The sequence below is a fragment of the Pristiophorus japonicus genome, chromosome Y, assembly GCF_044704955.1.
Source record: "Pristiophorus japonicus isolate sPriJap1 chromosome Y, sPriJap1.hap1, whole genome shotgun sequence".
NCBI lineage: Eukaryota > Metazoa > Chordata > Chondrichthyes > Pristiophoridae > Pristiophorus > Pristiophorus japonicus.
This window is the reverse complement of record NC_092011.1, coordinates 1,531,811-1,603,899: the sequence shown is the minus strand read 5'-3', so window position 1 is coordinate 1,603,899 and position 72,089 is coordinate 1,531,811.

Below are 72,089 nucleotides of genomic sequence, written 5' to 3'. Positions count from 1 at the left end.
AGTAAATAGGATCGAAACACTGGAACTATAAATACACTGGGAACACTGGGAGAGTAAATACACTAGGAAAACTGCGAGAGTAAGTAAACTGCGATCACTGAGTGAGTATATACACTGGGAGAGATAAAATATCTGAGAGCACTGGCAGAGTAAATACACTGGGAACACTGAGAGAGAGCAAAAACGCTGGGAACAATGAGAGAGTATATACACTGGGAACAATGGGAGAATAAATAAACTGGGAAGACTGTTAGAGTAATTACATTGGGAACACTGAGAGAGAGCAAATACACTAGGAACACAGGAGAGTAAATATATTGATAACACTGGGAGATTAAAAAGGCTGCCAAAACTGGGAACGTAAATACGCTGGGAACACTGGCAGAGTAAATACATGAGGAACACAGAGAGAGTAACAAAATGGAGAACACTGGGAGAGGTTATGCACAGGGAATATTGAGAGAGAGTAAATACACTCGCAATACTGCGAGAATAAATACACCCGGAACACTGGGAAAGTAAATACATTGCGTACACTGGGAGAGAGTAAATACACTTGGAACACTGGGATGGAGTAAGTGCATTGGGAACTCTGGGAGAATAAATACACTTTGAGAGATTAAGTACACTGAAAACACTGGTGAGTGAATACACAGGGAACACTGAGAGAGTAAATACACTGGTAACACTGGGAGAATAAATACACTGGGCGAGTAAATACACTGGGAACACTGGGAGAGAGTAATACACTAGGAAAGCTGGGAGACTAAGTAAACTGGGATCACTGAGTGAGCATATACACTGGGAGAGATTAATTACTCTGAGAGCACTGACAGAGTAAATAAACTGGGAACACTGAGAGGGAGCAAATATGTTGGGAACACTGAGAGAGTATATACACTGTGAACACTGGGAGAATAAATATATTGATAACACTGGAAGAGTAAATACACTGCCAAAACTTGGAGAGTAAATACATCCTGAGAGCAATTACACTGGGAACACTGAGAGGGTAAATATACAGGGAACACTGAGAATAAATACACTGGGAACACTGGGAGGGAGTAAGTATCTTGGAACTGTGGGAGTGCAAATACACTGGGAGAGAGTAAATATGCTGGGACCACTGGCAGAGTAAACACACTGTGAAAGTAAATACATTGGGAAAACTTGGATAGTAATTACTCTGGGAACACAGGGGAGGTAAATACGCTGGGAAAACTGGGAGAGTAAATAGGATCGAAACACTGGAACAGTAAATACAATGGGAACACAGGGAGAGAGTAAAAACACTAGGAAAACTGCGAGAGTAAGTAAACTGCGATCACTGAGTGAGTATATACACTGGGAGAGATAAAATATCTGAGAGCACTGGCAGAGTAAATACACTGGGAACACTGAGAGAGAGCAAAAACGCTGGGAACACTGAGAGAGTATATACACTGGGAACAATGGGAGAATAAATACACTGGGAAGACTGGGAGAGTAATTGCACTGGGAACACTGAGAGAGAGCAAATACACTAGGAACACAGGAGAGTAAATATATTGATAACACTGGGAGATTAAAAAGGCTGCCAAAACTGGGAACGTAAATACGCTGGGAACACTGGCAGAGTAAATACATGAGGAACACAGAGAGAGTAACAAAATAGAGAACACTGGGAGAGGTTAAGCACAGGGAATATTGAAAGAGAGTAAATACACTCGCAATACTGCGAGAGTAAATACACCTGGAACACTGGGAAAGTAAAAACATTGCGTACACTGGGAGAGATTAAATACACTTGGAACACTGGGATGGAGTAAGTGCATTGGGAACTCTGGGAGAATAAATATACTTTGAGAGATTAAGTACACCGAAAACACTGGTGAGTGAATACACAGGGAACACTGAGAGAGTAAATACACTGGTAACACTGGGAGAATAAATACACTGGGCGAGTAAATACACTGGGAACACTGGGAGCGAGTAATACACTAGGAAAGCTGGGAGACTAAGTAAACTGGGATCACTGAGTGAGTATATACACTGGGAGAGATTAATTACTCTGAGAGCACTGGCAGAGTAAATAAACTGGGAACACTGAGAGGGAGCAAATATGTTGGGAACACTGAGAGAGTATATACACTGTGAACACTGGGAGAATAAATATATTGATAACACTGGAAGAGTAAATACACCGCCAAAACTTGGAGAGTAAATACATCCTGAGAGCAATTACACTGGGAACACTGAGAGGGTAAATATACAGGGAACACTGAGAATAAATACACTGCGAACAGTGGGAGGGAGTAAGTATCTTGGAACTGTGGGAGTGCAAATACACTGGGAGAGAGTAAATATGCTGGGACCACTGGCAGAGTAAACACACTGTGAAAGTAAATACATTGGGAAAACTCGGATAGTAATTACTCTGGGAACACAGGGGAGGTAAATACGCTGGGAAAACTGGGAGAGTAAATAGGATCGAAACACTGGAACAGTAAATACAATGGGAACACAGGGAGAGAGTAAAAAGACTAGGAAAACTGCGAGAGTAAGTAAACTGCGATCACTGAGTGAGTATATACACTGGGAGAGATAAAATATCTGAGAGCACTGGCAGATTAAATACACTGGGAACACTGAGAGAGAGCAAAAACGCTGGGAACACTGAGAGAGTATATACACTGGGAACAATGGGAGAATAAATACACTGGGAAGACTGGGAGAGTAATTACACTGGGAACACTGAGAGAAAGCAAATACACTAGGAACACAGGAGAGTAAATATATTGATAACACTGGGAGATTAAAAAGGCTGCTAAAACTGGGAACGTAAATACGCTGGGAACACTGGCAGAGTAAATACATGAGGAACACAGAGAGAGTAACAAAATGGAGAACACTGGGAGAGGTTATGCACAGGGAATATTGAAAGAGAGTAAATACACTCGCAATACTGCGAGAGTAAATATACCCGGAACACTGGGAAAGTAAATACATTGCGTACACTGGGAGAGAGTAAATACACTTGGAACCCTGGGATGGAGTAAGTGCATTGGGAACTCTGGGAGAATAAATATACTTTGAGAGATTAAGTAAACTGAAAACACTGGTGAGTGAATACACAGGGAACACTGAGAGAGTAAATACACTGGGAACACTGGGAGAATAAATGCACTGGGCAAGTAAATACACTGGGAACATTGGGAGAGAGTAATACACTACGAAAGCTGGGAGACTAAGTAAACTGGGATCACTGCGTGAGTATATACTCTGGGAGAGATTAAATACTCTGAGAGCACTGGCAGAGTAAATACACTGGGAACACTGAGAGGGAGCAAATATATTGGGAACATTGAGAGAGTATATACACTGTGAAAACTGGGAGAATAAATACACTGGGAAGACTCGGAGAGTAATTACACTGGGAACACTGAGAGAGAGCAAATATACTAGGAACACGGGAGAGTAAAGATATTGATAACACTGTGAGTAAATACACTGCAAAAACTTGGAGAGTAAATACATCGTGAGAGCAATTACACTGGGAACACTGAGAGGGTAAATATACAGGGAACACTGAGAATAAATACACTGGGAACACTGGGAGGGAGTAAGTATCTTGGAACTGTGGGAGTGCAAATACACTGGGAGAGAGTAAATACACTGGGACCACTGGCAGAGTAAACACACTGTGAAAGTAAATGCATTTGGAAAACTTGGATAGTAATTACTCTGGGAACACAGGGGAAGTAAATACGCTGGGAAAACTGGGAGAGTAAATAGGATCGAAACACTGGAACAGTAAATACAATGGGAACACAGGGAGAGAGTAAAAACACTAGGAAAACTGCGAGAGTAAGTAAACTGCGATCACTGAGTGAGTATATACACTGGGAGAGATAAAATATCTGAGAGCACTGGCAGAGTAAATACACTGGGAACACTGAGAGAGAGCAAAAACGCTGGGAACACTGAGAGAGTATATACACTGGGAACAATGGGAGAATAAATACACTGGGAAGACTGGGAGAGTAATTACACTGGGAACACTGAGAGAGAGCAAATACACTAGGAACACAGGAGAGTAAATATATTGATAACACTGGGAGATTAAAAAGGCTGCCAAAACTGGGAACGTAAATACACTGGGAACACTGGCAGAGTAAATACATGAGGAACACAGAGAGAGTAACAAAATGGAGAACACTGGGAGAGGTTATGCACAGGGAATATTGAAAGAGAGTAAATACACTCGCAATACTGCGAGAGTAAATACACCCGGAACACTGGGAAAGTAAAAACATTGCGTACACTGGGAGTAAGTAAATACACTTGGAACACTGGGATGGAATAAGTGCATTGGGAACTCTGGGAGAATAAGTACACTTTGAGAGATTAAGTACACTGAAAACACTGGTGAGTGAATACACAGGGAACACAGAGAGAGTAAATACACTGGTAACACTGGGAGAATAAATACACTGGGCGAGTAAATACACTGGGAACACTGGGAGCGAGTAATACACTAGGAAAGCTGGGAGACTAAGTAAACTGGGATCACTGAGTGAGTATATACACTGGGAGAGATTAATTACTCTGAGAGCACTGGCAGGGTAAATAAACTGGGAACACTGAGAGGGAGCAAATATGTTGGGAACACTGAGAGAGTATATACACTGTGAACACTGGGAGAATAAATATATTGATAACACTGGAAGAGTAAATACACTGCCAAAACTTGGAGAGTAAATACATCCTGAGAGCAATTACACTGGGAACACTGAGAGGGTAAATATACAGGGAACACTGAGAATAAATACACTGGGAACACTGGGAGGGAGTAAGTATCTTGGAACTGTGGGAGTGCAAATACACTGGGAGAGAGTAAATATGCTGGGACCACTGGCAGAGTAAACACACTGTGAAAGTAAATACATTGGGAAAACTTGGATAGTAATTACTCTGGGAACACAGGGGAAGTAAATACGCTGGGAAAACTGGGAGAGTAAATTGGATCGAAACACTGGAACAGTAAATACAATGGGAACACAGGGAGAGAGTAAAAACACTAGGAAAACTGCGAGAGTAAGTAAACTGCGATCACTGAGTGAGTATATACACTGGGAGAGATAAAATATCTGAGAGCACTGGCAGAGTAAATACACTGGGAACACTGAGAGAGAGCAAAAACGCTGGGAACACTGGGAGAGTATATACACTGGGAACAATGGGAGAATAAATACACTGGGAAGACTTGGAGAGTAAATACACTGCCAAAACTTGGAGAGTAAATACATCCTGAGAGCAATTACACTGGGAACACTGAGAGGGTAAATATACACGGAACACTGTGAGAATAAATACACTGGGAACACTGGGAGGGAGTAAGTATCTTGGAACTGTGGGAGTGCAAATACACTGGGAGAGAGTAAATATGCTGGGACCACTGGCAGATTAAACACACTGTGAAAGTAAATACATTGGGAAAACTGGGAAAATAATTACACTGGGAACACAGGGGAAGTAAATACGCTGGGAACACTGGGAGAGTAAATAGGATCGAAAGACTGGAACAGTAAATACACTGGGAACACTGGGAGAGAGTAAATACACTAGGAAAACTGCGAGAGTAAGTAAACTTGGATCACTGAGTGAGTATATACACTGGGAGAGATTAAATACTCTGAGAGCACTGGCAGAGTAAATACACTGGGAACACTGAGAGAGAGCAAATACGCTGAGAAAACTGAGAGAGTATATACACTGTGAAAACTGGGAGAATAAATAAACTGGGAAGACTGGGAGAGAATTTAAACTGGGAACACTGCGAGAGAGCATATACACCAAGAACACGGGAGAGTAAAATATATAGATAACTCTGGGAGAGTAAATACGCTGGGAACACTGGCTGAGTAAATACATGAGGAACACGGGGAAAGTAACAGAATGGAGAAAACTGGGAGAGGTTATGCACAGGGAACACTGAGTAGGAGTAAATACACTAACAATACTGCGAGAGTAAATACACCCGGAACACTGGGAAATTAAATACATTGCGTACACTGGGAGAGAGTAAATACACTTGGAACACTGGGATGCAGTAAGTGCATTGGGAACTCTGGGAGATAAATATAATTTGAGAGATTAAGTACACTGAAAACACTGGGAGAGTGAATACACAGAGAGCACTGAGAGAGTAAATATACTGGGAACACTGGGAGAATAAATACACAAGGCGAGTAAATACTTTGGGAACACTGGGAGAGAGTAAATGCACTTGGAAAACTGGGAGAGTAAGTAAACTGGGATCACTGAGTGAGTATATACCCTGGGAGAGATTAAATACTCTGAGAGCACTGGCAGAGTAAATACACTGGGAACACTGAGAGACAGCAAATACGCTGGGAACGATAAGAGAGTATATACACGGTGAACACTGGGAGAATAAAGACACTGGGAAGACTCGGAGAGTAATTACACTGGGAACACTATGAGAGAGCAAATATACTAGGAACACGGGAGAGTAAATATATTGATAATACTGGGAGAGTAAATACACTGCCAAAACTTGCAGAATAAATACACTGCAAACACTGGCAGAGTAAATACACGAGGAACACGGGGAGAGTAAATACATGGGGAACACTGGGAGAGGTAATGCACAGGGAAAATGGAGAGAGAATAAATACACTCGCAATACTGTGAGAGTAAATACATGCGGAACACTGGGAGAGTAAATACATTGCGTACACTGGGAGAGAGTAAATACACTGGGAACACTGGGATGGAGTAAGTGCATTGGGAACTCATGGAGAATAAATGTACTTTGAGAGATTAAGTGCAGTGAGAACACTGAGAAAGTGAATACACAGAGAACACTGAGAGAGTAAATACACTGGGAACACTGGGAGAGTAAATACACTGCGAACACTGGGAAAGTAAATAAACTGGGAACGCCGTGAGAGTAAATACATTGTGAGAGCAATTACACTGGGAACATTGAGAGGGTAAATATACTGGGAACACTGTGAGAATAAATATACTGGGAACACTGGAAGGGAGTAAATATCTTGGAACTGCTGGAGTGCAAATACACTAGAAGAGAGTAAGTATGCTGGGACCACTGCCAGAGTAAACACACTGTGAACTCTGGGAAAGTAAATACATTGGGAAAACTGGGAGATTAATTACACTGGGAACACAGGGGAAGTAAATACGCTGGGAACACTGGGAGAGTAAATAGGATCGAAACACTGGAACTATAAATACACTGGGAACACTGGGAGAGTAAATGCACTAGGAAAACTGCGAGAGTAAGTAAACTGCGATCACTGAGTGAGTATATACACTGGGAGAGATAAAATATCTGAGAGCACTGGCAGAGTAAATACACTGGGAACACTGAGAGAGAGCAAAAACGCTGGGAACAATGAGAGAGTATATACACTGGGAACAATGGGAGAATAAATAAACTGGGAAGACTGTTAGAGTAATTACATTGGGAACACTGAGAGAGAGCAAATACACTAGGAACACAGGAGAGTAAATATATTGATAACACTGGGAGATTAAAAAGGCTGCCAAAACTGGGAACGTAAATACGCTGGGAACACTGGCAGAGTAAATACATGAGGAACACAGAGAGAGTAACAAAATGGAGAACACTGGGAGAGGTTATGCACAGGGAATATTGAGAGAGAGTAAATACACTCGCAATACTGCGAGAATAAATACACCCGGAACACTGGGAAAGTAAATACATTGCGTACACTGGGAGAGAGTAAATACACTTGGAACACTGGGATGGAGTAAGTGCATTGGGAACTCTGGGAGAATAAATACACTTTGAGAGATTAAGTACACTGAAAACACTGGTGAGTGAATACACAGGGAACACTGAGAGAGTAAATACACTGGTAACACTGGGAGAATAAATACACTGGGCGAGTAAATACACTGGGAACACTGGGAGAGAGTAATACACTAGGAAAGCTGGGAGACTAAGTAAACTGGGATCACTGAGTGAGTATATACACTGGGAGAGATTAATTACTCTGAGAGCACTGACAGAGTAAATAAACTGGGAACACTGAGAGGGAGCAAATATGTTGGGAACACTGAGAGAGTATATACACTGTGAACACTGGGAGAATAAATATATTATAACACTGGAAGAGTAAATACACTGCCAAAACTTGGAGAGTAAATACATCCTGAGAGCAATTACACTGGGAACACTGAGAGGGTAAATATACAGGGAACACTGAGAATAAATACACTGGGAACACTGGGAGGGAGTAAGTATCTTGGAACTGTGGGAGTGCAAATACACTGGGAGAGAGTAAATATGCTGGGACCACTGGCAGACTAAACACACTGTGAAAGTAAATACATTGGGAAAACTTGGATAGTAATTACTCTGGGAACACAGGGGAGGTAAATACGCTGGGAAAACTGGGAGAGTAAATAGGATCGAAACACTGGAACAGTAAATACAATGGGAACACAGGGAGAGAGTAAAAACACTAGGAAAACTGCGAGAGTAAGTAAACTGCGATCACTGAGTGAGTATATACACTGGGAGAGATAAAATATCTGAGAGCACTGGCAGAGTAAATACACTGGGAACACTGAGAGAGAGCAAAAACGCTGGGAACACTGAGAGAGTATATACACTGGGAACAATGGGAGAATAAATACACTGGGAAGACTGGGAGAGTAATTACACTGGGAACACTGAGAGAGAGCAAATACACTAGGAACACAGGAGAGTAAATATATTGATAACACTGGGAGATTAAAAAGGCTGCCAAAACTGGGAACGTAAATACGCTGGGAACACTGGCAGAGTAAATACATGAGGAACACAGAGAGAGTAACAAAATAGAGAACACTGGGAGAGGTTATGCACAGGGAATATTGAAAGAGAGTAAATACACTCGCAATACTGCGAGAGTAAATACACCCGGAACACTGGGAAAGTAAAAACATTGCGTACACTGGGAGAGATTAAATACACTTGGAACACTGGGATGGAGTAAGTGCATTGGGAACTCTGGGAGAATAAATATACTTTGAGAGATTAAGTACACCGAAAACACTGGTGAGTGAATACACAGGGAACACTGAGAGAGTAAATACACTGGTAACACTGGGAGAATAAATACACTGGGCGAGTAAATACACTGGGAACACTGGGAGCGAGTAATATACTAGGAAAGCTGGGAGACTAAGTAAACTGGGATCACTGAGTGAGTATATACACTGGGAGAGATTAATTACTCTGAGAGCACTGGCAGAGTAAATAAACTGGGAACACTGAGAGGGAGCAAATATGTTGGGAACACTGAGAGAGTATATACACTGTGAACACTGGGAGAATAAATATATTGATAACACTGGAAGAGTAAATACACCGCCAAAACTTGGAGAGTAAATACATCCTGAGAGCAATTACACTGGGAACACTGAGAGGGTAAATATACAGGGAACACTGAGAATAAATACACTGGGAACACTGGGAGGGAGTAAGTATCTTGGAACTGTGGGAGTGCAAATACACTGGGGGAGAGTAAATATGCTGGGACCACTGGCAGAGTAAACACACTGTGAAAGTAAATACATTGGGAAAACATGGATAGTAATTACTCTGGGAACACAGGGGAAGTAAATACGCTGGGAAAACTGGGAGAGTAAATAGGATCGAAACACTGGAACAGTAAATACAATGGGAACACAGGGAGAGAGTAAAAACACTAGGAAAACTGCGAGAGTAAGTAAACTGCGATCACTGAGTGAGTATATACACTGGGAGAGATAAAATATCTGAGAGCACTGGCAGAGTAAATACACTGGGAACACTGAGAGAGAGCAAAAACGCTGGGAACACTGAGAGAGTATATACACTGGGAACAATGGGAGAATAAGTACACTGGGAAGACTTGGAGAGTAAATACACTGCCAAAACTTGGAGAGTAAATACATCCTGAGAGCAATTACACTGGGAACACTGAGAGGGTAAATATACAGGGAACATTGAGAATAAATACACTGGGAACAGTGGGAGGGAGTAATTATCTTGGAACTGTGGGAGTGCAAATACACTGGGAGAGAGTAAATATGCTGGGACCATGGCAGAGTAAACACACTGTGAAAGTAAATACATTGGTATAACTTGGATAGTAATTACTCTGGGAACACAGGGGAGGTAAATACGCTGGGAAAACTGGGAGAGTAAATAGGATCGAAACACTGGAACAGTAAATACAATGGGAACACAGGGAGAGAGTAAAAACACTAGGAAAACTGCGAGAGTAAGTAAACTGCGATCACTGAGTGAGTATATACACTGGGAGAGATAAAACATCTGAGAGCACTGGCAGAGTAAATACACTGGGAACACTGAGAGAGAGCAAAAACGCTGGGAACACTGAGAGAGTATATACACTGGGAACAATGGGAGAATAAATACACTGGGAAGACTGGGAGAGTAATTACACTGGGAACACTGAGAGAGAGCAAATACACTAGGAACACAGGAGAGTAAATATATTGATAACACTGGGAGATTAAAAAGGCTGCCAAAACTGGGAACGTAAATACGCTGGGAACACTGGCAGAGTAAATACATGAGGAACACAGAGAGAGTAACAAAATGGAGAACACTGGGAGAGGTTATGCACAGGGAATATTGAAAGAGAGTAAATACACTCGCAATACTGGGAGAGTAAATACACCCGGAACACTGGGAAAGTAAATACATTGCGTACACTGGGAGAGAGTAAATACACTTGGAACCCTGGGATGGAGTAAGTGCATTGGGAACTCTGGGAGAATAAATATACTTTGAGAGATTAAGTACACTGAAAACACTGGTGAGTGAATACACAGGGAACACTGAGAGAGTAAATACACTGGGAACACTGGGAGAATAAATACACTGGGCAAGTAAATACACTGGGAACATTGGGAGAGAGTAATACACTAGGAAAGCTGGGAGACTAAGTAAACTGGGATCACTGCGTGAGTATATACACTGGGAGAGATTAAATACTCTGAGAGCACTGGCAGAGTAAATACACTGGGAACACTGAGAGGGAGCAAATATATTGGGAAAAATTGAGAGAGTATATACACTGTGAAAACTGGGAGAATAAATACACTGGGAAGACTCGGAGAGTAATTACACTGGGAACACTGAGAGAGAGCAAATATACTAGGAACACGGGAGAGTAAATATATTGATAACACTGTGAGTAAATACACTGCAAAAACTTGGAGAGTAAATACATCGTGAGAGCAATTACACTGGGAACACTGAGAGGGTAAATATACAGGGAACACTGAGAATAAATACACTGGGAACACTGGGAGGGAGTAAGTATCTTGGAACTGTGGGAGTGCAAATACACTGGGAGAGAGTAAATATGCTGGGACCACTGGCAGACTAAACACACTGTGAAAGTAAATACATTGGGAAAACTTGGATAGTAATTACTCTGGGAACACAGGGGAAGTAAATACGCTGGGAAAACTGGGAGAGTAAATAGGATCGAAACACTGGAACAGTAAATACAATGGGAACACAGGGAGAGAGTAAAAACACTAGGAAAACTGCGAGAGTAAGTAAACTGCGATCACTGAGTGAGTATATACACTGGGAGAGATAAAATATCTGAGAGCACTGGCAGAGTAAATACACTGGGAACACTGAGAGAGAGCAAAAACGCTGGGAACACTGAGAGAGTATATACACTGGGAACAATGGGATAATAAATACACTGGGAAGACTGGGAGAGTAATTACACTGGGAACACTGAGAGAGAGCAAATACACTAGGAACACAGGAGAGTAAATATATTGATAACACTGGGAGATTAAAAAGGCTGCCAAAACTGGGAACGTAAATACGCTGGGAACACTGGCAGAGTAAATACATGAGGAAGACGGGGAAAGTAAATACATTGCGTTCACTAGTAGAGAGTAAATACACTTGGAACACTGGGATGGAGTAAGTGCATTGCGAACTCTGGGAGAATAAATATACTTTGAGAGATTAACTACACTGAGAACACAGGTGAGTGAATACACAGGGAACACTGAGAGAGTACATACACTGGGAACACTGGGAGAGATTAAATACACTAGGAAAATTGGGAGAGTAAGTAAACTGGGATCACTGAGTGAGTATATACACTGGGAGAGAATAAATACACTGAGCACACTGGCAGAGTAAATACACTGGGAACACTGAGATGGAGCTAATGCGCTGGGAACACTGAGAGAGTATATACACTGTGAACACTGGGAGAATAAATACACTGGGAAGTCTCGGAGAGTAATTACACTGGGAACACTGAGAGAGAGCAAATGTACTAGGAACATGGGAGAGTAAATATATTGATAACTCTGGAAGAGTAAATACACTGCCAAAACTTGGAGAGTAAATACACTGCGAACACTGGCAGATTAAATACATGAGGAATACGGGGAGACTAAATACATGGGGAACACTGGGAGAGGTAATGCACAGGGAACACTGAGAGAGAGTAAATACACTCGCAAAACTGTGAGAGTAAATACATGCGGAACACTGGGAGAGTAAATACATTGCGTACATTGGGAGAGAGTATATACACTGGGAACACTGGGATGGAGTAAGTGCATTGGGAACTCTTGGAGAATAAATGTACTTTGAGAGATTAAGTACACTGAGAACACTGGGAAAGTGAATACACAGGGAACACTGAGAGAGTAAATACACTGGGAAAACTGGGAGAATAAATACACTGGGTGAGAAAATACATTGGGATCACTGGGAGAGTAAATACACTTCGAACACTGGGAAAGTAAATAAACTGGGAACGCTGTGAGAGTAAATACATCGTGAGAGCAAGTACACTGGGAACACTGAGAGGGTAAATAGGGGAACACTGTGAGAATAAATACACTGGGAACACTGGGAGAGAGTAAATATCTTGAAACTGTGGGAGTGCAAATACACTGGCAGAGAGTAAATCTGCTGGGAACACTGCCAGAGTAAACACACTGTGAAAGTAAATACATTGGGAAAACTGGGAGAGCAATTACACTGGGAACACAGGGGAAGTAAATACGCTGGCAAACTGGGAGAGTAAATAGGATCGAAACACTGGAACAGTAAATATATTTGCAACACTGGGAGAGAGTAAATACACTAGGAAAACTGTGAGAGTAAGGAAACTGGGATCACTGAGTGAGTATATACACTGGGAGAAATTAAATACTCTGAGAGCACTGGCAGAGTAAATACACTGGGAACACTGAGAGAGAGCAAATACGCTGGGAAAACTGAGAGAGTATATACACTGTGAACACTGGGAGAATAAATAAACTGGGAAGACTGGGAGAGTATTTACACTGGGAAAACTGAGAGAGAGCATATACACTAGGAACACGAGAGAGTAAATATATTGATAACACTGGGAGAGTAAATACGCTGCCAAAACTGGGAGAGTAAATACGCTGGGAACACTGGCTGAGTAAATACATGAGGAAGACGGGGAGAGTAACAGAATGGAGAAAACTGGGAGAGGTTATGCACAGGGAACACTGAGAAGGAGTAAATACACTCGCAATACTGCGAGAGTAAATATACCCGGAACACTGGGAAAGTAAATACATTGCATACACTGGGAGAGAGTAAATACACTTGGAACACTGGGATGCAGTAAGTGCATTCGCAACTCTGGGAGAATAAATATAATTTGAGAGATTAAGTACACTGAAAACGCTGGGAGAGTGAATACACAGAGAACACAGAGAGAGTAAATACACTGGGAACATTGGGAGAATAAATACACTGGGCGAGTAAATACTTTGGGAACACTGGGAGAGAGTAAATACACTATCAAAACTGCGAGAGTAAGTAAACTGCGATCACTGAGTGAGTATATACACTGGGAGAGATAAAATACTCTGAGAACACTGGCAGAGTAAATAAACAGGGAACACTGAGAGAGAGCAATTACGCTGGGAACACTGAGAGAGAATATACACTGGGAACACTCGGAGAATAAATACACTGGGAAGACTGAGAGAGAGCAAATACACAAGGAACACGGGAGAGTAAATATATTGAAAACACTGGGAGAGTACATACACTGCCAAAACTGGGAAAGTAAATACGCTTGGAACACTGGCAGAGTAAATACATGAGGAACACGGAGAGAGTAACAAAATGGAGAGCACTGGGAGAGGTTATGCACAGGAAATATTGAGAGAGAGTAAATACACTCGCAATACTGCGAGAGTAAATACACTCGGAACACTGGGAGACTAAATACATTGCGTACACTGGGAGAGAGTAAATACACTTGGAACACTGGGATGGAGTAAGTGCATTGGGAACTCTGGGAGAATAAATATACTTTGAGAGATTAAGTACACTGAGAACACTGGTGATTGAATACACAGGGAACACTGAGAGAGTAAATACACTGGGAACACTGGGAGAATAAACACACTGGGCGAGGAAATACACTCGGAACACTGGGAGAGAGTAATACACTAGGAAAGCGGGGAGACTAAATAAACTGGGATCACTGAGTGAGTATATACACTGGGAGAGATTAAATACTCTGAGAGCACTGGCAGAGTAAATACACTGGGAACACTGTGAGATAGCAAATAAGCTGGGAACACTGAGAGAGTATATACACTGTGAACACTGGGAGAATAAATACACTGGGAAGACTCGGAGATTAATTACACTGAGAACACTGAGAGAGAGCAAATATACTAGGAACATGGGAGAGTAAATATATTGATAACACTGGGAGAGTAAATACACTGCCAAAACTTGGAGAGTAAATACACTGCGAACACTGGCAGAGTACATACACGAGGAACGCGGGGAGAGTAAATACATGGGGAACACTGGGAGAGGTAATGCACAGGTAACACTGAGAAGGAGTAAATGCACTCGCAATACTGTGAGTGTTACTACATGCGGAACATTGGGAGAGTAAATACATTGCGTACACTGGGAGAGAGTAAATACACTGGGAACACTGGGATGGAGTAAGTGCATTGGGAGCTCATGGAGAATACATGTACTTTGAGAGATTAAGTACACTGAGAACACTGGGAAAGTGAATACACAGGGAACACTGAGAGAGTAAAGACACTGGGAACACTGGAAAAATAAATGCACTGGGTGAGAAAATGCACTGGGAACACTGGGAGTGTAAATACATTGCGAACACTGGGAAAGTAAATAAACTGGGAACGCTGTGAGAGTAAGCACATTGTGGGCGCAATTACACTGGGAACACTGACGGGGTAAATATATTGGGAACACTGTGAGAATAAATACACTGGGAACACTGGAAGGGAGTAAATATCTTGGAACTGTGGGAGTGCAAATACACTGGGAGAGAGTAAATATGCTGGGACCATGCCAGAGTAAACACATTGGGAAAACTGGGAGAGTAATTACACTGGGAACACAGGGGAAGTAAATACGCTGGGAACACTGGGAGAGTAAATAGGATCGAAACACCGCAACAGTAAATACACTGGGAACACTGGGAGAGAGTAAATACACCAGGGAAACTGCGAGAGTAAGTAAACTGGGATCACTGAGTGAATATATACACTGGGAGAGATTAAATACTCTGAGAGCACTGGCAGAGTAAATACACTGGGAACACTGAGAGAGAGCAAATATGCTGGGAACACTGAGAGAGTATATACACTGTGAACACTGGGAGAATAAATAAACTGTAAAGACTGGGAGAGTATTTACATTGGGAACACTGAGAGAGAGCAAATACACTAGGAACACGGGAGAGTAAATATATTGATAACACTGGGAGAGTAAATACGCTGCCAAAACTGGGAGAGTAAATACGCTGGGAACACTGGCTGAGTAAATACATGAGGAACACGGGGAGAGTAACAAAATGGAGAAAACTGGGAGACGTTATGCACAGGGAACACTGAGAGAGAGTAAATGTACTCACAATACTGCGAGAGTAAATACACCCGGAACACTGTGAATGTAAATGCATTGCGTACACTGGGAGAGAGTAAATACACTTGGAACACTGGGATGCAGTAAATGCATTGGGAACTCGGGGAGAATCAATATAATTTGAGAGATTAAGTACACTGAGAACACTGGACAGTGAATACACAGAGAACACTGAGAGAGTAAATACACTGGAACACTGGGAGAATAAATACACTGGGCTAGTAAATACACTGGGAACACTGAGAGACAGCAAATACGCTGGGAACACTAAGAGAGTACATACACGGTGAACACTGGGAGAATAAATATACTGGGATGACTCGTAGAGTAATTACACTGGGGACACTGAGAGAGAGCAAATATACTAGGAACACGGAAGAGTAAATATATTGATAACACTGGGAGAGTAAATACACTGCCAAAACTTGGAGAGTAAATGCACTTAGAACACTGGCAGAGTAAATACACGAGGAACACGGGGAGAGTAAATACATGGGTAACACTGGGAGAGGTAATGCACAGGGAACACTGAGAGAGAGTAAATCCACTCGCATAACTGTGAGAGTAAATACATGTGGAACACTGGGAGAGTAAATGCATTGCGTACACTGGGAGAGAGTAAATACACTGGGAACACTGGGATGGAGTAAGTGCATTGGGAACTCATGGAGAATAAATGTACTTTGAGAGATTAAGTACACTGAGAACACTGGGAAAGTGAATACACAGGGAACACTGAGAGAATAAATACACTGGGAACACTGGGAGAATAAATACAGTGGGTGAGAAAATACACTGGGAACACTGGGAGAGTAAGTACACTGCGAACAGTGGGAAAGTAAATAAACTGGGAACGCTGTGAGAGTAAATACATTGTGAGAGCAATTACACTGGGAACACTGAGAGGGTAAATATACTGGGAACACTGTGAGAATAAATACACTGGGAACACTGGAAGGGAGTAAATATCTTGGAACTGCTGGAGTGCAAATACACTGGAAGAGAGTAAATATGCTGGGACCACTGCCAGAGTATACACACTGTGAACACTGGGAAAGTAAATACATTGGGAAAACTGGGAGAATAATTACACTGGCAACACAGGGGAAGAAAATACGCTGGGTACACTGGGAGAGTAAATAGGATCGAAACACTGGAACAATAAATACACTGGGAACACTGGGAGAGAATAAATACACTATCAAAACGGCGAGAGTAAGTAAACTACGATCACTGAGTGAGTATATACACTGGGAGAGATTAAATACTCTGAGAGCACTGGCAGAGTAAATACACAGGGAACTCTGAGAGAGAGCAATTACGCTGGGAATACTGAGAGATTATATACACTGGGAACACTTGGAGAATAAATACACTGGGAAGACTGAGAGAGAGCAAATACATTAGGAACACGGGAGAGTAAATATATTGATAACACTGGGAGAGTAAATACACTGCCAAAACTGGCTAAGTAAATATGCTTGGAACACTGGCAGAGTAAATACATGAGGAACACGGAGAGAGTAACAAAATGGAGAACACTGGGAGAGGTTATGCACAGGGAATATTGAGAGAGAGTAAATACACTCGCAATACTGCGAGAGTAAATACACTCGGAATACCGGGAGACATAATATATTGCGTACACTGGGAGAGAGTAAATACACTTGGAACACTGGGATGGAGTAAGTGCATCGGGAACTCTGGGAGAATAAATATACTTTGAGAGATTAAGTAAACTGAGAACACTGGTGAGTGAATACACAGGGAACACTGAGAGAGTAAATACACTGGGAACACTGGGAGAATAAACACACTGGGCGAGGAAATACACTCGGAACACTGGGAGAGAGTAATACACTAGGAAAGCGGGGAGACTAAGTAAACTGGGATCACTGAGTGAGTATATACATTGGGAGAGATTAAATACTCTGAGAGCACTGGCAGAGTAAATACACTGGGAACACTGTGAGATAGCAAATAAGCTGGGAACACTGAGAGAGTATATACACTGTGAACACTGGGAGAATAAATACACTGGGAAGATTCGGAGAGTAATTACACTGAGAACACTGAGAGAGAGCAAATATACTAGGAAGACGGGAGAGTAAATATATTGATAACACTGAGAGAGTAAATGCACTGCCAAAACTTGGAGAGTAAATACACTGCGAACACTGGCAGAGTAAATACACGAGGAACACGGGGAGAGTAAATACATGGGGAACACTGGGAGAGGTAATGCATAGGGAACACTGAGAGAGAGTAAATACACTCGCAATACTGTGAGAGTAACTACATGCGGAACACTGGGAGAGTAAATACATTGCGTACACTGGGAGAGAGTAAATACACTGTGAACACTGGGATGGAGTAAGTACATTGGGAGCTCATGGAGAATACATGTACTTTGAGAGATTAAGTACACTGAGAACACTGGGAAAGTGAATACACAGGGAACCATGAGAGAGTAAATACACTGGGAACACTGGAAGAATAAATGCACTGGGTGAGAAAATGCACTGGGAACACTGGGAGTGTAAATACACTGCGAACACTGGGAAAGTAAATAAACTGGGAACGCTGTGAGAGTAAGCACATTGTGGGAGCAATTACACTGGGAACACTGAGGGGGTAAATATATTGGGAACACTGTGAGAATAAATACACTGGGAACACTGGAAGGGAGTAAATATCTTGGAACTGTGGGAGTGCAAATACACTGGGAGAGAGTAAATATGCTGGGACCATGCCAGAGTAAACACATTGGGAAAACTGGGAGAGTAATTACACTGGGAACACAGGGGAAGTAAATACGCAGGGAACACTGGGAGAGTAAATAGGATCGAAACACGGGAACAGTAAATACACTGGGAACACTGGGAGAGAGTAATTACACCAGGGAAACTGCGAGAGTAAGTAAACTGGGATCACTGAGTGAATATATACACTGGGAGAGATTAAATACTCTGAGAGCACTGGCAGAGTAAATACACTGGGAACACTGAGAGAGAGCAAATATGCTGGGAACACTGAGAGAGTATATACACTGTGAACACTGGGAGAATAAATAAACTGTAAAGACTGGGAGAGTATTTACATTGGGAACACTGAGAGAGAGCAAATACACTAGGAACACGGGAGAGTAAATATATTGATAACACTGGGAGAGTAAATACGCTGCCAAAACTGGGAGAGTAAATACGCTGGGAACACTGGCTGAGTAAATACATGAGGAACACGGGGAGAGTAACAAAATGGAGAAAACTGGGAGACGTTATGCACAGGGAACACTGAGAGAGAGTAAATGTACTCACAATACAGCGAGAGTAAATACACCCGGAACACTGTGTATGTAAATGCATTGCGTACACTGGGAGAGAGTAAATACACTTGGAACACTGGGATGCAGTAAATGCATTGGGAACTCGGGGAGAATCAATATAATTTGAGAGATTAAGTACACTGAGAACACTGGGACAGTGAATACACAGAGAACACTGAGAGAGTAAATACACTGGAACACTGGGAGAATAAATACACTGGGCTAGTAAATACACTGGGAACACTGAGAGACAGCAAATACGCTGGGAACACTAAGAGAGTACATACACGGTGAACACTGGGAGAATAAATATACTGGGATGACTCGTAGAGTAATTACACTGGGGACACTGAGAGACAGCAAATATACTAGGAACACGGAAGAGTAAATATATTGATAACACTGGGAGAGTAAATACACTGCCAAAACTTGGAGAGTAAATACACTGCGAACACTGGCAGCGTAAATACACGAGGAACACGGGGAGAGTAAATACATGGTGAACACTGGGAGAGGTAATGCACAGGGAACACTGAGAGAGAGTAAATCCACTCGCATTATTGTGAGAGTAAATACATGTGGAACACTGGGAGAGTAAATACATTGCGTACACTGGGAGAGAGTAAATACACTGGGAACACTGGGATGGAGTAAGTGCATTGGGAACTCATGGAGAATAAATGTACTTTGAGAGATTAAGTACACTGAGAACACTGGGAAAGTGAATACACAGGGAACACTGAGAGAATAAATACACTGGGAACACTGGGAGAATAAATACAGTGGGTGAGAAAATACACTGGGAACACTGGGAGAGTAAGTACACTGCGAACAGTGGGAAAGTAAATAAACTGGGAACGCTGTGAGAGTAAATACATTGTGAGAGCAATTATACTGGGAACACTGAGAGGGTAAATATACTGGGAACACTGTGAGAATAAATACACTGGGAACACTGGAAGGGAGTAAATATCTTGGAACTGCTGGAGTGCAAATACACTGGAAGAGAGTAAATATGCTGGGACCACTGCCAGAGTAAACACACTGTGAACACTGGGAAAGTAAATACATTGGGAAAACTGGGAGAGTAATTACACTGGCAACACAGGGGAAGTAATTACGCTGGGTACACTGGGAGAGTAAATAGGATCGAAACACTGGAACAATAAATACACTGGGAACACTGGGAGAGAATAAATACACTATCAAAACGGCGAGAGTAAGTAAACTGCGATCACTGAGTGAGTATATACACTGGGAGAGATTAAATACTCTGAGAGCACTGGCAGAGTAAATACACAGGGAACTCTGAGAGAGAGCAATTACGCTGGGAATACTGAGAGATTATATACACTGGGAACACTTGGAGAATAAATACACTGGGAAGACTGAGAGAGAGCAAATACACTAGGAACACGGGAGAGTAAATATATTGATAACACTGGGAGAGTAAATACACTGCCAAAACTGGGTAAGTAAATATGCTTGGAACACTGGCAGAGTAAATACATGAGGAACACGGAGAGAGTAACAAAATGGAGAACACTGGGAGAGGTTATGCACAGGGAATATTGAGTGAGAGTAAATACACTCGCAATACTGCGAGAGTAAATACACTCGGAATACCGGGAGACTTAATATATTGCGTACACTGGGAGAGAGTAAATACACTTGGAACACTGGGATGGAGTAAGTGCATTGGGGACTCTGGGAGAATAAATATACTTTGAGAGATTAAGTAAACTGAGAACACTGGTGAGTGAATACACAGGGAACACTGAGAGAGTAAATACACTGGGAACACTGGGAGAATAAACACACTGGGCGAGGAAATAGACTCGGAACACTGGGAGAGAGTAATATACTAGGAAAGCGGGGAGACTAAGTAAACTGGGATCACTGAGTGAGTATATACATTGGGAGAGATTAAATACTCTGAGAGCACTGGCAGAGTAAATACACTGGGAACACTGTGAGATAGCAAATAAGCTGGGAACACTGAGAGAGTATATACACTGTGAACACTGGGAGAATAAATACACTGGGAAGATTCGGAGAGTAATTACACTGAGAACACTGAGAGAGAGCAAATATACTAGGAAGACGGGAGAGTAAATATATTGATAACACTGGGAGAGTAAATGCACTGCCAAAACTTGGAGAGTAAATACACTGCGAACACTGGCAGAGTAAATTCACGAGGAACACGGGGAGAGTAAATACATGGGGAACACTGGGAGAGGTAATGCATAGGGAACACTGAGAGAGAGTAAATACACTCGCAATACTGTGAGAGTAACTACATGCGGAACACTGGGAGAGTAAATACATTGCGTACACTGGGAGAGAGTAAATACACTGTGAACACTGGGATGGAGTAAGTGCATTGGGAGCTCATGGAGAATAAATGTACTTTGAGAGATTAAGTACACTGAGAAGACTGGGAAAGTGAATACACAGGGGACACTGAGAGAGTAAATACACTGCGAACACTGGGAAAGTAAATAAACTGGGAACGCTGTGAGAGTAAGCACATTGTGGGAGCAATTACACTGGGAACACTGAGAGGGTAAATATACTGGGAACACTGTGAGAATAAATACACTGGGAACACTGGGAGGGAGTAAATATCTTGGATCTGTGGGAGTGCAAATACACTGGGAGAGAGTAAATATGCTGGGACCATGCCAGAGTAAACACATATGGAAAATTGGGAGAGTAATTACACTGGGAACACAGGGGAAGTAAATACGGTGGGAACACTGGGAGAGTAAATAGGATCGAAACACCGGAACAGTGAATACACTGGGAACACTGGGCGGGAGTAAATACACTAGGGAAACTGCGAGAGTAAGTAAACTGGGATTACTGAGTGAGTATATACACTGGGAGAGATTAAATACTCTGAGAGCTCTGCAGAGTAACTATACTGGGAACACTGAGAGAGAGCAAATACGCTGGGAACACTGAGAGAGTATATACATTGTGAACACTGGAGGAATAAATACACTGGGAAGACTCGGAGAGTTATTACACTGGGAACACTGTGAGAGAGCAAATGAACTAGGAGCACGGGAGAGTAAATATATTGATAACACTGAAAGAGTAAATACACTGCCAAAACTTGGAGAGTAAATACACTGCGAACACTGGCAGATTAAATACACGAGGAACACGAGGAGAGTAAATACATGGGGAACACTGGGAGAGGTAATGCACAGGGAACCCTGAGAGAGAGTAAATACACTCGCAATACTGTGAGAGTAAATACATGCGGAACACTGGGAGAGTAAATACATTGCATACACTGGGAGAGAGTAAATACACTGGGAACACTGGGATGGAGTAAGTGCATTGGGAACTCATGCAGAATAAATGTACTTTTAGAGATTAAGTACATTGAGAACACTGGGAAAGTGAATACACAGGGAACACTGAGAGAGTAAATACACAGGGAAAACTGGGAGAATAAATACACTGGGTGAGAAAATACATCGGAATCACTGGGAGAGTCAATACACTGCGAACACTGGGAAAGTAAATAAACTGGGAACGCTGTGAGAGTAAATACATCGTGAGAGCAATTACACTGGGAACACTGAGAGGGTAAATATACAGGGAACACTGTGAGAATAAATACACTGGGAACACTGGGAGGAAGTATATATCTTGGAAATGTGGGAGTGCAAATACACTTGGAGAGAATAAATATGCTCGGACCACTGCCAGAGTAAACACACTGTGAAAGTAAATACATTGGGAAAACTGGGAGAGTAATTACACTGGGAACACAGGGGAAGTAAATACGCTGGGAACACTGGGAGAGTAAATAGGATCGAAACACTGGAACAGTAAATACACTGGGAACACTGGGAGAGAGTAAATACACTAGGAAAACTGCGAGAGTAAGTAAACTGGGATCATTGAGTGAATATATACACTGGGAGAGATTAAATACTCTGAGAGCACTGGCAGAGTAAATACACTGGGAACACTGAGAGAGAGCAAATACGCTGGGAACACTGAGAGAGTATATACACTGTGAAAACTGGGAGAATAAATAAACTGGGAAAACTGCGAGAGTATTTACACTGGGAACACTGAGAGAGAGCAAATATACTAGGAACACGGGAGAGTAAATATATTGATAAAACTGGGATAGTAAATACGCTGCCAAAACTGGGAGAGTAAATACGCTGGGGACACTGGCTGAGTAAATACATGAGGAACACTGGGAGAGTAACAAAATGGAGAAAACTGGGAGAGGTTATGCACAGGGAACACTGAGAGAGAGTAAATGTACTCGCAATACTGCGAGAGTGAATACACCCGGAACAATGTGAAAGTAAATACATTGCGTACACTGGGAGAGAGTAAATACACTTGGAACACTGGGAGCCAGTAAGTGCATTGGGAACTCGGGGAGAATTAATATAATTTGAGAGATTAAGTACACTGAGAACACTGGGAGTGTGAATACACAGAGAACACTGAGAGAGTAAATACACTGGGAACACTGGGAGAATAAATACACTGGGCGAGTAAATACACTGGGTACACTGAGAGACAGCAAATACTCTGGGAACACTAAGAGAGTATATACGCTGTGAACACTGGGAGAATAAATACACTGGGATGACTCGGAGAGTAATTACACTGGGAACACTGAGAGAGAGCAAATATACTAGGAACACGGAAGAGTAAATATATTGATAACACTGGGAGATTAAATACACTGCCAAAACTTGGAGAGTACATACACTGCGAACACTGGCAGAGTAAATACACGAGGAACACGAGGAGAGTAAATACATGGGGAACACTGGGAGAGGTAATGCACAGGGAACACTGAGAGAGAGTAAATACACTCGCAATACTTTGAGAGTAAATACATGTGGAACACTGGGAGAGTAAATACATTGCATACACTGGGAGAGAGTAAATACACAGGGAACACTGGGATGGAGTAAGTGCATTGGGAACTCATGGAGAATAAATGTACTTTGAGAGATTAAGTACACTGAGAACACTGGGAATGTGAATACACAGGTAACACTGACATAGTAAATACACCGGGAACACTGGGAGAATAAATACACTGGGTGAGAAAATACACTGGGAACACTGGGAGAGTAAATACACTGCGAACACTGGGAAAGTAAATAAACAGGGAACGCTGTGAGAGTAAATACATTGTGAGAGCAATTACACTGGGAACACTGAGAGGGTAAATATACTGGGAACACTGTGAGAATAAATACACTAGGAACACTGGAAGGGAGTAAATATCTTGGAACTTCTGGAGTGCAAATACACTGGGAGAGAGTAAATATGCTGGGACCACTGCCAGAGTAAACACACTGTGAACTCGGGAAAGTAAATACATTGGGAAAACTGGGAGAGTAATTACACTGGGAATACAGGGGAAGTAAATACGCTGGGTACACTGGGAGAGTAAATAGGATCGAAACACTGGAACAATAAATACACTGGGAACACTGGGAGAGAATAAATACACTATCAAAACGGCGAGAGTAAGTAAACTGCGATCACTGAGTGAGTATTTACACTGGGAGAGATAAAATACTCTGAGAGCACTGGCAGAGTAAATACACAGGGAACACTGAGAGAGAGCAATTACGCTGGGAACACTGAGAGAGTATATACACTGGGAACACTGGGAGAATAAAACACTGGGAAGACCGAGAGAGAGCAAATACACTAGGAACACGGGAGAGTAAATATATTGAAACCACTGGGAGAGTAAATACACTGCCAAAACTGGGGAAGTAAATACGCATGGAACACTGGCAGAGTAAATACATGAGGAACACGGAGAGAGTAACAAAATGGAGAACACTGGGAGAGGTTATGCACAGGAAATATTGAGAGAGAGTAAATACACTCGCAATACTGCGAGAGTAAATACACTCGGAACATTGGGAGACTAAATACATTGCGTAAACTGGGAGAGAGTAAATACACTTGGAACACTGGGATGGAGTAAGTGCATTGGGAACTCTGGGAGAATAAATATACTTTGAGAGATTAAGTACACTGAGAACACTGGTGAGTGAATACACAGGGAACACTGAGAGAGTAAATACACTGGGAACACTGGGAGAATAAACACACTGGGCGAGTAATATACTGGGAACACTGGGAGAGAGTAATACACTTGGAAAGCGGGGAGACTGAATCAACTGGGATCACTGAGTGAGTATATAAACTGGGAGAGATTAAATACTCTGAGAGCACTGGCAGAGTCAATACACTGGGAACACTGTGAGATAGCAATTAAGCTGGGAACACTGAGAGAGTATATACACTGTGAACACTGGGAGAATAAATACACTGGGAAGACTCGGAGAGTAATTACACTGAGAACACTGAGAGACAGCAAATATACTATGAACACGGGAGAGTAAATATATTGATAACACTGGGAGAGTAAATACACTGCCAAAACATGGAGAGTAAATACACTGTGAACACTGGCAGAGTAAATACACGAGGAACACGGGGAGAGTAAATACATGGGGAACACTGGGAGAGGTAATGCACAGGTAACACTGAGAGAGAGTAAATACACTCGCAATACTGTGAGAGTAACTACATGCAGAACACTGGGACAGTAAATACATTGCGTACAGTGGGAGAGAGTAAAAACACTGGGAACACTGGGATGGAGTAAGTGCATTGGGAGCTCATGGAGAATAAATGTACTTTGAGAGATTAAGTACACTGAGAACACTGGGAAAGTGAATACACAGGGAACACTGAGAGAGTAAATACACTGGGAACACTGGAAGAATAAATACACTGGGTGAGAAAATGCACTGGGAACACTGGGAGAATAAATACACTGCGAACACTGGGAAAGTAAATAAACTGGGAACGCTGTGATAGTAAGTACATTGTGGGAGCAATTACACTGGGAACACTGAGAGGGTAAATATATTGGGAACACTGTGAGAATAAATACACTGGGAACACTGGGAGGGAGTATATATCTTGGAAATGTGGGAGTGCAAATACACTGGGAGAGAGTAAATATGCTGGGACCACTGCCAGAGTAAACACACTATGAAAGTAAATACATTGGGAAAACTGGGAGAATAATTAGACTGGAAACACAGGGGAATTAAATACGCTGGGAACACAGGGAGAGTAAATAGGATCGAAACACTGGAACAGTAAATACACTGGGAACACTGGGAGAGAGTAAATACACTAGGAAAACTGCGAGAGTAAGGAAACTGGGATCACTGAGTGAATATATACACTGGGAGAGATTAAATACTATGAGAGCACTGGCAGAGTAAATACACTGGGAACACTGAGAGAGAGCAAATACGCTGGGAACACTGAGAGAGTATATACACTGTGAACAGTGGGAGAATAAATAAACTGGGAAGACTGGGAGAGTATTTACACTGGGAATACTGAGAGAGAGCAAATACACTAGGAACACGGGAGAGTAAATATATTAATAACACTGGGAGAGTACATACGCTGCCAAAACTGGGAGAGTAAATACGCTGGGAACACTGGCTGAGTGAATACATGAGGAACACGGGGAGAGTAACAAAATGGAGAAAACTGGGAGAGGTTATGCACAGGGAACAGTGAGAGAGAGTACATGCATTTACAATACTGCGAGAGTAAATACACCCGGAACACTGTGAAAGTAAATACATTGCGTACACTGGGAGAGAGTAAATACACTTGGAACACTGGGATGCAGGAAGTGCATTGGGAACTCGGGGAGAATTAACATAATTTGAGAGATTAAGTACACTGAGAACACTGGGAGAGTGAATACACAGGGAACACTGAGAGAGTAAATACACTGGGAACACTGGGAGAATAAACACACTGGGCGAGGAAATAGACTCGGAACACTGGGAGAGAGTAATATACTAGGAAAGCGGGGAGACTAAGTAAACTGGGATCACTGAGTGAGTATATACATTGGGAGAGATTAAATACTCTGAGAGCACTGGCAGAGTAAATACACTGGGAACACTGTGAGATAGCAAATAAGCTGGGAACACTGAGAGAGTATATACACTGTGAACACTGGGAGAATAAATACACTGGGAAGATTCGGAGAGTAATTACACTGAGAACACTGAGAGAGAGCAAATATACTAGGAAGACGGGAGAGTAAATATATTGATAACACTGGGAGAGTAAATGCACTGGGAACACTGGGAGAATAAATACACTGGGCGAGTAAATACACTGGGAACACTGAGAGACAGCAAATACGCTGGGACCACTAAGAGAGTACGTACACGGTGAACACTGGGAGAATAAATACACTGGGATGACTCGGAACGTAATTACACTGGGAACACTGAGAGAGAGCAAATATACTAGGAACACGGAAGAGTAAATATATTGATAACACTGGGAGAGTAAATACACTGCCAAAACTTGGAGAGTAAATACACTGCGAACACTGGCAGAGTAAATACACGAGGAACACGGGGAGAGTAAATACATGGGGAACACTGGGAGAGGTAATGCACAGGGAACACTGAGAGAGAGTAAATACACTCGCAATACTGTGAGAGTGAATACATGCGGAACACTGGGAGAGTAAATACATTGCGTACACTGGGAGAGAGTAAATACACTGGGAACACTGGGATGGAGTAAGTGCATAGGGAACTCATGGAGAATAAATGTACTTTGAGAGATTAAGTACACTGACAACACTGGGAAAGTGAATACACAGGGAACACTGAGAGAATAAATACACTGGGAACAATGGGAGAATAAATACAGTGGGTGAGAAAATACACTGGGAACACTGGGAGAGTAAGTACACTGCAAACACTGGGAAAGTAAATAAACTGGGAACGCTGTGAGAGTAAATACATTGTGAGAGCAATTACACTGGGAACACTGAGAGGGTAAATATACTGGGAACACTGTGAGAATAAATACACTGGGAACACTGGAAGGGAGTAAATATCTTGGAACTGCTGGAGTGCAAATACACTGGAAGAGAGTAAATATGCTGGGACCACTGCCAGAGTAAACACACTGTGAACTCTGGGAAAGTAAATACATTTGGAAAACTGGGAGAGTAATTACACTGGGAACACAGGGGAAGTAAATACGCTGGGTACACTGGGAGAGTAAATAGGATCGAAACACTGGAACAATAAATACACTGGGAACACTGGGAGAGAATAAATACACTATCAAAACTGCGAAAATAAGTAAACTGCGATCACTGAGTGAGTATATACACTGGGAGAGATTAAATACTCTGGGAGCGCTGACAGAGTAAATACACAGGGAACACTGAGAGAGAGCAATTACGCTGGGTACACTGAGAGAGTATATACACTGGGAACACTGGGAGAATAAATAGACTTGGAAGACTAAAGAGAGCAAATACACTAGGAACACGGAGAGTAAATATATTGATAACACTGGGAGAGTAAATACACTGCCAAAACTAGGTAAGTAAATATGCTTGGAACACTGACAGAGTAAATACATGTGGAACACTGAGAGAGTAACAAAATGGAGAAAACTGGGAGAGGTTATGCACAGGGAATATTGAGAGAGAGTAAAAAAATTCGCAATACTGCGAGAGTAAATACACTCGGAATACTGGGAGACTAAATATATTGCGTACACTGGGAGAGAGTAAATACACTTGAAACACTGGGATGGAGTAAGTGCATTGGGAACTCGGGGAGAATTAATATAATTTGAGAGATTAAGTAAACTGAGAACACTGGGAGAGTGAATACACAGAGAACACTGAGAGAGTAAATACACTGGGAACACTGGGAGAATAAATACACTGGGCGAGTAAATACACTGGGAACACTGAGAGCCAGCAAATACGCTGGGAACACTAAGAGAGTACATACACGGTGAACACTGGGAGAATAAATACACTGGGATGACTCGGAGAGTAATTACAGTGGGAGCACTGAGAGAGAGCAAATATACTAGGAACACGGAAGAGTAAATATATTGATAACACTGGGAGAGGAAATACACTGCCAAAACTTGGAGAGTAAATAAACTGCGAACACTGGCAGAGTAAATACACGAGGAACACGGGGAGAGTAAATACATGGGGAACACTGGGAGAGGTAATGCACAGGGAACACTGAGAGAGAGTAAATACACTCGTAATACTGTGAGAGTGAATACATGCGGAACACTGGGAGAGTAAATAGATTGCGTACACTGGGAGAGAGTAAATACACTGGGAACACTGGGATGGAGTAAGTGCATTGGGAACTCATGGAGAATAAATGTACTTTGAGAGATTAAGTACACTGAGAACACTGGGAAAGTGAATACACAGGGAACACTGAGAGAATAAATGCACTGGGAACACTGGGAGAATAAATACATTGGGTGAGAAAATACACTGGGAACACTGGGAGAGTAAGTACACTGCGAACACTGGGAAAGTAAATAAACTGGGAACGCTGTGAGAGTAAATACATTGTGAGAGCAATTACACAGGGAACACTGAGAGGGTAAATATACTGGGAACACTGTGAGAATAAAAACACTGGGAACACTGGAAGGGAGTAAATATCTTGGAACTGCTGGAGTGCAAATACACTGGAAGAGAGTAAATATGCTGGGACCACTGCCAGAGTAAACACACTGTGAACTCTGGGAAAGTAAATACATTGGGAAAACTGGGAGAGTAATTGCACTGGGAACACAGGGGATGTAAATACGCTGGGTACACTGGGAGAGTAAATAGGATCGAAACACTGGAACAATAAATACACTGGGAACAGTGGGAGAGAATAAAGACACTATCAAAACTGCGAGAGTAAGTAAACTGCGATCACTGAGTGAGTATATACATTGGGAGAGATTAAATACTCTGAGAGCGCTGACAGAGTAAATACACAGGGAACACTGAGAGAGAGCAATTACGCTGGGAACACTGAGAGAGTATATACACTGGGAACACTGGGAGAATAAATAGACTGGGAAGACTGAGAGAGAGCAAATACACTAGGAACACGGGAGAGTAAATATATTGATAACAATGGGAGAGTAAATACACTGCCAAAACTAGGTAAGTAAATATTCTTGGAACACTAGCAGAGTAAATACATGAGGAACCCGGAGAGAGTAATAAAATGGAGAACACTGGGAGAGGTTATGCACAGGGAATATTGAGAGAGAGTAAATACATTCGCAATACTGCGAGAGTAAATACACTCGGAATACTGGGAGATTAAATATATTGCGTACACTGGGAGAGAGTAAATACACTTGGAACACTGGGATGGAGTAAGTGCAATAGGAACTCTGGGAGAATAAATATACTTTGAGAGATTAAGTAAACTGAGAACACTGGTGAGTGAATACACAGGGAACACTGAGAGAGTAAATACACTGGGAACACTGGGAGAATAAACACACTGGGAGAGGAAATACACTGGGAACACTGGGAGAGAGTAATACACTAGGAAAGCGGGGAGACTAAGTAAACTGGGATCACTGAGTGAGTATATACACTGGGAGAGATTAAATACTCTGAGAGCACTGGCTGAGTAAATACACTGGGAACACTGTGAGATAGCAAGTAAGTTGGGAATACTGAGAGAGTATATACACTGTGAACACTGGGAGAATAAATACACTGGGAAGACTCGGAGAGTAATTATACTGAGAACACTGAGAGAGAGCAAATATACTAGGAAGACTGGAGAGTAAATATATTGATAACACTGAGAGAGTAAATGCACTGCCAAAACTTGGAGAGTAAATACACTGCGAACACTGGGAGAGAGTACATACACTGGGAACACTGGGATGGAGTAAGTGCATTGGGAGCTCATGGAGAATAAATGTACTTTGAGAGATTAAGTACACTGAGAACATTGGGAAAGTGAATACACAGGGAACACTGAGAGAGTAAATACACTGGGAAAACTGGGAGAATATATATACTGGGTGAGAAAATACATTGGGATCACTGGGAGAGTAAATACACTGCGAACACTGGGAAAGTAAATAAACTGGGAACGCTGTGAGAGTAAATACATCGTGAGAGCAATTACACTGGGAACACTGAGAGGGTAAATATACAGGGAACACTGTGAGAATAAATACACTGGGAACACTGGGAGGGAGTGAATATCTTGGAAATGTGGGAGTGCAAATACACTGGGAGAGAGTAAATATGCTGGGACCACTGCCAGAGTAAAAACACTGTGAAAGTAAATACATTGGGAAAACTGGGAGAGTAATTACACTGGGAACACAGGGGAAGTAAATACGCTGGGAACACTGGGAGAGTAAATAGGATCGAAACACCGGAACAGTAAATACACTGGGAACACTGGGCGGGAGTAAATACACTAGGGAAACTGCGAGAGTAAGTAAACTGGGATTACTGAGTGAGTATATACACTGGGAGAGATTAAATTCTCTGAGAGCTCTGCAGAGTAACTATACTGGGAACACTGAGAGAGAGCAAATACGCTGGGAACACTGAGAGAGTATATACACTGTGTACACTGGAGGAATAAATACACTGGGAAGACTCGGAGAGTAATTACACTGGGAACACTGAGAGAGAGCAAATGTACTAGGAACACGGGAGAGTAAATATATTGATAACACTGGAAGAGTAAATACACTGCCAAAACTTGGAGAGTAAATACACTGCGAACACTGGCAGATTAAATACACGAGGAACAGGAGGAGAGTAAATACATGGGGAACACTGGGAGAGGTAATGCACAGGGAACACTGAAAGAGAGTAAATACACTCGCAATACTGTGACAGTAAATACATGCGGAACACTGGGAGAGTAAATACATTGAATACACTGGGAGAGAGTAAATTAACTGGGAACACTGGGACGGAGTAAGTGCATTGGGAACTCATGGAGAATAAATGTACTTTGAGAGATTAAGTACACTGAGAACACTGGGAAAGTGAATACACAGGGAACACGAGAGAGTAAATACACTGGGAAAACTGGGAGAATAAATATGCTGGGTGAGAAAATACATTGGGATCACTGGGAGAGTAAATACACTGCGAACACTTGGAAAGTAAATAAACTGGGAACGCTGTGAGAGTAAATACATCGTGGGAGCAATTAAACTGGGAACACTGAGAGGGTAAATATACAGGGAACACTGTGAGAATAAATACACTGGGAACACTGGGAGGGAGTAAATATCTTGGAAATGTGGGAGTGCAAATACACTGGGAGAGAGTAAATATGCAGGGACCACTGCCAGAGTAAACACACTGTGAAAGTAAATACATTGGGAAAACTGGGATAGTAATTACACTGGGAACTCAGGGGAAGTAAATACGCTGGGAACACTGGGAGAATAAATAGGATCGAAACACCGGAACAGTAAATAAACTGGGAACACTGGGAGAGAGTAAATACACTAGGAAAATTGCGAGAGTAAGGAAACTGGGATCACTGAGTGAATATATACATTGGGAGAGATTAAATACTCTGAGAGCACTGGCAGAGTAAATACACTGGGAACACTGAGAGAGGGCAAATACGCTGGGAACACTGAGAGAGTATATACACTGTGAACACTGGGAGAATAAATAAACTGGGAAGACTGGGAGAGTAGTTACACTGGGAACACTGAGAGAGAGCAAATACACTTGGAACACGGGAGAGTAAATATATTGATAACACTGGGAGAGTAAATACGCTGCCAAAACTGGGAGAGTAAATACGCTGGGAACACTGGCTGAGTAAATACATGAGGAACACGGGGAGAGTAACAAAATGGAGAAAACTGGGAGAGGTTATGCACAGGGAACACTGAGAGAGAGTAAATGTACTCGCAATACTGCGAGAGTAAATACACCCGGAACAATGTGAAAGTAAATACATTGCTACACTGGGAAGAGTAAATACACTTGGAACACTGGGAGCCAGTAAGTGCATTGGGAACTCGGGGAGAATTAATAAAATTTGAGAGATTAAGTACACTGAGAACACTGGGAGAGTGAATACACAGAGAACACTGAGAGAGTAAATACACTGGGAACACTGGGAGAATAAATACACTGGGCGAGTAAATACACTGGGAACACTGAGAGACATCAAATACGCTGGGAACACTAAGAGAGTATATACACGGTGAACACTGAGAGAATAAATACACTGGGATGACTCGGAGAGTAATTACACTGGGAACACTGAGAGAGAGCAAATATACTAGGAACACGGAAGAGTAAATATATTGATAACACTGGGAGATTAAATACACTGCCAAAACTTGGAGAGTAAAAACAATGCGAACACTGGCAGAGTAAATACACGAGGAACACGGGGAGAGTAAATACATGGGGAACACTGGGAGAGGTAATGCACAGTGAACACTGAGAGAGAGTAAATCCACTCGCATTACTGTGAGAGTAAATACATGCGGAACACTGGGAGAGTAAGTGCATTGGGAACTCATGGAGAATAAATGTACTTTGAGAGATTAAGTACACTGAGAACACTGGGAAAGTGAATACACAGGGAACACTGACAGAGTAAATACACCGGAAACACTGGGAGAATAAATACACTGGGTGAGAAAATACACTGGGAACACTGGGAGAGCAAATACACTGCGAACACTGGGAAAGTAAATAAACTTGGAACGCTGTGAGAGTAAATACATTGTGAGAGCAATTACACTGGGAACATTGAGAGGGTAAATATACTGGGAACACTGTGAGAATAAATACACTGGGAACACTGGAAGGGAGTAAATATATTGGAACTGCTGGAGTGCAAATACACTGGGAGAGAGTAAATATGCTGGGACCACTGCCAGAGTAAACACACTGTGAACTCTGGGAAAGTAAATACATTGGGAAATCTGGGAGAGTAATTACACTGGGAACACATGGGAAGTAAATACGCTGGGAAAACTGGGAGAGTAAATAGGATCGAAACACTGGAATTATAAATACACTGGGAACACTGGGAGAGTAAATACACTAGGAAAACTGCGAGAGTAAGTAATCTGCGATCACTGAGTGAGTATATACACTGGGAGAGAGAAAATATCTGAGAGCACTGGCAGAGTAAATACACTGGGAACACTGAGAGAGAGCAAAAACGCTGGGAACACTGAGAGAGTATATACACTGGGAACAATGGGAGAACAAATACACTGGGAAGACTGGGAGAGTAATTACACTGGGAACACTGAGAGAGAGCAAATACACTAGGAACACAGGAGAGTAAATATATTGATAACACTGGGAGATTAAAAAGGCTGCCAAAACTGGGAACGTAAATACGCTGGGAACAATGGCTGAGTAAATACATGAGGACCACAGAGAGAGTAACAAAATGGAGAACACTGGGAGAGGTTATGCACAGGGAATATTGAGAGAGAGTAAATACACTCGCAATACTGCGAGAGTAAATACACCCAGAACACTGGGAAAGTAAATACATTGCGTACACTGGGAGAGAGTAAATACACTTGGAACACTGGGATGGAGTAAGTGCATTGGGAACTCTGGGAGAATAAATACACTTTGAGAGATTAAGTACACTGAAAACACTGGTGAGTGAATACACAGGGAACACTGAGAGAGTAAATACACTGGGAACACTGGGAGAATAAATACACTGGGCGAGTAAATACATTGGGAACACTGGGAGAGAGTAATATACCAGGAAAGCTGGGAGACTAAGTAAACTGGGATCACTGAGTGAGTATATACACTGGGAGAGATTAAATACTATGAGAGCACTGGCAGAGTAAATACACTGGGAACACTGAGAGAGAGCAAAAACGCTGGGAACACTGAGAGAGTATATACACAGGGAACAATGAGAGAACAAATACACTGGGAAGACTCGGAGAGTAATTACACTGGAAACACTGAGAGAGAGCAAATATACTAGGAACACGGGAGAGTAAATATATTGATAACACTGGGAGAGTAAGTACACTGCCAAAACTTGGAGAGTAAATACATCGTGAGAGCAATTACACTGGGAACACTGAGAGTGTAAATATACAGTGAACACTGTGAGAATAAATACACTGGGAACACTGGAAGGGAGTAAATATCTTGGAACTGTGGGAGTGCAAATACACTGGGAGAGAGTAAATATGCTGGGACCACTGGCAGAGTAAACACACTGTGAAAGTAAATACATTGGGAAAACTGGGATAGTAATTACACTGGGAACACAGGGGAAGTAAATACGCTGGGAACACTGGGAGAGTAAATAGGATCGAAACACTGGAATAGTAAATACACTGGGAACACAGGCAGAGAGTAAATACACTAAGAAAACTGCGAGAGTAAGTAAACTGCGATTGCTGAGTGAGTATATACACTGTGAGAGATACAATATCTGAGAGCACTGGCAGAGCAAATACTCTGCGAACACTGAGAGAGAGAAAAAACGCTGGGAACACTGAGAGAGTATATACACTGGGAACAATGGGAGAATAAATACACTGGGAAGACTGGGAGAGTAATTACACTGGGAACACTGAGAGAGAGCAAATACACTAGGAACACAGGATAGTAAATATATTGATAGCAGTGGGAGAGTAAAAAGGCTGCCAAAACTGGGAACGTAAATACGCTGGGAACACTGGCAGAGTAAATACATGAGGAACACAGAGAGAGTAACAAAATGGAGAACACTGGGAGAGGTTATGCACAGGGAATATTGAGAGAGAGTAAATACACTCGCAATACTGCGAGAGTAAATACACCCGGAATACTGGGAAAGTAAATACATTGCGTACACTGGAAAGAGTAAATACACATGGAACCCTGGGATGGAGTAAGTGCATTGGGAAATCTGGGAGAATAAATATACTTTGAGAGATTAAGTATACTGAGAACACTGGGAGAGTGAATACACAGGGAACACTGAGATAGTAAATACACTGGGAACATTGGGAGAATAAATACACTGGGCGAGGAAATACATTGGGAACACTGGGAGAGAGTAAATACACTAGGAAAACTGGGAGAGTATGTAAACTGGGATCACTGAGTGAGTATATACACTGGGAGAGATTAAATACTTTGAGAGCATGGGCAGAGTAAATACACTGGGAACACTGAGAGAGAGCAAATAGGCTGCGAACACTGAGAGAGAATATATACAGGGAACACTGGGAGAATATATACACTTGGAAGACTCGGAGAGTAATTACACTGGGAACACTGAGAGAGAGCAAATATACTAGGAACACGGGAGAGTAAATATATTGATAACACTGGGAGAGTAAATACACTGCCAAAACTTGGAGAGTAAATGCACTGGGAACACTGGCAGAGTAAATACACGAGGAACACGGGGAGAGTAAATACATGGGGAACACTGGGAGAGATAATGCACAGGGAACACTGAGAGAGAGTAAATACACTCGTAATACTGCAAGAGTAAATAGACTGGGAACATTTGGAGAGCAAATACATTGCGTACACTGAGAGAGAGTAAATACACTCGTAATACTGCAAGAGTAAATACACTGGGAACATTTGGAGAGCAAATACATTGCGTAGATTGGGAGAGATTAAATACACTGGGAACACTGGGATGGAGTAAGTGCATTGGTAACTCTGAGGGAATAAATATACTTCGAGATATTAAGTACACATGGAAAAATGGGAGAGTGAATACACAGTGAACACTGAGAGAGTAAATACACTGGTAACACTACGATAGTAATTTTGCTGTGAACACTGGGAGAGTAAATGCACTGGGAACACTGGGAGAATAAATGCACTGGGCTTGTAAATACACTGGCAGAGTGAATACATAGGGAATACTGAGAGAGCACATACACTTTGAACACTGGGAGAATAAATATACTAGGAAAATTGGGAGAGTAAGTAAACGGGGATCACTGAGAGAGTATATACACTGGGAGAGATTAAATACTCTGAGAGCACGGGCAGAGTAAATACACTGGGAACACTGAGAGAGAGCAAATACGCTGGGAACACTGAGAGAGCATATACACTAGGAACACTGGGAGAATAAATACACTGGGAAGACTGGGAGAGTAATTACACTGGGAACACTGAGAGAGAGCAAATATACTAGGAACACGGGAGAGTAAATATATTGATAACACTAGAGAGTAAATACACTGCGAAAACTTGGAGAGTAAATATACTGGGAACCCTGGCAGAGTAAATACACGAGGAGCACGGGGAGAGTAAATACATGTGGAACACTGGGAGAGATAATGCACAGGGAAAACTGAGAAAGAGTAAATACACTCGCAATACTGCGAGAGTAAATACACTCGGAACAGTGGGAGAGTAAATACATTGCGTACATTGGGAGAGAGTAAATGCACTTGGGAACTTTGGGAGAATAAATATACTTTGAGAGATTAAGTACGCTGAGAACACTGGGAGAGTGAATACACAGGGAACATTTGAGAGTAAATACACTGTGAACACTGGGAGAATAACTACACTGAGAACACTGGGAGAGCGTAAATACACAGGGAACACTAGGATAGTAATTCTGCTGTGAACACTGGGAGAGTAAATGCTCTCGAAAAACTGAGAGCAAATACACTGGGAACACTGGGAGAGTAAATACATTGGGGTCACTGGTAGAGTAAATAAACTTGGAACAGTGAGAGAGAGTAAATAAACGGGGAACACTGGGAGGGTAAATATACTGGGAATATTGGGAGAATAAATACACTGGGAGAACTGGGAGAACAAATACACTGGGCTCACTGGGAGGGGGAGTAAATACACGGGGAACACTGGGAGAGAGTAAATAAACTGGGAACACTGGGAGAGTAAATACACTGGGAAAACTGGGAGAGAGTAACTACACTGGGAACAGAGAGAGAGTGAATACGCAGTGAACACTGCCAGAGTAAACACCCTGCGAACAATGTGAGAGTAAATACACTGGAAACACTGGGAGAGTAAATAGGATTGAAAAACTGGAACAGTAAATACACTGGGAATACTGCAAGAGTAAATAAACTGGGAAGACTGGGAGAGTAAATACAGTCGGATCACTGGCAGAGTAAATATACTTGGATCACTGCGAGAGTAAATACACTGGGATCACTGGGAGAGTAAATACACTGGGAACCGCGGCAGAGAGTAAATACACTGGGATTACTGGGAGAGTAAATACAGTGGGAACACTGGGAGAGAGTAACTACACTGGGAATACTGGGAGAGAGGAAATACGCTGGGAACATTGGGAGTTTAAATACACTGGGAACACAGGGAGATTAAACACACTGGGAACACAGTGGGAGTAAATACACTGGGAATATTGGGAGAGAGTAAATATGCTGGGAAGACTGGGAGAGTAAATACACTGGGAACACTATGAGATCAAGTACAATCGGGACACAGGGAGAGAGTAAATACACTGTTAACATTGGGACATTAAATACACTGGGGAAATTATGATAGTAAATAAACTGGGAACACTGGGAGATAGTATATACAATGGGAACACTAGGAGAGTAACTACGCTGGTAACACCAGGATAGTAAATACAGTTGGATCAGTGGGAGAATAAATATTCTGGGAGCACTGGGAGTGTAACTACTAGAGGAATACTGGGAGAGTAAATACTCTAGGAACACAGAAGAGTAAATACAAGGGGAAAACTGGAAGATCCAATACAGTTTGGATACTGGGAGAGAATAAATACACTTGGAACACTGAGAGAGTAAACAGACTGGGAACACTGGGAGATAATAAATACTCTGTAAAACTGGGAGAGTAAATAAACTGGGAAAACAGGGAGAGAGTATATACACTGTGAACACTAGGAGAGTAAATACACTGAGAATGCAGAGAGAGTAAATACGACGGGAACACTGCCAGAGTAAATACACAGTGAACACTGGGAGAGTAAATACATTGCGTACACTGTGAGAGAGTAAATACACTTGGTACACTGGAATGGAGTAAGTGCATTGGGAACTCTGCGAGAATATTAATACTTTGAGAGAGTAAGTAGACTGAGAAAACTGGGAGAGTGAATACACAGGGAACACTGAGAGAGTAAATACACTGGGAATACTGGAAGAATAAATACACTGGGTGAGAAAATGCACTGGGAACACAGCCAGAGTAAATACACTGTGAACACTGGGAGAGTAAATACATTGCGTACACTGTGAGAGAGTAAATACACTTGGTACACTGGAATGGAGTAAGTGCATTGGGAACTCTGCGAGAATACTAATACTTTGAGAGATTAAGTACACTGAGAAAACTGGGAAAGTGAATACTCAGGGAACACTGAGAGAGGAAATACACTGTGAATACTGGGAGAATAAATACACTGCGTGAGTAAATACACTGGGAACACTGGGAGATAGTAAATACACTTAAAAAACTGTGAGAGTAAGTAAACTGGGATCACTGAGAGAGTATATACACTGGGAGAGATTAAATATTCTGAGAGCACTGGCAGAGTAAATAAACTGGGAACACTGAGAGAGAGCAAATGCGCTGGGAACACTGAGAGAGTATATACACTGGGAACACTGAGAGAATAAATACACAGGGAAGACTGGGAGAGTAATTACACTGGGAACACTGAGAGAGAGCACCTATACTAGGAACACGGGAGAGTAAATATACTGATAACACTGAGAGAGTAAATACACTGCCAAAACTTGGAGAGTAAATACACTGGGAACACTGGCAGAGTAAATACACGAGGAACACGGGGAGAGTAAATACATGGGGAACACTGGGAGAGGCAATGAACAGGGAACACTGAGAGAGAATGAATACACTCGCAATAGTGCGAGAGTAAATACACTCAGAACACTGGGAGACTAAATACATTGTGTACACTGGGAAAGAGTAAATACACTGGGAACACTGGGATGGAGTAAGTGCATTGGGAACTCTGGGAGAATAAATACACTTTGAGAGATTAAGTACACTGAGAAAACTGGGAGAGTGAATATATAGGGAACACTGAGAGAGTAAATACACTGGGAACACTGGGAGAATAAATATACTGGACGAGTAAATACATTGGGAACACTGGGAGAGAGTAAATACACTAGGAAAACTGACGGAGGGTAAGTAAACTGGGATCACTGAGTGAGTATATATACTGGGAGAGATTAAATACTCTGAGACCACTGGCAGAGTAAATACACTGGGAACACTGAGAGAGAGCAAATACGCTGGGAACACTGAGAGAGTATATACACTGTGAACACTGGGAGAATAAATACACTTGGAAGACTGGGGGAGTAATTACACTGGGAACAAGGTGAGAGAGTAAATATACTAGGAACACGGGAGAGTAAATATATTGATAACACTGGGAGAGTAAATACACTGCCAAAACTTGGAGAGTAAATACACTGCGAACACTGGCAGAGTAAATACACGAGGAACACGGGGAGAGTAAATACATGGGGAACACTGGGAGAGGTAATGCACAGGGAACACTGATAGAGAGTAAATACACTCACAATACTGTGAGAGTAAATACACACGGAACACTGGGAGAGTAAATACATTGCATAAACAGGGAGACTAGGATGGAGTAAGTGCATTGGGAACTCATGGAGAATAAATATACCTTGAGAGATTAAGTACACTGAGAACACTGGGAAAGTGAATACACAGGGAACACTGAGAGAGTAAATACACTGGGAACACTGGGAGATTAAATACACTGGGTGAGTAAATACACTGGGGACACTGGGAAAGTAAATCAACTGGGAACGCTGGGAGAGTAAATACATTGTGAGAGCAATTACACTGGGAACACTGATAGGGTAAATATACTGGGAACACTGTGAGAATAAATACATTGGGAACACTGGGGAAGTAATTATGCTGGGAATAATGGGAGAGTAAATAGGATCGAAACACTGGAGCAGTAAATACACTGGGAACACTGGGAGAGAGTAAATACACTAGGAAAACAGGGAGAGTAAGTAAACTGGGATCACTGAGTGAGTATATACATTGGGAGAGATTAAATACTCTGAGTGCACTGGCAGAGTAAATAAACTGGGAACAGTGAGAGAGAGCAAATACGCTGGGAACACTGAGGGAGTATATACACTGGGAACACTGGGAGAATAAATACACTGGGAAGACTCGGAGAGTAATTACACTGGGAACACTGAGAGAGAGCAAAACTGCCAAAACTGGGAGAGAAAATACGCTGGGAACCTGGCTGAGTAAATACATGAGGAACACGGGGAGAGTAACAAAATGGAGAACACTGGCAGAGGTTATGCACAGGGAATATTGAGAGAGAGTAAATACACTCTCAATATTGCGAGAGTAAATACACCCGGAACACTGGGAGACAAAATACATTGCGTACAATGGGAGAGAGTAAAAATAATTGGAACACTGGGATGGAGTAAGTGCATTGGGAACTCTGGGAGAATAAATAAACTTTGAGAAATTAAGTAAACTGAGAACACTGGGAGAGTGAATACACAGAGAACACTGAGAGAGTAAATACACTGGGAACACTGAGAGAATAAATACACTGGGCGAGTAAAAACATTGGGAAAACTGGGAGAGAGTAAATTCACTAGGAAAACTGGGAGAGTAAGTAAATTGGGATCACTGCGTGAGTATATACACTGGGAGAGATTAAATACTCTGAGAGCACTGGCAGAGTAAATACACTGGGAACACTGTGAGATAGCAAATAAGCTGGGAACACTGAGAGAGTATATACAATGTGAACACTGGGAGAATAAATTCACTGAGATGACTGGGAGAGTAATTACACTGGGAACACTAAGAGAGAGTAAATATACTAGGAACACGGGAGAGTAAATATATTGATAACACTGGGAGAGTAAATACACTGCGAACACTGGCAGAGTAAATACACGAGGAACACAGGGAGAGTAAATAGATGGGGAACACTGGGAGAGGTAATGCACAGGGAACACTGAGAGAGAGTAAATACACTCGCAATACTGTGAGAGTAAATACATGCGGAACACTGGGAGAGTAAATACATGCATACACTGGGAGAGAGTAAATACACTGGGAACACTGGGATGGAGTTAGTGCATTGGGAGCTCATGGAGAATAAATGTACTTTGAGAGATTAAGTACACTGAGAACACTGGGAAAGTGAATACACAGGGAACACTGAGAGAGTAAATACACTGGGAACACTGGAAGAATAAATACACTGGGTGAGAAAATGCACTGGGAACACTGGGAGAGTAAATACACTGCGAACACTGGGAAAGTAAATAAACTGGGAACGCTGTGAGAGTAAGCACATTGTGGGAGCAATTACACTGGGAACACTGAGAGGGTAAATATACAGGGAACACTGTGAGAATAAATACACTGGGAACATTGGGAGGGAGTAAATATCTTGGATCTGTGGGTGTGCAAATACACTGGGAGAGAGAAAATATGCTGGGACCATGCCAGAGTAAACACATTGGGAAAACTGGGAGAGTAATTACACTGGGAACACAGGGGAAGTAAATACGCTGGGAAAACTGGGAGAGTAAATAAAATCGAAACACCGGGACAGTAAATACACTGGGAACACTGGGCGGGAGTAAATACACTACGGAAACTGCGAGAGTAAGGAAACTGGGATCACTGAGTGAGTATATACACTGGGAGAGATTAAATACTCTCAGAGCTCTGCAGAGTAACTATACTGGGAACACTGAGAGAGAGAAAATACGCTGGGAACACTGGGAGAGTATATACACTGTTAACACTGGAGGAATAAATACACTGGGAAGACACGGAGAGTAATTACACTGGGAACACTGAGAGAGAGCAAATGTACTAGGAACACGGGAGAGTAAATATATTGATAACACTGGAAGATTAAATACACTGCCAAAACTTGGAGAGTAAATACACTGCGAACATTGGCAGATTAAATACATGAGGAACACGAGGAGAGTAAATACATGGGGAACACTGGGAGAGGTAATGCACAGGGAACACTGAGAGAGAGTAAATACACTCGCAATACTGTGAGAGTAAATACATGTGGAACACGGGGAGAGTAAATACATTGCATACACTGGGAGAGAGTAAATACACTGGGAACACTGGGATGGTGTAAGTGCATTGGGAACTCATGGAGAATAAATGTACTTTGAGAGATTAAGTACACTGAGAACACTGGGAAAGTGAATACACAGGGAGCACTGACAGAGTAAATACACTGGGAAAACTGGGAGAATAAATACACTGGGTGAGAAAATACATTGGGATCACTGGGAGAGTAAATACATTGCGAACACTAGGAAAGTAAATAAACTGGGAACGCTGTGAGAGTAAATACATCGTGAGAGCAATTACACTGGGAACACTGAGAGGGTAAATATACAGGGAACACTGTGAGAATAAATACACTGGGAACACTGGGAGGGAGTAAATATCTTGGAAATGTGGGAGTGCAAATACACTGGGAGAGAGTAAATATGCTGGGACCACTGCCAGAGTAAACACACTGTGAAAGTAAATACATTGGGAAAACTGGGAGAGTAATTACACTGGGAACACAGGGGAAGTAAATACGCTGGGAACACTGGGAGAGTAAATAGGATCGAAACACTGGAACAGTAAATACACTGGGAACACTGGGAGAGAGTAAATACACTAGGAAAACTGTGAGAGTAAGTAAACTGGGATCACTGAGTGAATATATACACTGGGAGAGATTAAAAACTTGAGAGCACTGGCAGAGTAAATACACTGGGAACACTGAGAGAGAGCAAATACGCTGGGAACACTGAGAGAGTGTATACACTGTGAACACTGGGAGAATAAATAAACTGGGAAGACTGGGAGAGTATTTACACTGGGAACACTGAGAGAGAGCAAATACACTAGGAACACGGGAGAGTAAATATATTGATAAAAGTGGGAGAGTAAATACGCTGCCAAAACTGGGAGAGTAAATACGCTGGGAACACTGGCTGAGTAAATACATGAGGAACACGGGGAGAGTAACAAAATGGAGAACACTGGGAGAGGTAATGCACTGGGAACACTGAGAGAGAGTAAATGTACTCGCAATACTGCGAGAGTAAATACACCCGGAACAATGTGAAAGTAAATACATTGCGTACACGGGGAAAGAGTAAATACACTTGGAAGACTGGGAGCCAGTAAGTGCATTGGGAACTCGGGAGAATTAATATAATTTGAGAGATTAAGTACACTGAGAACACTGGGAGAGTGAATACACAGAGAACACTGAGAGAGTAAATACACTGGGAACACTGGGAGAATAAATACACTGGGCGAGTAAATACACTGGGAACACTGAGAGATAGCAAATACGCTGGGAACACTGAGAGAGCATATACACTAGGAACACTGTGAGAGTAAATACATTGTGAGAGCATTTACACTGGGAACATGAGAGGGTAAATATACTGGGAACACTGTGAGAATAAATACACTGGGAACACTGGAAGGGAGTAAATATCTTGGAACTGCTGGAGTGCAAATACACTGGGAGAGAGTAAATATGCTGGGACCACTGCCAGAGTAAACACAATGTGAACTCTGGGAATGTAAATACATTGGGAAAACTGGGAGAGTAATTACACTGGGATCACAGGGGAAGTAAATACGCTGGGAACAATGGGAGAGTAAATAGGATCGAAACACTGGAACTATAAATACACTGGGAACACTGGGAGAGTAAATACACTAGGAAAATTGCGAGAGTAAGTAAACTGCGATCACTGAGTGAGTATATACACTGGGAGAGATAAAATATCTGAGAGCACTGGCAGAGTAAATACACTGGGAACACTGAGAGAGAGCAAAAACGCTAGGAACACTGAGAGAGTATATACACTGGGAACAATGGGAGAACAAATACATTGGGAAGACTGGGAGAGTAATTGCACTGGGAACACTGAGAGAGAGCAAATACACTAGGAACACAGGAGAGTAAATATATTGATAACACTGGGAGATTAAAAAGGCTGCCAAAACTGGGAATGTAAATACGCTGGGAACACTGGCAGAGTAAATACATGAGGAACACAGAGAGAGTAACAAAATGGAGAACACTGGGAGCGGCTATGCACAGGGAATATTGAGAGAGAGTAAATAACTCGCAATACTGCGAGAGTAAATACACCCAGAACACTGGGAAATTAAATACATTGCGTACACTGGGAGAGAGTAAATACACTTGGAACACTGGGATGGAGTAAGTGCATTGGGAACTCTGGGAGAATAAATACACTTTGAGAGATTAAGTACACTGAAAACACTAGTGAGTGAATACGCAGGGAACACTGAGAGAGTAAATACACTGGGAACACTGGGAGATAAATACACTGGGCGAGTAAATACACTGGGAACACTGGGAGAGAGTAATACACAAGGAAAGCTGGGAGACTAAGTAAACTGGGATCACTGAGTGAGTATATACACTGGGAGAGATTAAATACTCTGAGAGCACTGGCAGAGTAAATACACTGGGAACACTGAGAGGGAGCAAATACGTTGGGAACACTGAGAGAGTATATACACTGTGAACACTGGGAGAATAACTGCACTGGGAAGACTCGGAGAGTAATTACACTGGGAACACTGAGAGAGAGCAAATATAATAGGAACACGGGAGAGTAAATATATTGATAACACTGGGAGAGTAAATACAGTGCCAAAACTTGGAGAGTAAATTCACTGGGAACACTGGCAGAGTAAATACACGAGGAAGACGGGGAGAGTAAATACATGGGGAACACTGGGAGAGATACTGCACAGGGAACACTGAGAGAGAGTAAATACACTCGTAATACTGAGGGAGTAAATACACTGGCAACATTTGGAGAGCAAATACATTGCGTACATTAGGAGAGAGTAAATACACTGGGATCACTGGGATGGAGTAAGTGCTTTGGTAACTCTGAGAGAATAAATATACTTTGAGAGATTAAGTACACTGAGAACAATGGGAGAGTGAATACACTGTGAACACTGAGAGAGTAAATACACTGGGAACACTAGGATAGTAATTTTACTGTGAAAACTGGGAGAGTAAATGCACTGGGAACACTGGGAGAATAAATGCACTGGGCTTGTAAATACACTGGGAACACTGGCAGAGTGAATACATAGGGAATACTGAGAGAGCAAATACACTTTGAACACTGGGAGAATAAATATACTAGGAAAATTGGGAGAGTAAGTAAACGGGGATCACTGAGAGAGTATATACACTGCGAGAGATTAAATACTCTGAGAGCACGGGCAGAGTAAATACACTGGGAACACTGAGAGAGAGCAAATACGCTGGGAACACTGAGAGAGCATATACACTAGGAACACTGGGAGAATAAATACACTGGGAAGACTGGGAGAGTAATTACACTGGGAACACTGAGAGAGAGCAAATATACTAGGAACACGGGAGAGTAAATATATTGATAACACTAGAGAGTAAATACACTGCGAAAACTTGGAGAGTAAATATACTGGGAACCCTGGCAGAGTAAATACACGAGGAACACGGGGAGAGTAAATACATGGGGAACACTGGGAGAGATAATGCACAGGGAAAACTGAGAAAGAGTAAATACACTTGCAATACTGCGAGAGTAAATACACTCGAAACACTGGGAGAGTAAATACATTGCGTACACTGGGAGAGAGTAAATGCACTTTCGAACTTTGGGAGAATAAATATACTTTGAGAGATTAAGTACGCTGAGAACACTGGGAGAGTGAATACACAGGGAACATTTGTGAACATTGGGAGAATAACTACACTGAGAACACTGGGAGAGCGTAAATACACAGGGAACACTAGGATAGTAATTCTGCTGTGAACACTGGGAGAGTAAATGCTCTGGAAAAACTGAGAGCAAATACACTGGGAACACTGGGAGACTAAATACATTGGCATCACTGGTAGAGTAAATACACTTGGAACAGTGAGAGAGAGTAAATAAACGGGGAACACTGGGAGGGTATTTATACTGGGAATATTGCGAGAATAAATACACTGGGAGAACTGGGAGAATAAATACACTGGGCTCACTTGGAGGGGGAGTAAATACACGGGGAACACTGGGAGAGAGTAAATTAACTGGGAACACTGGGAGAGTAAATACACTGGGAACACTGGGAGAGAGTAACTACACTGGGAACAGAGAGAGAGAGTGAATACGCAGTGAACACTGCCAGAGTAAACACCCTGCGAACACTGTGAGAGTAAATACACTGGAAACACTGGGAGAGTAAATAGGATTGAAAAACTGGAACAGTAAAGACACTGGGAATACTGCAAGAGTAAATAAACTGGGAAGACTGGGAGAGTAAATACACTCGGATCACTGGCAGAATAAATATACTTGGATCACTGCGAGAGTAAATACATTGGGATCACTGGGGGAGTAAACACACTGGAAACCGCGGCAGAGAGTAAATACACTGGGAATACTGGGAGAGTAAATACTTTGGGAACACTTCGAGAGTAAATACACTGGGAACACTGGGAGAGAGTAACTACACTGGAAATACTGGGAGAGAGAAAATACGCTGGGAACACTCGGAGTTTAAATACACTGGGAACACAGGGAGATTAAACATACTGGGAACACAGTGGGAGTAAATACACTGGGAACATTGGGAGCGAGTAAATATGCTGGGAAGACTGGGAGAGTAAATACACTGGGAACACTATGAGATCAAGTACAATCGGGACACAGGGAGAGAGTAAATACACTGTTAACATTGGGACATTAAATACACTGGGGAAATTGTGATAGTAAATAAACTGGGAACACTGGGACATAGTATATACAATGGGAACTCTAGGAGAGTAACTACGCTGGTAACACCAGGATAGTAAATACAGTTGGAACAGTGGGAGAGTAAATACTCTGGGAGCACTGGGAGTGTAACTACTAGAGGAATACTGGGAGAGTAAATACTCTAGGAACACAGAAGAGTAAATACAAGGGGAAAACTGGAAGATCCAATACAGTTTGGATACTGGGAGAGAATAAATACACTTGGAACACTGAGAGAGTAAACAGACTGGGAACACTGGGAGATAATAAATACTCTGTAAAACTGGGAGAGTAAATACACTGGGAAAACAGGGAGAGAGTATATACACTGTGAGCACTAGGAGAGTAAATACACTGAGAATGCAGAGAGAGTAAATACGACGGGAACAGTGCCAGATTAAATACACAGTGAACACTGGGAGAGTAAATACATTGCGTACACTGTGAGAGAGTAAATACACTTGGTACACTGGAATGGAGTAAGTGCATTGGGAACTCTGCGAAAATATTAATACTTTGAGAGATTAAGTAGACTGAGAACACTGGGAGAGTGAATACACAGGGAACACTGAGAGAGTAAATACACTGGGAACACTGGAAGAATAAATACACTGGGTGAGGAAATGCACTGGGAACACAGCCAGAGTAAATACACTGTGAACACTGGGAGAGTAAATACATTGCGTACACTGTGAGAGAGTAAATACACTTGGTACACTGGAATGGAGTAAGTGCATTGGGAACTCTGCGAGAATACTAATACTTTGAGAGATTAAGTACACTGAGAAAACTGGGAAAGTGAATACATAGGGAGTACTGAGAGAGTAAATACACTGTGAACACTGGGAGAATAATTACACTGGGTGAGTAAATACACTGGGTACACTGGGAGAGAGTAAGTACACTAAAAAAACTGGGAGAGTAAGTAAACTGGGATCACTGAGAGAGTATATACACTGGGAGAGATTAAATACTCTGAGAGCACTGGCAGAGTAAATAAACTGGGAACACTGAGAGAGAGCAAATGCGCTGGGAACACTGAGAGAGTATATACACTGGGAACACTGAGAGAATAAATACACAGGGAAGACTGGGAGAGTAATTACACTGGGAACACTGAGAGAGAGCACATATACTAGGAACACGGGAGAGTAAATATACTGATAACACTGAGAGAGTAAATACACTGCCAAAATTGGAGAGTAAATACACTGGGAACACTGGCAGAGTAACTACACGAGGAACACGGGGAGAGTAAATACATGGGGAACACTGGGAGAGGCCATGAACAGGGAACACAGAGAGAATGAATATACTCGCAATAGTGCGAGAGTAAATACACTCGGAACACTGGGAGACTAAATACATTGCGTACACTGGGAGAGAGTAAATACACTGGGAATACTGGGATGGAGTAAGTGCATTGGGAACTCTGGGAGAATAAATACACTTTGAGAGATTAAGTACACTGTGAAAACTGGGAGAGTGAATATATAGGGAACACTGAGAAAGTAAATACACTGGGAACACTGGGCGAATAAATACACTGGACGAGTAAATACATTGGGAACACTGGGAGAGAGTAAATACACTAGGAAAACTGACGGAGTGTAAGTAAACTGGGATCACTGAGTGAGTATATACACTGGGAGAGATTAAATACTCTGAGACCACTGGCAGAGTAAATACACTGGGAACACTGAGAGAGAGCAAATACGCTGGGAACACTGAGTGAGTATATACACTGTGAACACTGGGAGAATAAATACACTTGGAAGACTGGGGGAGTAATTACACTGGGAACAAGGTGAGAGAGTAAATATACTGGGAACACAGGAGAGTAAATATATTGATAAAACTGGGAGAGTAAATACACTGCCAAAACTTGGAGAGTAAATACACTGCGAACACTGGCAGAGTAAATACACGAGGAACACGGGGAGAGTAAATACATGGGGAACACTGGGAGAGGTAATGCACAGGGAACACTGAGCGAGAGTAAATACACTCGCAATACTGTGAGAGTAAATACACATGGAACATTGGGAGAGTAAATGCATTGCGTAAACAGGGAGACTAGGAAGGAGTAAGTGCATTGGGAACTCATGGAGAATAAATATACTTTGAGAGATTAAGTACACTGAGAACACTGGGAAAGTGAATACACAGGGAACACTGAGAGAGTAAATACACTGGGAACAATGGGAGATTAAATACACTGGGTGAGTAAATACACTGGGGACACTGGGAAAGTAAATCAACTGGGAACGCTGTGAGAGTAAATACATTGTGAGAGCAATTACACTGGGAACATTGAGAGGGTAAATATACTGGGAACACTGTGAGAATAAATACATTGGGAACACTGGGGAAGTAAATATGCTGGGAATAATGGGAGAGTAAATAGGATCGAAACACTGGAGCAGTAAATACACTGGGAACACTGGGAGAGAGTAAATACACTAGGAAAACAGGGAGAGTAAGTAAACTGGGATCACTGAGTGAGTATATACATTGGGAGAGATTAAATACTCTGAGTGCACTGGCAGAGTAAATAAACTGGGAACAGTGAGAGCGAGCAAATATGCTGGGTACACTGAGGGAGTATATACACTGGGAACACTGGGAGAATAAATACTCTGGGAAGACTCGGAGAGTAATTACACTGGGAACACTGAGAGAGAGCAAAACTGCCAAAACTGGGAGAGTAAATACGCTGGGAACACTGGCTGAGTAAATACATGAGGAACACGGGGAGAGTAACAAAATGGAGAACACTGGGATAGGTTATGCACAGGGAACACTGAGAAAGAGTAAATACACTCGCAATACTGCGAGAGTAAATACACTCGGAAAACTGGGAGAGTAAATACATTGCGTACACTGGGAGAGATTAAATGCACTTGGGAACATTGGGAGAATAAACATACTTTGAGAGATTAAGTACGCTGAGAACACTGGGAGAGTGAATACACAGGGAACATTTGAGAGTAAATACACTGTGAACACTGGGAGAATAACTACACTGAGAAGACTGGGAGAGCGTAATTACACAGGGAACACTAGGATAATAATTCTGCTGTGAACATTGGAAGAGTAAATGCTCTGGAAAAACTGAGAGTAAATACACTGGGAACACTGGGAGAGTAAATACATTGGGATCACTGGGAGAGTAAATACACTTGGAACAGTGAGAGAGAGTAAAGAAACGGGGAACACTGGGAGGGTAAATATACTGGGAATACTGGGAGAATAAATACACTGGGAGAACTGGGAGAATAAATACACTGGGCTCACTGGGAGGGGGAGTAAATACACGGGGAACACTGGGAGAGAGTAAATAAACTGGGAACACAGGGAGAGTAAATACACTGGGAACACTGGGAGAGAGTAACTACACTGGGAACAGAGAGAGAGTGAATACGCAGTGAACACTGCCAGAGTAAACACCCTGTGACCACTGTGAGAGTAAATACACTGGAAACACTGGGAGAGTAAATAGGATTGAAAAACTGGAACAGTAAAGACACTGAGAATACTGCAAGAGTAAATAAACTGGTAAGACTGGGAGATTAAATACACTCGGATCACTGGCAGAGTAAATATACTTGGATCACTGCGAGAGTAAATACACTGGGATCACTGGGAGAGTAAATATACTGGGAACCGCGGCAGAGAGTAAATACACTGGGAATACTGGGAGAGTAAATACAGTGGAACACTTCGAGAGTAAATACACTGGGAACACTGGGAGAGAGTAACTACACTGGGAATACTGGGAGAGAGGAAATCCGCTGGGAACATTGGGAGTTTAAATACACTGGGAACATAGGGAGATTAAACACACTGGGAACACAGTGGGAGTAAATACACTGGGAACATTGGGAGAGAGTAAATATGCTGGGAAGACTGGGAGAGTAAATACACTGGGAACACTATGAGATCAAGTACAATCAGGACACAGGGAGAGAGTAAATACACTGTTAACATTGGGACATTAAATACACTGGGAAAATTGTGATAGTAAATAAACTGGGAACACTGGGACATAGTATATACAATGGGAACTCTAGGAGAGTAACTACGCTGGTAACACCAGGATAGTAAATACAGTTGGATCAGTGGGAGAGTAAATACTCTGGGAGCACTGGGAGAGTAACTACTAGAGGAATACTGGGAGAGTAAATACTCTAGGAACACAGAAGAGTAAATACAAGGGGAAACTGGAAGATCCAATAAAGTTTGGATACTGGGAGAGAATAAATACACTTGGAACACTGAGAGAGTAAACAGACTGGGAACACTGGGAGATAATAAATACTCTGTAAAACTGGGAGAGTAAATAAACTGGGAAAACAGGGAGAGAGTATATACACTGTGAACACTAGGAGAGTAAATACACTGAGAATGCAGAGAGAGTAAATACCACGGGAACACTGCCAGAGTAAATACACAGTGAACACTGGGAGAGTAAATACATTGCGTACACTGTGAGAGAGTAAATACACTTGGTACACTGGAATGGAGTAAGTGCATTGGGAACTCTGCGAGAATATTAATACTTTGAGAGATTAAATAGACTGAGAACACCGGGAGAGTGAATATACAGGGAACACTGAGAGAGGAAATACACTGGGAACACTGGAAGAATAAATACACTGGGTGAGAAAATGCACTGGGAACACTGCCAGAGTAAATACACTGTGAAAACTGGGAGAGTAAATGCATTGCGTACACTGTGAGAGAGTAAATACACTTGGTACACTGGAATGGAGTAAGTGCATTGGGAACACTGCGAGAATATTAAAATTTTGAGAGATTAAGTACACTGAGAAAACTGGGAAAGTGAATACACAGGGAACACTGAGAGAGTAAATACACTGGGAAAACTGGGAGAATAAATATACTGGGTGAGAAAATACATTGGGATCACTGGGAGAGTAAATACACTGCGAACACTGGGAAAGTAAATAAACTGGGAACGCTGTGAGAGTAAATACATCGTGAGAGCAATTACACTGGGAACACTGAGAGGGTAAGTATACAGGAACACTGTGAGAATAAATACACTGGGAACACTGGGAGGGAGTAAATATCTTGGAAATGTGGGAGTGCAAATACACTGGGAGAGAGTAAATGTGCTGGGACCACTGCCAGAGTAAACACACTGTGAAAGTAAATACATTGGGAAAACTGGGAGAGTAATTTCACTGGGAACACAGGGGAAGTAAATACGCTGGGAACACTGGGAGAGTAAATAGGATCGAAACACCGGAACAGTAAATAAACTGGGAACACTGGGGGAGAGTAAATACACTAGGAAAACTGCGAGAGTAAGGAAACTGGGATCACTGATTGAATATATACACTGGGAGATATTAAATACTCTGAGAGCACTGGCAGAGTAAATACATTGGGAACACTGAGAGAGAGCAAATACGCTGGCAACACTGAGAGAGTATATACACTGTGAACACTGGGAGAATAAATAAACTGGGAAGACTGGGAGAGTATTTACACTGGGAACACTGAGAGAGAGCAAATACACTAGGAACACGGGAGAGTAAATATATTGATAACACTGGGAGAGTAAATACGCTGCCAAAACTGGGAGAGTAAATACGCTGGGAACACTGGCTGAGTAAATACATGAGGAATACGGGGAGAGTAACAAAATGGAGAAAACTGGGAGAGGTTATGCACAGGGAACACTGAGAGAGAGTAAATGTACTCGCAATACTGCGAGAGCAAATACACCCGAAACAATGTGAAAGTAAATACATTGCGTACACTGGGAAGAGTAAATACACTTGGAACACTGGGAGCCAGTAAGTGCATTGGGAACTCGGGAAGAATTAATATAATTTGAGAGATTAAGTACACTGGGAACACTGGGAGAATAAATACACTGGGCGAGTAAATACACTGGGAACACTGAGAGACAGCAAATACGCTGGGAACACTAAGAGAGTATATACACGGTGAATACTGGGAGAATAAATACAGTGGGATGACTCGGAGAGTAATTACACTGGGAACACTGAGAGAGAGCAAATATACTAGGAACACGGAAAAGTAAATATATTGATAACACTGGGAGATTAAATACACTGCCAAAACTTGGAGAGTAAATACAATGCGAACACTGGCAGAGTAAATACACGAGGAACACGGGGAGAGTAAATACATGGGGAACACTGGGAGAGGTAATGCACAGGGAACACTGAGAGAGAGTAAATCCACTCGCAATACTGTGAGAGTAAATACATGCGGAACAATGGGAGAGTAAATACATTGCGTACACTGGGAGAGAGTAAATACACTGGGAACACTGGGGTGGAGTTAGTGCATTGGGAACTCATGGAGAATAAATGTACTTTGAGAGATTAAGTACACTGAGAACACTGGGAAGTGAATACACAGGGAACACTGACAGAGTAAATACTCCGGGAACACTGGGAGAATAAAAACACTGGGTGAGAAAATACACTGGGAACACTGGGAGAGTAAATACAATGCGAACACTGGGAAAGTAAATAAACTGGGAACGCTGTGAGAGTAAATACATTGTGAGAGCAATTACACTGGGAACATTGAGAGGGTTAATATACTGGGAACACTGTGAGAATAAATACACTGGGAACACTGGAATGGAGTAAATATCTTGGCACTGCTGGAGTGCAAAAACACTGGGAGAGAGTAAATATGCTGGGACCACTGCCAGAGTAAACACACTGTGAACTCTTGGAAAGTAAATACATTGGGAAAACTGGGAGAGTAATTTCACTGGGAACACAGGGGAAGTAAATACGCTTGGAACACTGGGAGAGTAAATAGGATCGAAACACTGGAACTATAAATACACTGGGAACACTGGGAGAGTAAATACACTAGGAAAACTGCGAGAGTAAGTAAACTGCGATCACTGAGTGAGTATATACACTGGGAGAGATAAAATATCTGAGAGCACTGGCAGAGTAAATACACTGGGAACACTGAGAGAGAGCAAAAACGCTAGGAACACTGAGAGAGTATATACACTGGGAACAATGGGAGAACAAATACATTCGGAAGACTGGGAGAGTAATTACACTGGGAACACTGAGAGAGAGCAAATACACTAGGAACACAGGAGAGTAAATATATTGATAACACTGGGAGATTAAAAAGGCTGCCAAAACTGGTAACGTAAATACGCTGGGAACACTGCCAGAGTAAATACATGAGGAACACAGAGAGAGTAACAAAATGGAGAACACTGGGAGAGGTTATGCACAGGGAATATTGAGAGAGAGTAAATACACTCGCAATACTGCGAGAGTAAATACACCTGGAACACTGGGAAAGTAAATACATTGCGTACACTGGGAGAGAGTAAATACACTTGGAACACTGGGATGGAGTAAGTGCATTGGGAACTCTGGGAGAATAAATACACTTTGAGAGATTAAGTACACTGAAAACACTGGTGAGTGAATACACAGGGAACACTGAGAGAGTAAATATACTGGGAACGCTGGGAGAATAAATACACTGGGCGAGTAAATACACTGGGAACACTGGGAGAGAGTAATACATTAGGAAAGCTGGGAGACTAAGTAAACTGGGATCACTGAGTGAGTATATACACTGGGAGAGATTACATAATCTGAGAGAACTGGCAGAGTAAATACACTGGGAACACTGAGAGGGAGCAAATACGTTGGGAACACTGAGAGAGTATATACACTGTGAACACTGGGAGAATAAATACACTGGGAAGATTCGGAGAGTAATTACACTGGGGACACTGAGAGAGAGCAAATATACTAGGAAAACGGGAGAGTAAATATATTAATAACAGTGGAAGAGTAAATACACTCCCAAAACCTGGAGAGTAAATACATCGTGAGAGCAATTACACTGGGAACACTGAGAGGGTAAATATACAGGGAACATTGTGAGAATAATTACACTGGGAACACTGGGAGGGAGTAAATATCTTGGAACTGTGGGAGTGCAAATACACTGGGAGAGAGTAAATATTCTGGGACCACTGGCAGAGTAAACACACTGTGAAAGTAAATACATTGGGAAAACTGGGATAGTAATTACACTGGGAACACAGGGGATGTAAATATGCTGGGAACACTGGGAGAGTAAATAGGCTCGAAACACTGGAACAGAAAATGCACTGGGAACACAGGGAGAGAGTAAATACACTAAGAAAACTGCGAGAGTAAGTAAACTGCGATCACTGAGTGAGTATATACACTGGGAGAGGTAAAATATCTGAGAGCACTGGCAGAGTAAATACACTGGGAACACTGAGAGAGAGCAAAAACGCTGGGAACACTGAGAGAGTATATACACTGGGAACAATGGGAGAATAAATACACTGGGAAGACTGGGAGAGTAATTACACTGGGAACACTGAGAGAGAGCAAATATACTAGGAACACGGGAGAGTAAATATATTGATAACACTAGAGAGTAATCACACTGCAAAAACTTGGAGAGTAATTATACTGGGAACCCTGGCAGAGTAAATACACGAGGAACACGGGGAGAGTAAATACATGGGGAACACTGGGAGAGATAATGCACAGGGAACACTGAGAAAGAGTAAATACACTCGCAATACTGCGAGAGTAAATACACTCGGAACACTGGGAGAATAAATACATTGCGTACACTGGGAGAGAGTAAATGCACTTGGGAACTTTGGGAGAATAAATATACTTTGAGAGATTAAGTACGCTGAGAACACTGGGAGAGTGAATACACAGGGAACATTTGAGAGTAAATACACTGTGAACACTGGGAGAATAACTACACTGAGAACACTGGGAGAGCGTAAATACACAGGGAACACTAGGATAGTAATTCTGCTGTGAACACTGGGAGAGTAAATGCTCTGGAAAAACTGAGAGCAAATACACTGGGAACACTGGGAGACTAAATACATTGGCATTACTGGTAGAGTAAATACACTTGGAACAGTGAGAGAGAGTAAATAAACGGGGAACACTGGGAGGGTATTTATACTGGGAATATTGCGAGAATAAATACACTGGGAGAACTGGGAGAATAAATACACTGGGCTCACTGGGAGGGGGAGTATATACACGGGGAACACTGGGAGAGAGTAAATAAACTGGGAACACTGGGAGAGTAAATACACTGGGAACACTCGGAGAGTAAATGCACTGGGCTTGTAAATACACTGGGAACACTGGCAGAGTGAATACATAGGGAATACTGAGAGAGCAAATACACTTTGAACACTGGGAGAATAAATATACTAGGAAAATTGGGAGAGTAAGTAAACGGGGATCACTGAGAGAGTATATACACTGCGAGAGATTAAATACTCTGAGAGCACGGGCAGAGTAAATACACTGTGAACACTGAGAGAGAGCAAATACGCTGGGAACACTGAGAGAGCATATACACTAGGAACACTGGGAGAATAAATACACGGGGAAGACTGGGAGAGTAATTACACTGGGAACACTGAGAGAGAGCAAATATTCTAGGAACACAGGAGAGTAAATATATTGATAGCACTGGGAGAGTAAAAAGGCTGCCAAAACTGGGAACGTAAATACGCAGGGAACACTGGCAGAGTAAATACATGAGGAACACAGAGAGAGTAACAAAATGGAGAACACTGGGAGAGGTTATGCACAGGGAATATTGAGAGAGAGTAAATACATTCGCAATACTGCGAGAGTAAATACACCCGGAACACTGGGAAAGTAAATACATTGCGTACACTGGGAGAGAGTAAATACACTTGGAACCCTGGGATGGAGTAAGTGCATTGGGAAATCTGGGAGAATAAATATACTTTGAGAGATTAAGTACACTGAGAACACTGGGAGAGTGAATACACAGGGAACACTGAGATAGTAAATACACTGGGAACACTGGGAGAATAAATACACTGGTCGAGGAAATACATTGGGAACACTGGGAGAGAGTTAATACACTAGGAAAACTGGGAGAGTAAGTAAACTGGGATCACTGAGTGAGTATATACACTGGGAGAGATTAAATACTTTGAGAGCATGGGCAGAGTAAATACACTGGGAACACTGAGAGAGAGCAAATAGGCTGCGAACACTGAGAGAGAATATATACAGGGAACACTGGGAGAATATATACACTTGGAAGACTGGGAGAGTAATTACACTGGGAACACTGAGAGAGAGCAAATATACTAGGAACACGGGAGAGTAAATATATCGATAACACTGGGAGAGTAAATACACTGCCAAAACTTGGAGAGTAAATGCGCTGGGAACACTGGCAGAGTAAATACACGAGGAAGACGGGGAGAGTAAATACATGGGGAACACTGGGAGCGATAATGCACAGGGAACACTGAGAGAGAGTAAATACACTCGTAATACTGCGAGAGTAAATACACTGGGAACATTTGGAGAGCAAATACATTGCGTACATTGGGATAGAGTAAATACACTGGGAACACTGGGATGGAGTAAGTGCTTTGGTAACTGTGAGAGAATAAATATACTTTGAGAGATTAAGTACACTGAGAACAATGGGAGAGTGAATACACAGTGAACACTGAGAGAGTAAGTACACTGGGAACACTAGGATAGTAATTTTGCTGTGAACACTGGGAGAGTAAATGTACTGGGAACACTGGGAGAATAAATGCACTGGGCTTGTAAATACACTGGGAACACTGGCAGAGTGAATACATAGGGAATACTGAGAGTGCAAATACACTTTGAACACTGGGAGAATAAATATACTAGGAAAATTGGGAGAGTAAGTAAACGGGGATCACTGAGAGAGTATATACACTGGGAGAGATTAAATACTCTGAGAGCACGGGCAGAGTAAATACACTGGGAACACTGAGAGAGAGCAAATACGCTGGGAACACTGAGAGAGCATATACACTAGGAACACTGGGAGAATAAATACACTGGGAAGACTGGGAGAGGAATTACACTGGGAACACTGAGAGAGAGCAAATATACTAGGAACACGGGAGAGTAAATATATTGATAACACTAGAGAGTAAATACACTGCGAAAACTTGGAGAGTAAATATACTGGGAACCCTGGCAGAGTAAATACACGAGGAACACGGGGAGAGTAAATACATGGGGAACACTGGGAGAGATAATGCACAGGGAACACTGAGAAAGAGTAAATACACTCGCAATACTGCGAGAGTAAATACACTCGGAACACTGGGAGAGTAAATACATTGCGTACACTGGGAGAGAGTAAATGCACTTGGGAACTTTGGGAGAATAAATATACTTTGAGAGATTAAGTACGCTGAGAACACTGGGAGAGTGAATACACAGGGAACATTTGAGAGTAAATACACTGTGAACACTGGAAGAATAACTACACTGAGAACACTGGGAGAGCGTAAATACACAGGGAACACTAGGATAGTAATTCTGCTGTGAACACTGGGAGAGTAACTGCTCTGGAAAAACTGAGAGCAAATACACTGGGAACACTGGCAGACTAAATACATTGGCATCACTGGTAGAGTAAATACACTTGGAACAGTAAGAGAGAGTAAATACACGGGGAACACTGGGAGGGTATTTATACTGGGAATATTGGGAGAATAAATACACTGGGAGAACTGGGAGAATAAATACACTGGGCTCACTGGGAGGGGGAGTATATACACGGGGAACACTGGGAGAGAGTAAATAAACTGGGAACACTGGGAGAGTAAATACACTGGGAACACTGGGAGAGAGTAACTACACTGGGAACAGAGAGAGAGAGTGAATACACAGTGAACACTGCCAGAGTAAACACCCTGCGAACACTGTGAGAGTAAATACACTGGAAACACTGGGAGAGTAAATAGGATTGAAAAACTGGAACAGTAAATACACTGGGAATACTGCAAGAGTAAATAAACTGGGAAGACTGGGAGAGTAAATACACTCGGATCACTGGCAGAGTAAATATACTTGGATCACTGCGAGAGTAAATACATTGGGATCACTGGGAGAGTAAATACACTGGGAACCGCGGCAGAGAGTAAATACACTGGGAATACTGGGAGAGTAAATACAGTGGGTACACTTCGAGAGTAAATACACTGGGAACACTGGGAGACATTAACTACACTGGAAATACTGGGAGAGAGAAAATACGCTGGGAACACTCGGAGTTTAAATACACTGGGAACACAGGGAGATTAAACATACTGGGAACACAGTGGGAGTAAATACACTGGGAACATTGGGAGCGAGTAAATATGCTAGGAAGACTGGGAGAGTAAATACACTGGGAACACTATGAGATCAAGTACAATCGGGACACAGGGAGAGAGTAAATACACTGTTAACATTGGGACAATAAATACACTGGGGAAATTGTGATAGTAAATAAACTGGGAACATTGGGACATAGCATATACAATGTGAACTCTAGGAGAGTAACTACGCTGGTAACACCAGGATAGTAAATACAGTTGGATCAGTGGGAGAGTAAACACTCTGGGAGCACTGGGAGTGTAACTACTAGAGGAATACTGGGAGAGTAAATACTCTAGGAACACAGAAGAGTAAATACAAGGGGAAAACTGGAAGATCCAATACAGTTTGGATACTGGGAGAGAATAAATACACTTGGAACACTGAGCGAGTAAACAGACTGGGAACACTGGGAGATAATAAATACTCTATAAAACTGGGAGAGTAAATAAACTGGGAAAACAGGGAGAGAGTATATACACTGGGAACACTAGGAGAGTAAATATACTGAGAATGCAGAAAGAGTAAATACGACGGGAACACTGCCAGAGTAAATACACAGTGAACACTGGGAGAGTAAATACATTGCGTAGACTGTGAGAGAGTAAAGACACTTGGTACACTGGAATGGAGTATGTGCATTGGGAACTCTGCGAGAATATTAATACGTTGAGAGATTAAGTAGACTGAGAACACTGGGAGAGTGAATACACAGGGAACACTGAGAGAGTAAATATACTGGGAACACTGGAAGAATAAATACACTGGGTGAGAAAATGCACTGGGAACACTGCCAGAGTAAATACACTGTGAACACTGGGAGAGTAAATACATTGCGTACACTGTGAGAGAGTAAATACACTTGGTACACTGGAATGGAGTAAGTGCATTGGGAACTCTGCGAGAATACTAATACTTTGAGAGATTAAGTACACTGAGAAAACTGGGAAAGTGAATACATAGGGAGCACTGAGAGAGTAAATACACTGTGAACATTGGGAGAATAATTACACTGGGTGAGTAAATACACTGGGAACACTGGGAGAGAGTAAGTAAAAAAACTGGGAGAGAAAGTAAACTGGGATCACTGAGAGAGTATATACACTGGGAGAGATTAAATACTCTGCCAGTGCTGAGAGCACTGGCAGAGTAAATAAACTGGGAACACTGAGAGAGAGCAAATGCGCTGGGAACACTGAGAGAGTATATACACTGGGAACACTGAGAGAATAAATACACAGGGAAGAATTGGAGAGTAATTACACTGGGAACACTGAGAGAGAGCACATATACTAGGAACACGGGAGAGTAAATATACTGAAAACACTGAGAGAGTAAATACACTGCCAAAACTTGGAGAGTAAATACACTGGGAACACTGGCAAAGTAACTACACGAGGAACACGGGGAGAGTAAATACATGGGGAACACTGGGAGAGGCAATGAACAGGGAACACTGAGAGAGAATGAATACACTCGCAATAGTGCGAGAGTAAATACACTCGGAACACTGGGAGACTAAATACATTGCTTACACTGGGAGAGAGTAAATACACTGGGAACACTGGGATGGAGTAAGTGCATTGGGAACTCTGGGAGAATAAATACACTTTGAGAGATTAAGTACACTGTGAAAACTGGGAGAGTGAATATATAGGGAACACTGAGAGAGTAAATACACTGGGAACACTGGGAGAATAAATACACTGGACGAGTAAATACATTGGGAACACTGGGAGAGAGTAAATACACTAGGAAAACTGACGGAGAGTAAGTAAACTGGGATCACTCAGTGAGTATAGACACTGGGAGAGATTAAATACTCTGAGACCACTGGCAGAGTAAATACACTGGGAACACTGAGAGAGAGCAAATACGCTGGGAACACTGAGAGAGTATATACACTGTGAACACTGGGAGAATAAAAACACTTGGAAGACTGGGGGAGTAATTACACTGGGAACAAGGTGAGAGAGTAAAAATACTAGGAACACGGGAGAGTAAATATATTGATAACACTGGGAGAGTAAATACACTGCCAAAACTGTGAGAGAGTAAAGACACTTGGTACACTGGAATGGAGTATGTGCATTGGGAACTCTGCGAGAATATTAATACGTTGAGAGATTAAGTAGACTGAGAACACTGGGAGAGTGAATACACAGGGAACACTGAGAGAGTAAATATACTGGGAACACTGGAAGAATAAATACACTGGGTGAGAAAATGCACTGGGAACACTGCCAGAGTAAATACACCCGGAACACTGGGAGACTAAATACATTGCGTACACTGGGAGAGAGTAAAAATACTTGGAACACTGGGATGGAGTAAGTGCATTGGGAACTCTGGGAGAATAAATAAACTTTGAGAAATTAAGTACACTGAGAACACTGGGAGAGTGAATACACAGAGAACATTGAGAGAGTAAATACACTGGGAACACTGAGAGAATAAATACACTGGGCGAGTAAATATATTGGGAACACTGGGAGAGAGTAAATACACTAAGCAAACTGGGAGAGTAAGTAAATTGGGATCACTGCGTGAGTATATACACTGGGAGAGATTAAATATTCTGAGAGCATTGGCAGAGTAAATACACTGGGAACACTGTGAGATAGCAAATAAGCTGGGAACACTGAGACAGTATATACACTGTGAACACTGGGAGAATAAATACACTGGGAAGACTGGGAGAGTAATTACACTGGGAACACTATGAGTGAGCAAATATACTAGGAACACGGGAGAGCAAATATATTGATAACACTGGGAGAGTAAACACACTGCCGAAACTTGGAGAGTAAATACATGGGGAACACTGGGAGAGGTAATGCACAGGGAACACTGAGAGAGAGTAAATACGCTCGCAATACTGTGAGAGTAAATACATGCGGAACACTGGGAGAGTAAATACATTGCATGCACTGGGAGAGAGTAAATACACTGGCAACACTGGGATGGAGTAAGTTCATTGGGAACTCATGGAGAATAAATGTACTTTGAGAGATTAAGTACACTGAGAACACTGGGAAAGTGAATACACAGGGAACACTGAGAGTGTAAATACACTGGGAAAACTGGGAGAATAAATACACTGGGTGAGAAAATACATTGGGATCACTGGGAGACTAAATACACTGCGAACACTGGGAAAGTAGATAAACTGGGAACGCTGTGAGAGTAAATACATCGTGAGAGCAATTACACTGGGAACACTGAGAGGGTAAATATAGAGGGAACACTGTGAGAATAAATACACTGGGAATACTGGGAGGGAGTAAATATCTTGGAAATGTGGGAGTGCAAATACACTGGGAGAGAGTAAATATGCTGGGACCACTGCCAGAGTAAACACACTGTGAAAGTAAATACATTGGGAAAACTGGGATAGTAATTACACTGCGAACACAGGGGAATTAAATACGCTGGGAACACTGGGAGAGTAAATAGGATCGAAACACTGGAACAGTAAATACACTGGGAACACTGGGAGAGAGTAAATACACTAGGAAAACTGCGAGAGTAAGTAAACTGGGATCACTGAGTGAATATATACACTGGGAGAGATTAAATACTCTGAGAGCACTGGCAGAGTAAATACACTGGGAACACTGAGAGAGAGCAACTACGCTGGCAAAACTGAGAGAGTATATACACTGTGAACACTGGGAGAATAAATAAACTGGGAAGACTGGGAGAGTATTTACACTGGGAACACTGAGAGAGAGCAAATACACTAGGGACACGGGAGAGTAAATATATTCATAACACTGGGAGAGTACATACGCTGCCAAAACTGGGAGAGTAAATACGCTGGGAACACTGGCTGAGTAAATACATGAGGGACACGGGGAGAGTAACAAAAGGGAGAAAACTGGGAGATGTTATGCACAGGGAACAGTGAGAGAGAGTAAATGCATTCACAATACTGCGAGAGTAAATATACCTGGAACACTGTGAAAGTAAATACATTGCGTACACTGGGAGAGAGTAAATACATTTGGAACACTGGGATGCAGTAAGTGCATTGGGAACTCGGGGAGAATTAATAAAATTTGAGAGATTAAGTACACTGAGAACACTGGGAGAGTGAATACACAGAGAACACTGACAGAGTAAATACACTGGGAACACTGGGAGAATAAATACACTGGGCGAGTAAATACACTGGGTACACTGAGAGACAGCAAATACGCTGGAAACACTAAGAGAGTACATACACGGTGAACACTGGGAGAATAAATACCCTGGGATGACTCGGAGAGTAATTACACTGGGAACACTGAGAGAGAGCAAATATACTAGGAAGACGGAAGAGTAAATATATTGATAACACTGGGAGAGTAAATACACTGCCAAAACTTGGAGAGTAAATACACTGCGAACACTGGCAGAGTAAATACACGAGGAACACGGGGAGAGTAAATACATGGGGAACACTGGGAGAGGTAATGCACAGGGAACACTGAGAGAGAGTAAATACACTCGCAATACTGTGAGGGTAAATACATGCGGAACACTGGGAGAGTAAATACATTGCGTACACTGGGAGAGAGTAAATACACTGGGAACCCTGGGATGGAGTAAGTGCATTGGGAACTCATGGAGAATAAATGTACTTTGAGAGATTAAGTACACTGAGAACACTGGGAAAGTGAATACACAGGGAACACTGAGAGAATAAATACACTGGGAACACTGGGAGAATAAATACAGTGGGTGAGAAAATACACTGGAAACACTGGGAGAGTAAGTACACTGCGAACACTGGGCAAGTAAATAAACTGGGAACGCTGTGAGAGTAAATACATTGTGAGAGCAATTACACTGGGAACACTGAGAGGGTAAATATACTGGGAACACTGTGAGAATAAATACACTGGGAACACTGGAAGGGAGTAAATATCTTGGAACTGCTGGAGTGCAAATACACTGGAAGAGAGTAAATATGCTGGGACCACTGCCAGAGTAAACACACTGTGAACTCTGGGAAAGTAAATACATTGGGAAAACTGGGAGAGTGATTACACTGGGAACACAGGCGAAGTAAATACGCTGGGTACACTGGGAGAGTAAATAGGATCGAAACACTGGAACAATAAATACACTGGGAACACTGGGAGAGAATAAATACACTATCAAAACTGCGAGAGTAAGTAAACTGCGAACACTGAGTGAGTATATACACTGGGAGAGATTAAATACTCTGAGAGCACTGGCAGAGTAAATACACAGGGAACACTGAGAGAGAGCAATTACGCTGGGAACACTGAGAGAGTATACACACTGGGAACACTGAGAGAATAAATACACTGGGAAGACTGAGAGAGAGCAAATACACTAGGAACACTGGAGAGTAAATATATTGATAACACTGGGAGAGTAAATATACTGCCAAAACTGGGTAAGTAAATACGCTTGGAACACTGGCAGAGTAAATACATGAGGAACACGGAGAGATTAACAAAATGGAGAACACTGGGAAATGTTATGCACAGGGAATATTGAGAGAGAGTAAATACACTGGCAATACTGCGAGAGTAAATACACTCGGAACACTGGGAGACTAAATATATTGTGTACACTGGGAGAGAGTAAATACACTTGGAACACTGGGATGGAGTAAGTGCATTGGGAACTCTGGGAGAATAAATATACTTTGAGAGATTAAGTACACTGAGAACACTGGTGAGTGAATATACAGGGAACACTGAGAGAGTAAATACACTGGGAACACTGGGAGAATAAACACACTGGGCGAGGAAATACACTGGGAACACTGGGAGAGAGTAATACACTAGGAAAGCGGGGAGACTAAATAAACTGGGATCACTGAGTGAGTATATACACTGGGAGAGATTAAATACTCTGAGAGCACTGGCAGAGTAAATACACTGGGAACATTGTGCGATAGCAAATAAGCTGGGAACACTGAGAGAGTATATACACTGTGAACACTGGGGGAATAACTGTACTGGGAAGACTCGGAGAGTAATTACACTGGGAACACTGAGAGAGAGCAAATATACTAGGAACACGGGAGAGTAAATATATTGATAACACTGGGAGAGTAAATGCACTGCCAAAACTTGGAGAGTAAATACACTGCGAACACTGGCAGAGTAAATACACAAGGAACACGGGGAGAGTAAATACATGGGGAACACTGGGAGAGGTGATGCACAGGCAACACTGAGAGAGAGTAAATACACTCGCAATACTGTGAGAGTAACTACATGCGAACACTGGGAGAGTAAATACATTGCGTACACTGGGAGAGAGTAAATACATTGGGAACACTGGGATGGAGTAAGTGCATTGGGAGCTCATGGAGAATAAATGTACTTTGAGAGATTAAGTACACTGAGAACACTGGGAAAGTGAATACACAGGGAACACTGAGAGAGTAAATACACTGGGAACACTGGAAGAATAAATACACTGGGTGAGAAAATGCACTGGGAACACTGCGAGAGTAAATACACTGCGAACACTGGGAAAGTAAATAAACTGGGAACGCTGTGAGAGTAAGCACATTGTGGGAGCAATTACACTGGGAACACTGAGAGGGTAAATATATTGGGAACACTGTGAGAATAAATACACTGGGAACACTGGGAGGGTGTAAATATCTTGGATCTGTGGGAGTGCAAATACACTGGGAGAGAGTAAATATGCTGGTACCATGCCAGAGTAAACACATTGGGAAAACTGAGAGATTAATTACACTGGGAACACAGGGGAAGTAAATACGCTGGGAACACTGGGAGAGTGAATAGGATCGAAACACCGGAACAGTAAATACACTGGGAACACTGGGAGAGAGTAAATTCACTAGGGAAACTGCGAGAGTAAGTAAACTGGGATCACTGAGTGAATATATACACTGGGAGAGATTAAATACTCTGAGAGCTCTGCAGAGTAACTATACTGGGAACACTGAGAGAGAGCAAATACGCTGGGAACACTGAGGGAGTATATACACTGGGAACACTGGGAGAATAAATACACTGGGAAGACTCGGAGAGTAATTACACTGGGAACACTGAGAGAGAGCAAAACTGCCAAAACTGGGAGAGTAAATACGCTGGGAACACTGGCTGAGTAAATACATGAGGAACACGGGGAGAGTAACAAAATGGAGAACACTGGGAGAGGTTATGCACAGGGAATATTGAGAGAGAGTAAATACACTCGCAATACTGCGAGAGTAAATACACCCGGAAAACTGGGAGACTAAATACATTGCGTACACTGGGAGAGAGTAAAAATAATTGGAACACTGGGATGGAGTAAGTGCATTGGGAACTCTGGGAGAATAAATCAACTTTGAGAAATTAAGTACACTGAGAACACTGGGAGAGTGAATACACAGAGAACACTGAGAGAGTAAATACACTGGGAACACTGAGAGAATAAATACACTGGGCGAGTAAATACATTGGGAACACTGGGAGAGAGTAAATACACTAAGAAAACTGGGAGAGTAAGTAAATTGGGATCACTGCGCGAGTATATACACTGGGAGAGATTAAATACTCTGAGAGCACTGGCAGAGTAAATACACTGGGAACACTGTGAGATAGCAAATAAGCTGGGGACACTGAGAGAGTATATACACTGTGAACACTGGGAGAATAAATACACTGGGAAGACTGGGAGAGTAATTACACTGGGAACACTATGAGAGAGCAAATATACTAGGAACACGGGAGAGTAAATATATTGATAACACTGGGAGAGTAAACACACTGCCAAAACTTAGAGAGTTAATACACTGCGAACACTGGCAGAGTAAATACACGAGGAACAGGGGGAGAGTAAATACATGGGGAACACTGGGAGAGGTAATGCACAGGGAACACTGAGAGAGAGTAAATACACTCGCAATACTGTGAGAGTAAATACATGCGGAACACAGGGAGAGTAAATACATTGCATACACTGGGAGAGAGTAAATACACTGGGAACACTGGGATGGAGTAAGTTCATTGGGAACTCATGGAGAATAAATGTACATTGAGAGATTAAGTACACTGAGAACACTGGGAAAGTGAATACACAGGGAACACTGAGAGAGTAAATACACTGGGAAAACTGGGAGAATAAATACACTGGGTGAGAAAATACATTGGGATCACTGGGAGAGTAAATACACTGCGAACACTGGGAAAGTATATAAACTGGGAAAGCTATGAGAGTAAATACATCGTGAGAGCAATTACACTGGGAACACTGAGATGGTAAATATATTGGGAACACTGTGAGAATAAATACACTGGGAACACTGGGAGGGTGTAAATATCTTGGATCTGTGAGAGTGCAAATACACTGGGAGAGAATAAATATGCTGGGACCATGACAGAGTAAACACATTGGGAAAACTGGGAGAGTAATTACACTGGGAACACAGGGGAAGTAAATACGCTGGGAACACTGGGAGAGTGAATAGGATCGAAACATCGGAACAGTAAATACACTGGGAACACTGGGAGAGGTAATGCACAGGGAACACTGAGAGAGAGTAAATACACTCGCAATACTGTGAGAGTAAATACATGCGGAACACTGCAGAGTAAATACATTGCATACACTGGGAGAGAGTAAATACACTGGGAACACTGGGATGGAGTAAGTGCATTGGGAACTCATGGAGAATAAATGTACTTTGAGAGATTAAGTACACTGAGAACACTGGGAAAGAGAATACACAGGGAACACTGAGAGAGTAAATACACTGGGAAAACTGGGAGAATAAATACACTGGGTGAGAAAATACATTGGGATCACTGGGAGAGTAAATACACTGCGAACACTGGGAAAGTATATAAACTGGGAACGCTGTGAGAGTAAATACATCGTGAGAGCAATTACACTGGGAACACTGAGAGGGTAAATATAGAGTGAACACTGTGAGAATAAATACACTGGGAACACTGGGAGGGAGTAAATATCTTGGAAATGTTGGAGTGCAAATACACTGGGAGAGAGTAAATATGCTGGGACCACTGGCAGACTAAACACACTGTGAAAGTAAATGCATTGGGAAAACTGGGATAGTAATTACACTGGAAACACAGGGGAAGTAAATACGCTGGGAACACTGGGAGAGTAAATAGGATCGAAACACTGGAACAGTAAATACACTGGGAACACTGGGAGAGAGTAAATACACTAGGAAAACTGCGATAGTAAGTAAACTGGGATCACAAAGTGAATATATACACTGGGAGAGATTAAATACTTTGAGAGCACTGGCAGAGTAAATACATTGGGAACACTGAGAGAGAGCAAATACGCTGGGAACACTGAGAGAGTATATACACTGTGAACACTGGGAGAATAAATAAACTGGGAAGACTGCGAGAGTATTTACACTGGGAACACTGAGAGAGAGCAAATACACTAGGAACACGGGAGAGTAAATATATTGATAACACTGGGAGAGTAAATACGCTGCCAAATCTGGGTGAGAAAATACGCTGGGAACACTGGCTGAGTAAATACATGAGGAACACGGGGAGAGTAACAAAATGGAGAAAAATGGGAGAGGTTATGCACAGGGAACACTGAGAGAGAGAGTAAATGTACTCGCAATACTGCGAGAGTAAATACACCCGGAACATTGTGAAAGTAAATACATTGCGTACACTGGCAGAGAGTAAATACACTTGGAACACTATGAGCCAGTAAGTGCATTGGGAACTCGGGGAGAATTAACATAATTAGAGAGATTAAGTACACTGAGAAGACTGGGAGAGTGAATACAAAGAGAACACTGAGAGAGTAAATACACTGGGAACACTGGGAGAATAAATACACTGGGCGAGTAAATACACTGGGAACATTGAGAGACAGCAAATACGCTGGGAACACTAAGAGAGTATATACATGGTGAACACTGGGAGAATAAATACACTGGGATGACTCGGAGAGTAATTACACTGGAACACTGAGAGAGAGCAAATATACTAGGAACACGGAAGAGTAAATATATTGATAACACTGGGAGAGTAAATACACTGCCAAAACTTGGGGAGTAAATACACTGCGAGCACTGGCAGAGTAAATACACGAGGAACACGGGGAGAATAACTACATGGGGAACACTGGGAGAGGTAATGCACAGGGAACACTGAGAGAGAGTAAATACACTCGCAATACTGTGAGAGTAAATACATGCGGAACACTGGGAGAGTAAATACATTGCGTACACTGGGAGAGAGTACATACACTGGGAACACTGGGGTGGAGTTAGTGCATTGGGAACTCATGGAGAATAAATGTACTTTGAGAGATTAAGTACACTGAGAACACTGGGAAAGTGAATACACAGGGAACACTGACAGAGTAAATACACCGGGAACATTGGGAGAATAAATACACTGGGTGAGAAAATACACTGGGAACACTGGGAGAGTAAATACACTGCGAACACTGGGAAAGTAAATAAACTGGGAACGCTGTGAGAGCAAATACATTGTGAGAGCAATTACACTGGGAACACTGAGAGGGTAAATATACTGGGAACACTGTGAGAATAAATACACTGGGAACACTGGAAGGGAGTAAATATCTTGGAACCGCTGGAGTGCAAATACACTGGGAGAGTGTAAATATGCTGCGACCACTGCCAGAGTAAACACACTGTGAACTCTGGGAAAGTAAATACATTGGGAAAACTGGGAGAGTAATTACACTGGGAAAACAGAGGAAGTAAATACGCTGGGAAGTAAATACATGAGGAACACAGAGAGAGTAACAAAATGGAGAACACTGGGAGAGGTTATGCACAGGGAATATTGAGAGAGAGTAAATACACTTGCAATACTGCGAGAGTAAATACACCCGGAACACTGGGAAAGTAAATACATTGCGTACACTGGGAGAGAGTAAATACACTTGGAACCCTGGGATGGAGTAAGTGCATTGGGAAATCTGGGAGAATAAATATACTTTGAGAGATTAAGTACACTGAGAACACTGGGAGAGTGAATACACAGGGAACACTGAGATAGTAAATACACAGGGAACACTGGGAGAATAAATACACTGGGCGAGGAAATACATTGGCAACACTGGGAGAGAGTAAATACACTAGGAAAACTGGGAGAGTAAGTAAACTGGGATCACTGAGTGAGTATATACACTGGGAGAGGTTAAATACTTTGAGAGCATGGGCAGAGTAAATACACTGGGAACATTGAGAGAGAGCAAATAGGCTGCGAACATTGAGAGAGAATATATACAGGGAACACTGGGAGAATATATACACTTGGAAGACTGGGAGAGTAATTACACTGGGTACACTGGGAGGGAGTAAATATCTTGGAACTGTGGGAGTGCAAATACACTGGGAGAGAGTAAATATGCTGCCACCACTGGCAGAGTAAACACACTGTGAAAGTAAATACATTGGGAAAACTGGGATAGTAATTACACTGGGAACACAGGGGAAGTAAATACGCTGGGAACACTGGGAGAGTGAATAGGATCGAAACACTGGAACAGTAAATACACTGGGAACACAGGGAGAGAGTAAATACACTAGGAAAACTGCGAGAGTAAGTAAACTGCGATCACTGAGTGAGTATATACACTGGGAGATATAAAATATCTGAGGGCACTGGCAGAGTAAATACACTGGGAACACTGAGAGAGAGCAAAAACGCTGGGAACACTGAGAGAG